Here is a 72,089-nt window from a genome sequence, read left to right on the forward strand (position 1 = left end):
CAAAGATCCCCCCTATTGAAGAGCGTGCCTCTATTTGAAGGTGATTGGGCGACCGGTAATTTGTACATCATCTTATCCTTTGTTACCCGAACTTTAGCGATCAACGTTGTTGATAGAATCCTTTGGAAAACATTTGGATTGAAATTCGGAAAATGGTTTTTTCTTACGATACTCAAAAACTATTGTGTTAAATCCCGAAAGATCTTAGTCCCGCCCACTTGGTTTTTCCGTTGATAAGTTGAGATATCTTTATGATTCGCTCCTCCCCTTACTGGGAACATTTCCTCGGATCAAAAAAAATTTTCCCCATCGTTTAAGGTTAACGTAGGGGTTTCCAAAATGCAAAAACCAATGCCCCATATGTACTCGTATATTGCCGGCATTCAGCATCCGGGACCCTTTGGTACAAGTTAAAAAAGAACATTGTTTTATCGACTGTAAGGTAAAAAGGGATTTTAAAAATATAAGACTAGTTAATCTGGTAGCTTTTGGAAACACACAGTATTGGAAGGGCATGCTTATACTAAATTTCCAAATTCTTTTAAACATCCAAAAGGCATCCTACAGCCAAGGATCCTTTTTTCCGAATATTGTAATTGTTGGTGGAATTTCCACACCTCTTTTGGTCCTTACATTGTCCCTTTTCATAGTCCTTTGTCTATTGGATTTTTCTTGACTACCTATATCTACGTTTTTTCGCCAATCATTTCATCAAGATGGTTTTTCTAAAACGATCAGACTTTTGGATGGAATACTTTTCCTGGGGGGCCTGGAATACTTTTTTTTTTATGGATTCCAAGTTTTTTCCCCAACGATTGTCCCCGAGATTTGATTTTTTTTCCTTTAGTTTAATGATGAACGGTTTTTTACCCCATGCAAAGAGTCTCTCTAGTAAAACAGAAAAGTAGGTTAGTTCTCCCGTCACATGGTGTTTCAAACCCAACAATGGAAACACACTCCTAGAGAAGTAATTATCCAATTAAACATTTTTTGGTCCCCCCCTTATTCTCTGCTGTTCCACTCACTCCAATCTTTTTCGCACCTCTCGAATCCTCCAAATTTTTCCCCCCCCCTACGGATTTGTCCCCTTATTATTTTTGGTTTTTTAGAAGACCGTATATTACTTCAAGAACTGGTTTTTTTTTTGGGAATTGTCGCCTTTTATAATTGATTGGCTATATTACGTTTTTACCCAAAGTGGAACCTTACATGGGTTAGTGGATGTTATTTATCAAATAGAAGACAAACACAAAATTGATATTTACCAAGACTTAATTTTAATTGAAAATATCCAATCAATATTCAATCAATAACAACCTTCATTATAATACTTAGCCTTCAATGGGAATATTAAACTATATTTGAATATATTTTTAACCTAATAGGAATGGCAGAAGTTGGCCAAAGCTTCAACATGAGAATTAAAAACAGCTAATATTAAAATGGAAACTGGGAACAGGAAATTCCACAAAATAGAAGCTGTTGTATATAATAGACTTACAAATTCTATATCAGCATTTTCTGTTGCTCCAAGTGAAACACCGCCAAATGGAATTTACACGGAACAATTAATTTCACGACAAAGTTCAGATAATTCTTGCTACCGCAATATGTCCCAAACAATCTGTGATGCCCTGGAATAACTTCCACTGCACTCTGGGAAATCATGCTGAAGCCTCGACGAAGGATCTTCACACAGGAAGTGATGAGCTGAAACATACAAATTAAAAACCGACAGCAGAAACGCAAGATATCAATCAGCACACTAGCAATAGAAAAATGGGTGGGAAGGGTGGGTTTTTTGGCAAACAAATCTATGGGAGCAAATATTGTGCACCTTCCCTGTACGTAAACTAGATTAAAAAGGATTTTATTCACCTCCCAACAGGAGAGTTCCACTGCTATAGAAGGACAGGGGGCGTAACTCTTTTGTCTTCATCTGATAAACTGAACTAATTGAGAGACCATTAGTTCTTATTATCAAATAGAAGACAAACACAAAATTGATATTTACCAAGACTTAATTTTAATTGAAAATATCCAATCAATATTCAATCAATAACAACCTTCATTATAATACTTAGCCTTCAATGGGAATATTAAACTATATTTGAATATATTTTTAACCTAATAGGAATGGCAGAAGTTGGCCAAAGCTTCAACATGAGAATTAAAAACAGCTAATATTAAAATGGAAACTGGGAACAGGAAATTCCACAAAATAGAAGCTGTTGTATATAATAGACTTACAAATTCTATATCAGCATTTTCTGTTGCTCCAAGTGAAACACCGCCAAATGACAACATTAGATGTTGTCACCGCCAACAGAAATGCGTTACAGTCAGGACAATTCCAAGAAAAAATGGCCAAATATAAATAAATTTGCTGCGTAAAGCCATATCAAAAATGGCATATAAAATGCTAAAATAACAAGATGCACCATACAAATAAGTGCCAAGCCATATCAAAAATGGCATATAAAATGCTAAAATAACAAGATGCACCATACAAATAAGTGCCAAAATAACAAATATGAGGAAGAGCAGATGTCAAAATGAGCCAATTGCTCTGCTGGAAGCGTAACCAAACAAATGTACGCACAAAAATTATGCAAATCGCATAAAAGAGGACACCGACCCAACCAAAATTTGGGCGTATTAGGGCGACCACAAATAAAACCAGCAATATCAAACTCTTCCTCCAAAATATACAAATCAATGCAGCATAGCAAAACAAAATCAATCAATAAATTTTGTATTCAATTTTTTTTTTTTTTTTTTTTTTTTTTTTTTTTTTGATTTATGATTGTCCTGACTGCAAGCACCAACTTAACGAAACGTGCACCAAACAATTACCAACTACATTTGCTTAAAACTAAAGCAACCAGGCCCAAGTGCCTAATTCGCCAAAAGGAGAAGAAACTCTTTCTGTGCTAGTTACAAATGCTGCAAACGATACAAAAAAAAAACAGATTACTATCCGACTCAAGTGAACACCATCCGAAAACAAAACTTAGTTCTTATCAGTTATTTCTGGATGTCTCAATGTAACAACCACCTCACCTACCATTGCAAGACCCTATCTGGCTAATGATTCTCACTGGAATCAGTTTAACTGTAAATTAACTTCACCCCGCCAATTAATGCGAGGTAAAATGGCTGACACACCAGTCTATTGGTAGGGAACATATCCTGAAAATTCGTCAACAATCCTTAATATCAGCCTATGCCTTAACTCGCATGAATTAACCTGTGCTACATCATTCACCCCACAATGTATAACTAAATGGGCTGGTGGTTCAACAATTGTAAAAGGCGAGCTGAAAATAATACCGACTACAAACCACTGATAATATCTGTATTAACTTAACTAACAACTCTGGTAATCATGAGATAGGAAGATGGCTATCAACTCTATCATTTAGTCTTAACATGAATTACAGACATCTGTTTGTTTTTGACCAGACTTATTACCTACTACTCCAGAATTTCCATACATATAGAGGAGCCACAACTCCTGGTACACCTGATACCATCGCAATGAATTGTGACGAACCTTTTTAAGGCGAAACTGTTCGTCATAAAATTTCCATGTCAGTCCCCCAGTTCTCCTGGCCCCTAACTTAACTGTATGCATATACTTTAACAACCCAGAAATATCCTCAGGATGGGCAGATATATAGACAGAAATGAAAATAGTAAAAGCATCCGTCCACATATCAATGTCATTTATCTTCACACTCTTTTGTTTTTCTTACATTACCAACTGCCCGTTAACAACAGAAAAATGTTTATCTTCAACAATTGGGGCAGGTTTTGACAAAAGCTGCCCAAGGCCAACAAATTCCCTAATGATTATCTTTTGTCTTATAGTGCATGATACTGAAACACCCAAATCGTCACAAACGCTTTGAACCTGATGTAGGATTGGGTTAAAATGGCTTACATTTCATGCCAAAGATTGTAATGAATTCTGAATTACTAGTACCTTCAGGCCGGGGAGTTGTGCAAACCAGCTCAGTTGCCTGATGGACTGCTTCCACTAGCTGTTGGGCAACCCTGGCAGACACCTGCTCAAAACAGACTCTAGCTGATCTGCTGATAAAGGACCATGGACCGGTTCCCTGTTACCCTTTGACTTTTAAACATATCTTATTGTCATAAATGTACAAATGGATTAGGCAGTTATTTCAACTTAAGAAGCCTTCTTCAATCAACATAAAATATTTACAGGTGATGACATACATACTATAGGTATAAATAATAATTACGGGTATATTTGTCAGAGTATATAACAACAAGATATATACTATGTATTATAATATTATGTAGAATTCCAAATCTTCTGCTGGACTTTATAAATGAATGCACAAGTTCAAATACATGACAGTTTACTTCCAAAGCCAAGTTTTCATTTCCATAAAGTAATAAATTTAAATTTACTTGTATATCTAAATCATTTAAAACTTGGAGCATTTCTGTATGGGCAGCAGCATAATTTTAACATACAAAAAAAAGAAATGGTTAGCATTTTCACAAGTGTAGCCACAATTTATACAAATAGAATTTGGTGCCAAATTTACACGGAAAAGGTCATCGTTTAGAGAACTACACTGATGACTTAATTTAGTATGTATAATATTAAATTTTCTTTCTCCATAATTAAAATAACATGGTAGACTCATAGATATAGACTGAGAAAGAGCTAGTTTAAAGGAAGAAAAAGGTAAAGATTTAACTTTAACATCTAAGTTGTTCGAGCTTCTTTAAGTAGTGGGAAAGAAAGATTTTGTTGTAGTGGAGTCGATAATTGGAATTTGGAAACTTTCACAATTTCTTAAAGTATAAGGATTATGATAGCCTAGTAGGAGGTAATAAGTTATTTATCTTATAAAGTAACTGTAGTTTTCTTTTAGCTCTTCTGTCTGAAAGGGGTTCCAAATTTGTTTCAAAATATAATGATTCATTTCTAGTATAACACGGTAATCCGCTAATAATTAGCCTGAGAACATCCGTCCCAAACTTCACATGCATATTCAAGAACAGGTAAAATAAAAGACTTATAAATTCTTAAAAGAGCATCATGCTTTAACATATATTTGATTTTCCTAATTATTATTATTATTATTATTATTATTATTTTTTTTTTTTTTTTTTTTTTTATAACTGATTTATAAATTTCATTGATGTGATCAGACCATTTAGCATTTGAATTAAAATGACCTCAAAATGTCTATGAAAACTACTAAAATCTAAAATGTTCCATCAAAAATTAAGTCCAAATATTTGTCAATGTTATCAAAATTTGATATAAAAATTACCTCAGTTTTATTAGGATTAAAAGAAACAAGCCACGTTTTGCCCATCGATTTGATTTATCTAAATCCCTATGTAAATCTGTTTCTAATTCACGACATGAAGATGATGACTTTATAAGGGTAGTGTCATCAGCGAATAAACGTGTTGTTGATTGAAGTTCATCAGCTAAATCATTTATATAAATAAGGAAAAGAAGTGGTCCAAGAATTGAGCCTTGAGGGACATCTTCTCATATCATACCAATATCAGAAGAAGAATTGTTTATAAATACGTTTTGATGTCTTTCTCTTAAGTAATTTTCTAACCAGGACAATAGGTTACCCAATCGAAATACCATATGATTTTAATTTAATTATAAGACATTTGTGCCAGACTCTGTCAAAGGCTTTAGAAATGTCACAGAATATCATACAAATACCGGGTATGAGATTTAGACAAATGTGTTATGGTATATTTATTTCAATTAATTGGTATACTATTGAATGACCAGGCATAAATCCGGCTTGAAACTGGTAAAATAAATTATTATTATTATTAAATAATTATGCACGTGCTTAAACATTACCCTTTTAAACACTTTCCCAACTGTGAACAGTAGAAAGGAGAGAAATGGGACGATAGTTTGATATAGAATGTCTATCTCCTTTTTTAAAGAGAGGCATAACTTTAGCCATTTTCCATTCATTTGGAAATATACAGGTAGATGAAAGAACCTTAAGAGGTTTACAAACTGTATCAGCCATGTATTTAAGTCTATGGTGACTTATACCATCTTTACCTGAAGCTTTTCCAAGCTTTAAATTAATTAAAACATCACAAATTTCATTAGAAGTAACAAGTAGATTATTTAAAACACTATTAGTTTTCAACTGTAAAATAGGCACTTGCTATCGTCAATATTAGTAAACCTACAGAAATATTCATTTAATAGATTTGCCTTGTCTTTATCATCTACAATGTTACCCCCACTAGCTACTGCTGGAGCTGTAACACTCGAAGTACTGGGACCATTCTCACTCCGACTGGCTGCTGCACTCAACGACATGGAACCATTCTTGTTCCTTACATAGGGGCTGGTAGAGAGCCTCGAGGGTCGCTTTCCCTTACCCCGCACGACTGAAACTCAAATAAGGACATATAGAACACATGTCGACATTATCCGACATACAAACATGCCCCTACATCCTCGGTAACTCGGCATTGGAAATTTACCTATCAGCGTTAGCATATATAACGCCCGGGGCACCGAGGATGACACAACACTTACACATGATCAAAGGGCAGCAACTCCCATCAACGACAATACCAAAGTCCAAACACAACTTAAACGAATTAATTATCGCCACTTACATTAAAAATAATGACGACTTACAGTCTGAAAAATATATCACGATACGAATAAAAATAGTAATACTCAAAATCAATACCTAATTCATGTCTCCGCTAATGCTAACTCCGTTTGCTATGAACTAGAAGTGCAAGATTAATTTTACAATAAAATAAAAATACCGAAATAAATTCCGGTATGGGATAATGCAGTAAAATTCCGGCAAAATATTAGCGACGATGCCAGGAACAAGACATTTCTTTTTAAACGGTGTTAACAACTGGAACCGGGACGAACACGTGTTCGATGGTAGGAAGGCCATGGCCGCACCATGCGGTACGGCTGACCACACGATATATCAAAATCGAACGACATCCGCTTCAATACAAACCAATTCTGTATAACAGACACACAAAGAATGTCCGTATGAACACTAAATTACTGCTGGCACCACAAAACTTCAACAAGCGATTTTTTTTTTTTTTTTTGGCAAACAAATCTATGGGAGCAAATATTGTGCACCTTCCCTGTACGTAAACTAGATTAAAAAGGATTTTATTCACCTCCCAACAGGAGAGTTCCACTGCTATAGAAGGACAGGGGGCGTAACTCTTTTGTCTTCATCTGATAAACTGAACTAATTGAGAGACCATTAGTTCTTAATAGTTCATACGTAATATATAAATTTCAATAGTCCCAACTAAGGCTTAGTCCGCGACTTCTGGCACGATCAGACGACAGAAAAAGGGGTCACCTGATGCTTGCATTATTTGCATTTAATCTAAAGTAAGTATATAGAGTCACCTTCTTAGTTTTAATTTCTGACAACTTTTGAAAGGAGAGGATTACGGGAAAGTTACAGGACTGCTGGACGCCTGGCCCATTTATATACTGCCGGTGTCGTGTGCTAAAAATCCAAACTGTGATCATCTGTGTCCTTATGTAAATCTACTTAAAGCTCAGACTCTCCTTAAGATCTTTTTAGATCTCTTTTTATAGCAGGATATAGTTGTCATGACCGAAGGGGGTTTTGTTCTTTCGTCAGGGATAGCGTTTTGGCTTTCTCTCACTATTTTCATCTTTGAATAAGCCGCTATTAATACTAGTATAGGGTAATTTCATCGAATAAGTTTGGGAGTGATTTACCGATAATCAATCAATCTAGGAAATTGATACCCAAATAATAATAATCAATTCAGAATATTTTCCTACATTTGAAAGCACGGGCCAAATTTTCTAACCTATTATTGACCAGAAATTGAACCCAAATGATAATTATCAATTCAAAATAATTTCTTACATTTGAAAGCACGAGCCAAATTTTCTAACCTTATATTGACCAGAAATTAACTTGTCCACAAATTGGCACAAGTTCTGGTTAAAAACCTGTTAAGGAAGCTGAAAATTGACCTGAAACGAGCAGAAATGTCAATTTCAGATTAAAAAACTAACCTGAATTAATCACCTGAATTGACCTGAAACTCACTCATGAAACTTTGCTCTGATCCAAAATCTGGTCTAGCTCAATGTATTAAATTCTGATCAATTTGAGGCTAGATGTTTTAAAATCGAAATTGACCTCAAGCTACGTTTTTTATTCTGGTTCTATTTTACGATGATTTTAATGTCAATATTTCTTAAATAAAACTAAGGTTAGGTTTATTATACTCCCTAGGTAAAAACAATGCGCACCTTGGAAACGGTACGTATATCAGATTTCTGATTTTGAAGGTTATTTACTCCTAGGTAAAAATGAAAGCGCACCTTGGAAACGGTACGTATATCAGATTTCTGATTTTGAAGGTTATTAGACTGAGATGGGTTTGTGCTACGAGGGAATTTGTAATTAGTATGGTTATGATGACATCTGTTCATCGTTGGTAACCGCAGTTAGTAATAAATTTAAACTACTGCATCAGTGTGGTCTTAAAAAAATAATAGACACGGTTATATTGTGTTACAGTGATTTAGATTTCCTTTGACATTTCTCATAAAACTTAGATAATACCTTTTTATCAAGTTGAACAAATCGAATCATTCAAAATGATTCTAGAAAAATTAAATCCTCAATTATAACTTATATCTGTCCGAATCATATATTCGACTATAAACTAATAGTCTTATAACCGTATTTCTCTTTGAATACACTTGCACACGGCGACATTTGTAAACTAAAAAGGACTAATCTGACAGCGTGTCATATGCAATAATAATGGAAATATTTATTAAAACCAAAAATGCGTGCGCTTGTACACTGCACTGTACAAAGGTGATCGGGTGGTGTAGTGAATAAACCACTCGCATTTCACCTAGCCGCTCGGGGTTCGATCCCTGCAACGGACATGAAACGGTCAGGGGTCACATGCCAGATCATGTGGGTTTTCTCCGGGCACTCCGGTTTCTTCCCATTCTACGACCCCTTGCAAGCTTACATGCGGGCCATCGAAAATGATTTATATAAGTTGATTTAATAGGAAAATGTTTAGAAGTTTAGAAATTTATAATATATTGTATTAAATTATAACAAATTTGATATGATTTATAATATAGTGACAAATGTGATATAAGGCTAACAACATATAATTCAGACTTAGTATGAAAGTGATGTGCTACGTACAAATAAATGAAAAGGAGTCGTAATATAAAAATGAATTGTATTGTGTCGTATGTGTATAAAATTTATTACATTCATTTACAAGTGCAAAATCGTGACATGTTATGATAAAAATACACAATATCTTTAACATTTAAAATATATATTGATATCGACTTCAATGATTCTATATATACCTCTTATGATTATGTTTTGTTAAGTAACAAAAAAAGCTAACAATGCTAAAGATTTGTTAGGCAAGAAAGATCGAGCTCTTATCATAAAGTATCCATTTGCATACTCTTTCCAATTGCCATATGATTGACAAAATGACAAGACGTACAAATTGCAAATCATATAAATTTCCCATATCGTCTTAATTTCTTTTGTATTACCGTAATGTCAGTTATATTTGCGGAAAATTGAATTCGAATAAGTCGTGAAAAACTTATCGGCGAAAAATAAGCATTAAAGCATAAAATCACAATCTCTTAAAACCGAATCCTTAAAATGGACTGTTGTTGTCGTTTAAAGCTGACCTGTGCAAATTAATAGCTGCATGGTATGACATTTCAGACTCCAATGTCTCGAAACAAAAGTGCATACTTAAATCAACACTTGTGATTTTCTCCTTTTATGACTTATGTGAAAAGATTGACTCAGTTTTTGACTTAAGTTTATTTTGTGAAATTGGAGCCTGTTTTAACTATCCAAACATAACACAATAGATCCATGAACATTATCGTGTTCTGATAAACATATCACCTGATGAGGTATTGACTTTCAAAAGCCAGAGAGAAATATTGAAATTAAATTGCTGTTAATTTGAACGCAAATATATGAATAAATGTAAAGTTTTGAACAATTCAGAGCTTCCAGTAGTACACACAGCAAACGCGAAATAAGGTGAAAAAATGACTGTTTGACAATAATTTATTTTACTTTAAAATACCGTACAGTCGATTATTTTCGCTGGGATTATATTTGCTATGACCGCAAAAATTTGTTCCGTGAAATAATGAAAAATGGTTGAACGTTAACTTACCTTTAATCCATATCGCGAAAATTTAAAATCACTAAATTTTGATTTTCTCGTTTTTTAAATCCAATGGCGAAGATTTTGGTGCTCGAAAATAACGGCTATACGGTACTGCTTTATTTCAATGGTACTGCCTGTAATCATTCGTCAAGTTTAAAATGACAGGAAAATAAAATTCATATAATAACACTTAGACACAATAGAAATGCATGGGAGCAAGACGTGTGCTTTTGAAATACTCAATGGAAATTGGTTTTGCAAGGTCATCGATTCCCTGAAATCAAACAAGTGTGCGTTTTGAACTGAACATATAACAGAGAGAGTATTGACATGCTTTTCCAATCATTGAGAAATAGAATTTACAAAGGTAAAAAAATAAACATTATTTTAGTTTGTATGTAAATTATCATGGGGAATCATACAGAAAATCATTTGTGCATAAATAATGTTAGGTAAGAAAACGCTTGATATCTATACATCATTTTTAAAATGCATATATTAAATGTAAACATATTTGAATTTTCTTAACAAACTCGATAACAATAAATTCACAACGTGAGGGAGGATTTCGTCATATAACATATATACCGTCATTGCCTATTACATAGTTACCTTCCTTGCGGCCATGTATCCATTGTGACGTCATTATTTTGAGAGCGAAATTAACGTCGTTTTCTCTGCAAATTATGACGTTACGCTCTTAAAAAACATGAAATCACAATCAATACCTACTCACAAGGGCAGATAACTCGGTAATATGTAAATACAGAATTATTTAAACATGTAAAGGAAAAGTCTAGATGTTATTCCTAAATCACCTTATTGCTATTTTAAAGCTATGTAACCTACTATACAAATGCTGATAAAAAGGACTCTATGGAAACATTACGATCTCCGATAGTTTTTACGTTGTAAAAAGTACATATTACTGAAACTCATTCATTTACAAGACATTTTATAAAATATTATTATGAAAGCGAAATTATTTCGCTTTTTCCAAATTTCTGCGAATATATTTACGCTAGTTTTTTTTAAAGTGATAAAAAGTGTATGTTATTGAATCTCATTCATATAGAAATTTTACAAATATAATACTATAAAATGTGGAATTATTCGCGACTGCTAATTTTCGTTTCTTCTGCTTACAATAAGCATTACAATATATCTACGCAAGGACGTATCAGCAAGTGCAATTATTGACATTGAAACAAGAAAAACTTTGATTCACATAGCGTAAATTATCACTCAGCCAGCAGTTTAAAAACTGGCTTAGCGAAAATATCCGCACGCGAAAATTTCAACAGCATTTGCGATATGTACAGGGTCCTTAGTAGTCAGACATAATTACAATTTAAATGTCCCGTTTTGTTCTCATTGCTGTATGTGTCCAGTTTCTACAGTTTCCATAGACTATCAATTGTGTTGCTGCGCATGCTCAGGAACTGACGTCATGAACCGGAAATGGATATTTGGGGGTCACACCAAGAGGTCAGATGAGGTCACAAACATCATGGATCGGAATGCAGATCCTTTATTAGATCTGGAACGTAATTAATTCACATTTATATAAATCATAAAAATAAGTTTCAAATAAAAAGAAGTATCCATGAAAGGTATATCACACAACAACAAAACTCAACTAAATCTGTATTAATTTTGAAAGAACACAAGGACATGAATATTTGTATCCAACCAATATAGTGCAAGAAACTTTATGTCCAATTCATGAACATATATTTGGATTACAATACGATGCCCTATAATTGTCATATAATGTAAATAATATAGACAGCATATACCGATAAACATGTATGTTATTGAAATCACATACCAAGATCAGGTTTGATTCTTTTGTAAAAGCATCATATAATGCAGTGAATAGTGTTATAAAAAAAAGTCCAATGTTTATCAAATTGTTACCGATAAAAACATCAAAAATGAATTTTTCCAATGATATACCACAGGGAATCTCTTATTATCTCTCAACTTATCATCCGAAAACTAAGAAAAATAAAACAATCTCTTTTTAGTAACAGTAGTTGATCTTTTGACACCAAATTCAATCCCAACCTGTATTCTGTCATATGATACCTTTGTGTGAAGTTTGATCAAAATCCATTGATATAAAGGAGGGGACTAATCAAGCTACCTTTAAGTTAATAATATAACTTACCACAATTTTCACTTCACAATTTATCCCGAAATTCAATGTATCATGATCTACCGCGATATCCAATATATATTAACCTACAACGATATTCAATGTATCTTAATTTACCGCAATATTCAATGCATCTTAGCTTACCACGATATTCAACGTACCCTAATTTATTACGATATTCCATGTATCCTTACATATCACGATATTCAATGTATCCCTAACTTACCACTATATTAAATGCATCTTAACTTACCACGATATTCAATGTATCCTCTACTGTCTTTTTTAGCAAAACGAATAATTTCCTCCACCTCGTCGGGCGCCATTTTGTCGCCCATCGTTGTGAGATACCGTCGGAAATCCTTGACTGGGATTTTGCCAGTGCCAAGCTTGTCTAGGACCTTGAAGGCTTCCTAAAACATCCTCCTCCTCCTCTTCTGTTCTGTGACATATTCCACCATGGCGGGGACACATATTTCTCTACATCGGCGTAGGTAATTCGGCCGCTGGCTGTGTGATAAAAAAAAATCCAATGGAGTTTGTTCTGTTATAGTGTATAGTTTCTAACTCTTGTTGACTTTTTGGTATTGTTTGAGCTTTATATGTAATGTATTTAAATAGTAGCATATCCACCCCTGGAACATGTCATTTTAATGCGACGGGCAGAAACAACAACATCATCATCATTACCATCATCATCGTCCAACACCATCATCTCACAAATTATCATCATCATCATCGTCATCATCATCATCATCATCATCGAAGAAGAATATCCAACTTACATTGGGTATCTTTCATTAGTAGCTGTCCCTCATTTCTACATAACATTCCTATATCAATAATTAAAGATGCTCCACCGCTGACAAAAGGTATTTTTCTCTATCAAATACAGGATCAGGCGATTTAGTATTTTTCTTCGGTTAAAAAAGTTACTTACTTTACACCATTACCACCGTTGAAAAGTTTACGTTTCTCATTTCACTCTTTTTTATAAAAATATCAAAAATAATTTTTTGCATCACGAAAAAATTCCGTGGCACTATATCTTATATGAAATGACATTTTGTATTATTTTTTCTGTTAATTAGACATATATACACGATTAAACACCAATTATAGTTCAAATGATGAGTATCGTTTATGGTCCGTCGGCGGTGGAGTATCTTTAAGGACCGCTGTTTGACCCAACCACACAAAACCACAGACACCTAATACCTGACCCCACCCTAACATCAATTACTAATAGAATAAAACTATTGGTTTTAATCAGCTACTTTGATAACGAAAACTAGATCTGAAAAGTGCATAATGCTTCAAGAAAGAAAACAGCAACCAGTTAAAGTTGATGATAGTTTTCATTTTCTACATCAGCAAGCAGCTTATTTCGAATATTGTAATGCAAGCAATTAATCAGAATAACATTGATATTTATTTAACTCTTATTTTGTAATGCAATGAATTAAAGTTTCAGTGGTAATTTTAGATACTAGAGAAAAAACTTATTTGTCATTCACCACATTTTTTTCTCTCAGAGTTAAATTCAAACGTTTAAAGGAAACCTACCGCTGACATCAAGTTCTTGTCTTGCCTCTTCGAGATCTCGCTCGGATGGATTCCAGCCCAGACAACGTAACATAGGTCCTAGGTCTCGTGCAGATATCTTACCCTTCCGTGAGGTTTTGAACATTCCAAAGGCCTGCCGCAGGTCTGAAATTCATTTTTTCATTCATATCAATGAAAAATGATTTTTTTTCCTAAAATGATAACAGACACTGGAATAACATAATTCAACAATGTTCTGAATAGATTTATGTAATAAGTATTCCTCGAGGAATCTTTTTTATTTATTCATTTTATAATAATTACAGGTCTTCCGTAATAAATGCGAATGTCTAAGATAATGTAGAGGCAATCGTCTTGTTCTGTTTTCAATTTGCGTGCTCGGTCACGTGTGTGATTCACGATTTGATGACGTTATAGAAGTACGGATAAGAAATATAAGACAGACGTAGTAATTATCATATTTACCGTATTTCATCAAATAATTCCACATAGCACTAAAATGGAATGAAATGAAGGGGCGCTTAAAGAGACCTTTGGCTAACCTTTGACAAATTATTTTACTTGTTTGTTTGATTAATTAACGTCCTATTAACAGCTATGATCATGTAAGGATGGCCTCCCATGTATGTGGTGTGTTGCGTGTATGTTGTGCGAGGTGTGTGTTTTGGGAGACTGCGGTATATTCATGTTGTGTATTCTTGTACTGTTGCCCTTTTTATAGTGCATGCCGCCGAAGATACAAAGCAACACACCCCTCCCGTTCACATTACACTGACAACGGACGAACCAGTCGTCCCACTCCTTGTATGCTGAGCACTAAGCAGGAGCAGAAACTACCACTTTTATAGACTTTGGTGTGTCTCGACCAGGGGACAGAACCCAGAGCCTTTCTCACAGGGGTGAACGCTCAACTCAAGGCCAAAAATGAGGCGGTGCTAAGGGAGACATTAGGAAAGATAAAGTCAGTTAGGAAGAAGAGAAAAGAAAAGATCCTAAATTTAGTCACCTTTTACGATCATGCAATAGGGGCAGCCGGTACAATTCTAACGCCCTACCTGCAAGGCCAAAATTATTTTAAAGGCAGTTCTAATTATTTTAAAGGCAGTTATAAAAGGGAATAGTCTGGCAAAGAAAGCCAGGCTAAATGTGGTCATTGACCTTTCAAAAGTCCTTACATATATACAAGTTCTTCTAATGTTGTCCAGTTTCCACCATTGAAGTCATGAAAAAGCCCCATGTAAAATTTAAGCATAAGTATATCAAAAATGGGATATAGCGCCTGTAGCGACGGGGCGCTTATTGGGTCGATTACGGTATATACATATTTCACTTCCTTACTTCAATATAACTCTTTCCTACGTGTCCTTCGCATGATGTCATCAGATCCACACATTCTATCTCTAATTTTTAGTATTCTATAAGTTTATTTATCTTCTACCAAATGTATCCCTTGATAATGACCATGAAACATACTATTATTTAACATTCAGACATAAAACAACACATTTGAAATTTATTAATATTGGATTGGATCTTTGGAGCGATTTATTCTCTTGTTGGTCTTTATTTTCCATGATAAGAGTTACAAATGAATCAGATGTTGTTTAAATTTTACCTTTTGTGAAATATTAATTTGGGATCTTCCTTTCTAAATGGCTTTCAACTTCCAAACTATAAACCTCTTGGCACCGCCTTAATATTGACCTGGAGCTGAGAACTCACTTCTGTGAGGTAGGTTTTGGGTTCTAAGCCATAGCGGAGACACACTTTAGTCTATAAAAGTGGTACTTTTCGCCACTTATTTACGTTTATCATAACGGTGTGGGACGACTCGTTTGCCCGTTGTCAGTATAATGTGACCGGTGTGTGATGTGTTGCTCGGTGTCTTTTACCGTATAGTTTAGTGAGGTTACTATGTACTGGAATTCATAACACGAATGCACAAGTTTCAAAAAGCACTTACTAATTCATTACATGCAACACAATGCCTTTAGTAGAGGCTGTCCATAAATGACTTTAGTTGTTACTAGGAGGTTAAGCAGTAAATCGACCGACCAACCATTCGACAAACCATCCAACCAACCAACCAGCCAATCAGCCATCCAATCAGCCAACTAATCAATCAAGTAAACATTCAATCAATCAATCAATCAATAAATCAATCAAAAATCAATCAATCAATCAATCAATCAATCAATCCACCAACCAACCAACCAACCAGCCAGCCAACCAATCAATCAAGTAAACATTCAACCAACCAACAATCAACCAACCAGCCAGCCAACCAATCAATCAACAAACCAGCCAGCCAACCAATCAACAACCAACCAACCAACCAACCAAACAGTCAACCAACAGATCAACCAACCAACCAACCAAGCGAACAAATGCTGCACAGATCACAGCTTACGTTTAGTATGTCATCAAAAAAAGAAGTTTTACGATGTCGATTCCTACAGCTCAAAAGATTATCCTTATATCAATGTCAATGATACCCCTGTTTGCCAATTTAAGGATGTCGAACGTTCTCGTTATTTTCAAGTGCGTACTATATATGAAGCAAATCCACATTCTGCCATTCGTATGACGTTCAAGTAAATATAGCAAGCGGAAAATTGTTGGCAAATGTCGGATTTCGTATACAATAATAAGGTTGTTTTATTGAACCAAAAGACATACTCATCACCATGAGAGAAGCAGACGACACGTGACGATGTCAGAACAACGACAAGTCATTATTTTTTATTAACGTTTTAATGAAGACATCGATTCAAGCCCCGTTCAGTGAAATGTCAGTTCAATTCTAATAAAAGCACACAAAATAAACGATATTCCTTTGATTTAGGTTTCTAACCTAGCTTTATCAAAACGCTTTGATGAACAGATGTAATAAAATGAAATTGCAAAGACACTTTTTAACCGAATTTTAAATTGATATTTGCAGTGTTTTCAAGATTTCCCATTTATTCACAGTCGCGCAGCAGATAAAATGTGCCCGCTCTGCACCAAAGACTTCCAATTTCATTCGCATAAAATTGAAAGAAGAAGAAAACTAATGCAAACAATATGAGTTTATATAGAACAGTATATCGAATAGCATTGGAAATATTGACTTAACCTATATTCAAGCTAAAATTTTAATCTGGTTATGATTTTTTACTGTTGTAACATTGAGGTTATAGGCAAGCTCTTCGCTCTTTTAGAATATGTATATTTGTTATAGTTATATAATTGTATTAATACATGTATGTTTTATTTTCGGACCAGGGGAAAATTCTTCGTAATACCTAAAACACATTTTGACTATCAGGTTTTAACTATATATTAAAGATGCTACACCGATGAAGAATGGTATTTTTTCTCAATTGAAATAAAGGTAATACGAATAAATATGTGTTTAAGTAAATTATTTAGTATTAATAGTATTTTTATTCAGTTGTAAAAGTAACTTACTTTACATCATTACCACAATTAAAAAAATTAAGCCTCTTATCTGACTTCAAGATAAAACTATTCAAATAATAAATTGCATTTGGGCACTATGCCTTATATGGAATATGTACTGACGGAACATGCGCCAAAAGCAAAATATTTTATATTATTATTTTTTGTGTCAATTAGACATATATTTACATGAGAAAACGCAAATTATTGTTCAAATGATGACAATCGTTTATGCTCTAATGAAATAGAAGGATATTACATTTTCAATGTCTTCAAAATCAGATGAAAACATAACAAACTCCGATAACTCCTGCCTCAACCCTCATCGACCTCGCCCTTACCATGACCTCGCCCTTACCATGACCTCGCTAGCGTTTAATCAATCAAACGTTTCGGTAACAGAATAACATTCTTCCAACATCAATCAGATTATCGGATCAATTCCTAAAGCAATCAGATATTCTGATAAAAGAAAATAGACAGGAACAGTCATAACCAGTAAACGTTGATGTTTCTGCGGACAGTGTCGTTAAATAAATATTGTCGCAATGTTTGTTCGATGTACAGTCAGGCCCTTCTATAAAAGACGCCAAATGAACCAATCAAAATGCCCTTTATAGAAAGATGTCCTTTATACAGAATTTAATTATGCAGTAAATTAAACTGTACCAAAAGGGTTGATGGATCAATTCTTTATAGGCATATGCCCTTTATACAGAATTCAATTATGTAGTAAACTGCAACAATTGGGGTTGACGGATCAGTTCTTTATATACAGGTTTCTTTATAAAGAATTTAAAGTGAACAGTCGGGCAAGGATGGCTAAAGTTGGTGAAAATGGTGTGAATGTATCCAGTATTATTTGAAATAGAAAAATAAAATCTCTCGTCAAAATCTGTCTGCGTACGAAAAAAATAATTTAAAGTATGGGAATTCTAAAACGTCCTCCCGGCTCACTAACGTCTGTGGTTACATTTCCACGCAGCCTCGCTTTCAATGCTTTCAACTTTTCTTTACTTTAATGGTCAGAACTGGGAAACTAAGCAGAACTTGACCGTCGTATTAATATGTGAGAACGCCAATGAACGCATTTAGACTGGTTTTCTTTGCCCGACTATTCACTTTAATTATATAGTAAATTGCAATAAATAGGTTGAAAGTTCAGTCCTTTACAGACATGTGGTCTTAATAGAGAATTTAATTAGGTATAAATATATTTAGTAGTGATATCATATATCGGTCCACATGTTCATAAGGACTAGTGTTTATCCTACCATAAAAATGCACAACAAAATAAAGAAAAAGAATAAATTACAATGTTACATTAAGTAAATCAAACTGCATAACGTTGAAATAATCAGACACAATTCTTCACAATGGAAAACGGTTGGTACAAATTTCAAGGAGTTTAAAGTGCATTCTTGCAAAAAATAAAATATACAAAAATAAAAAAATAAACGTAAATGAACAAGGATAGATAATGTTTTTGAGAAAAAGTTTCCCCAATTTATACACCTGGTTATAGTTTGGCTTTTAGTAAACTATTGCTTTATAATGATAAGTCTACTTTGTTAATAAGAACATTTAATTTTTCTGCAAAATTAAAATACAATTGTACAAGTTGGTTTGATTCGAGTACCTGTTTGAACTACGTCAAAGCTCATGAATGGGTGATATTTGTATGTATTCCCTATATAGTGCATTTCTAATGTTCGAATTATTTCATTCTAATACACGTACATGGACATTAATGTGTGAACTATGAATTGTAGTTGGAGAGACAAAAGCGGGATGTGTCATGATTATAATGACAGACCGCGTTCCTTCACAGCACATATATACAATCTCTTTTAATAATAAATAGAATGCAAGGTCTTCATTTTCTCAGATTTTCACAGATTAGATCTGCCTCCGAAATGTATATCTCTAACCATCAATCACAACGGACCAAATTAAGATCCTAGAATTACTAATTTGTAACTGTACTTCCTTTCCGTAAATATTTGTCAGATTTATTCGTCGATTTCTAAAGGTCGAGTACTTTGAACCGCTTCATTTCAACGTAAACGATATTTCGCGTTTCTTTATTTTCGAGATATTCGCGAATACATAAAGTCGCGACAAAGGGCCCTTCCTGACATGCTTAGTTAATCAATGACTTTCTCGCAAATTTACACGAACATTTTATCGCGCGAAAATTAAGTGGTTTACAGTATCTCAATGGCTCATATGTCCTACTTAGTGAGATGTATTATGATATCATTTTGCTTCTTCAGTACCAGGGAGCTACCTCACGTGGGATTCGAACGCGCGACATATGTAGCGGTGGAGGGTTGTCGGACATCCTTACTACTCGGCCACCGCGCGGCCCCACATTTCGGAACGATATTTTAAAATGCGTCTTAAATACGATATTATAAGACGGAGTATGACATTCATCAACAAGGTTTAAACTTTTTTGTTTGTTTTAGCTTTACGTCTAATGAGTCTGGAGTACCCGGATAAAAATTACAGACAAGCAGTCAGTATCTGGCAACTGTCCCACAGGGGGAAACTCACGACCCAGAAGTGGAGGTGTCGAAACATCTTAACCACTCGGCCACTGTGGCCCCAAGGTTTAAAAAGATTTAATTATGTGTCACATGGGTTTTGTTGAGTGGCATTTTATTTGAATTTAATATATAACAGATGACGTAATCTTAAGTGTGGTATTATGCTTAAGGCCTGGTGATCATCAAAGCGATTCAATTTTGACTTATATAGAAATGTATTTTGATGTCGTTATACTTCAGTGTCAAACATGGCAACAACAGTACAGACCGGTTGCAATAATCATGGTTATAACTTACCCTGTCTTTGGTCCTCTGTCAGCTCAATGTCATTTACACTGTAGGATCGCTGTACCTGAAAATAAACAAAAACACATAAACAAACATACTCATAATACTGTATCAACAATACTGCCCAATCAAATTACTGTTTTCAAATCATAAATCGTAAATACCGACTGGACGCTAAAGCCTCTAGAAGTTTCATTTAATATGATTACTAAAGCGTCTTATTATTATATTAAATGTCAGTACCATTGAAGGATGTAGATGGTGGAATTACAACAGTCTCATTGTATGTTGATCTAGCGCATATCGTCTTTTACGCTTTTGACTTCAAAAGTGGGTAGAGGAGTAGGGCCAATTTGGGTCCAATGGTGGACATGGCTGAAAAGCATTATTGTTACCTGGGGGTTAGGACATCATGGCATGACATATGATTAAGGTCAGGTCGGAGTCACTTGTGAAGTATGGTGTGTTAGATAAGAGGGCCAATTTTCTGTTTGGTCAAGTTTTCTAATCAGACTCCATATGATCATGTCCTAACCCCCGGGTAACAAAAATAATAATGCTTAACGGTCATGGCCACCAGAGAACACAAATTGACACTCCTCCTGAATTTTAAATGATAAAACTATGTTTGATCTTAGGGATTAATTGACATTCACAAACAAAGATATACGAATAATTCAACACAAGTTTCTAGGATGTGTTTGCGAGTGTTTAATTTCAGGATTAGTAAGCGTTCACATTTCGTTATGTTAGTGATTTCGCGTTAAATACATCTTATTCAACATAGTTTCACAATATATGACACATTACGCGCCGATGAGATTGTCGCTCTAAAACGATCTTCGCGTAATTAGCGTAAATTTCTCCCTCTTGTAAATTCCACGTTTTCAGTATCTATAGTTTATTTATCCACTTGGACGAATTAAAACTTTCTGATATAGTCATAGAGATTAAATGAAAACGAAACAAAATATTCCACGTCATGAATGATCTCTTTTTTACAGTGAAATATTACATATTCACGCCAAAGTATTACATGGGCTTCACTTGATAAAAAATCAATATAGTAGTTGGCCCGGATACACTTAATTCACACTCATTCACACTCCCCACTTCCGGTGTCTAGGTGCGTTTATAATGTACATATTCCAATCAACTAAACACCCGTGCATAGAACGAGAAACAATAGACAACATGTTAGTACCAAGGGAATCGAAATTACGCCTGTCAATTATACAAAGCCTTGTCCACTGTAAGAATATCTAATAAGCAATTTCTTCACCAAAACTTAAGTGTCTACGCACAAGCTCAAATTAATGTTTTTAGAACAAAATCGAATTGCAATGATAATTTTCTTTCATCAAACGAACAAATAACAAGCTCAATATATAGGCATCTGTGTCTAAATAGGCGTCCGTACCTAACATCTTGGTTATAAGAAGACGTAATTGGCACGCAAGTTGTTATTTACATCCCTCGAGAATAAGGCCCCCGAAGGTGCTGTCATGCGAACCGATGGATTAGGAACTAGCTCGCGTGGATGACTTGTAGGATATAGACTCGTCACTGACGCGTAAGGACACATATACACGTAGGTGCGGATATAGGAAGATATGCGTAACGAATAAAATACGATATTCTTATCAGATGAGCTTTTAATCTTAGCAAAAACTGATAATATGTAGATATATACAGTTTGCACTGACATTGACTCAATAGCCATGCTTTCTAGTATTATCATTATCAGTGTACAACACGTGAGGCGATTCTGTTGTTACGGGAATAGTCGATGGCGTAGCAACGTGGTGTCATGACCCCACTTTTGGTGGGAACATATGAATGACTAGATTCCAATCAGCTGTTCAATCGAATTCGTTGACGATGACGGGAGAGAGAAAAATATGGGTATTTTAATAAAAAATATGCAACTGCCGCGAGAATAAATTATATTCATTTACGTGAAGAACTGTAAATATAAGGAATAGATGTTTATTTTGTTGAGGTTATTAGGGTAAAATGATATTGAAGCCCATATAAATTTTATGTAACCTGGCTTCGCCGGCGTTACATAATTTACATGTGCTCAATTTTCATTTTACCCTCATAACAAACCGGGTTACATGAAATTTACACGGACTCCATTATCATTATACCCTCATAACCTAAAAAATATATTTATTCCTTAAATAAATGTAACTATATACAATACATTTATATATCACTTTAAATGTGTATTGATTAGAAACTTGCATTTGTTCTATATTCAATTTAATGACCTATTCTTATGTAATGGACCTATAACACAAAAAATGTCTAACTCTAAATAACCTGTAAAGCGGTTTATGATGAGTGCACACTCAAAAATTTGTAGTATATCTCCATAGCATACATAAAATATATTCAAAATAAATATTTTTATTTAATCTACTATAAAAATCTTTATTTGTTTATTTTCGAAACTACCAATAAGTTTTAATTGAGATATGGATATCATCTGGATGTTTTTAATTAACTTTTCAATTGTTTACCAATATTAAGTTGATGTTGGTACTTACAATGAAATGCGACAAAGTGTCTTGAATATTGAAGAATAATGCACGTAAATGACTTCCGTCCGATAAAGAATGCCGGTAATAAATATCGTATCACCATTACGCTGGAGTGTTACCTTGTCTCAGTAGATACTGCTTGTATAACGAAAGTGGCGTTAATAAGATGTTCTGTAATTACTATAAACGCTCTCACAATTAATATAGAGGATCCAAAATTGGTCTGTAGAAAAGCAAATGTTCGAGCCGCACTAGATTTCCATAACGGTGAAGTTCGAGGAAGTAATTAGAACTGTTATTAATACTTTTAATACTGATTGTCTACCTTAACAATGCGCTATAGGAAAGGGTCTGTCAAGAGAGCGCTGTCACAGAGATGCTGACAGACATTACCATAAGGGAAACAAATTAGTCGCTGCAACACTTCCACCGGGCGTTTTATAGCCTATAAGAATTCTCGGAAATGCTGGTACGACCATGAAGTGTAGATCCACACAGTACGTAATTTTCTTAAACTCGGTATTAATTTCTTTAAAAGGAAACAATTACATTTCCTTAGTGCTTTCTCTGTATTACTCCATTATGCTCAAGCTGCAGTTTACCCTACTCGTTTGGCATTGATTTTTGTCCAGACCTGGCCTACAAGTCTAACAAATTGGACTTTTGGAGCTTAGCTTATCTCCATTTGCCTCTCTGGCGTAGCAGGATTTATTGTGTAAGATTTCGGCACAAAAATGCCACTTTATTGACATAGCAATTCTCTTTAATTTTCGCCTTCACTCAGTCAAGAGCACAAAATGAGCAGCTCTACAATACATTTCCCCAACACCAATCCCAAATTAGATTACCCTAAATCGCAATATTGGGCAAGTGGATATCAGGAGTTATATTAAGGAATTCGGTTGGTCACCGGTCAATACTTGACCCAGCAATTATCACTGAGGTTAATGATAGGACCTTCAACACTTTGTCTGAAGCTTTCAGTCTTGTTGATATATCATAGTCCGGAGAATAAATAGTAGTCTCAACATCAGAACGATGTACGGTGACAAGGGGTTGAGTGTAACGAAAACACATCGATTTGCCCATTTTGTCGATACAAACTTTTCTTTATGCCATTCACTACAACGAATCCATTTAAATGAATGTATTGTAAGCTGTATATACATGATTTGGCTCAATCAATCAATCAATCAATCAAAGCCCTGTTTGTGTGTACGTGGGTGTTAGGGGAGGAAGGTAGGAGGAGGGTGTATTGACGCATTTCATTTCATTTATTTTTTTTTTGATTTTGTTAGTTTTACATTTGTTTTGCAACCGTTCAAAAGTGCGCTTTTAATTAGAAAAAAACATGTCATGAACCTCATCAACTGACCTTTATTGGACCAGAAAAATGCATCTAAAATATCAAAAGGAACATTAAATAACTAAACATTGACTTTTTGTTGACAATTGATAACTTGATTGAAATATTTTGTTTTTGCTTTGACCTCAAATTTGACTTCTGATGGAAAACACTTCCCAAAGTTTAACCGTCCGTCTAAAATATTGTCCTTAGTGAATTAACACACGAAAACTTCCGCACGTTTTGTCAAGTTGTAATGATGTCTTTAGAATTCTTGAAGTTTAACTTCGAAATTTGATAATGATAACTGACTTGATAGAGAGAGATATTCCGGATTGTCCAAAATGTATCCGATGTGTTCCGTACAAAGTCTGGGACATTGATGATTTACTATGATTTCTTTTAAAGGCCAAAGATTTATTCGTGTTTTTGAAGAGAAATCAGAGCAGATTTATTTACTATTAAATATATCACGCTTAAATACATGTACAGACAATAAATTTATAGAGTTATGATTGACAGATATCTCTCCTTGTGAGATTGTTTAGTCGTAGTCAGTGTCTTTTAGGCAATTAGGGTGACTATGACATTTATCATGTTAAGTAATAGGATGGAAAATTAATTTTTCATAAAAGGTATTTCTTAATTTTCATTTTCAAAAGGAATTAATTTACCAGAGGGTATACACAAATTATCACACATAAATTGTTATCTCAAATGTCACAAATGATATACATGTAGAGTAAATATAATAAATAATATGATCAGGCCTCCGGAATGTCATTTTTTCCAAAGTATGCATAAAATAAATTGATAAAATTTGATATTTAAAAAAATAGCAAACTATATTCACTCAAGTTCAAAGCACTTATCACATAATTTTGCGATAGATTGGTCATGGCTGGTTTAGTGTTAAAAAAAACCGCTGGCGTCAAATTAGAAAACCACATGGACAAATTTCGGATGAAGTCAAGATGTAAACTATAAACGTCCTTATTATCTTCCTCAAAATCTAACTTAAGTCACATCACGCCACCGTTACGACGAGAACCACTGTAATAAAACTACCCCATAATGTAAACCCACATGATCGTTTCTGACGGTCAGGTCGAGAAAATGAAATATTTTCGGATTTCAAGTTTTGATACTTGATATCCCGAAAGAGTACCGTAAATTGGGATATTTTTGCGTCGGGAAAATTTGGCGTTTTTGTATCAAAAATGTGTGGTTACATTTTGGCGTGTTTAAATTTGGCGTTTTTGTATCAAAAATGTGTGGTTACTATTTTGGCGTGTTTAAATTTGGCGTTTTTGTATCAAAAATGTGTGGTTACATTTTGGCGTGTTTAAATTTGGCGTTTTTGTATCAAAAATGTGTGGTTACATTTTGGCGTGTTAAAATTTGGCGTTTGTATCAAAAATGTGTGGTTACATTTTGGCGTGTTAAATTTGGCGTTTTTGTATCAAAAATGTGTGGTTACATTTTGGCGTGTTAAAATTTGGCGTTTTTGTATCAAAAATGTGTGGTTACATTTTGGCGTGTTAAAATTTGGCGTTTTTGTATCAAAAATGTGTGGTTACATTTTGGCGTGTTAAAATTTGGCTTTTTTTGTATCTAAAATGTGTAGTTACATTTTGGCGTGTTAAAATTTGGCGTTTCCGTGTTATGTGCTCTATGTCTAATTTTGGCGCAAACTCATCATAATGACGGATGATCAAAGATCGACATGTTGACGATCAAAGTTATGGAATTATGTACAATCCTCGCTAATTTGGGTTAACAAAATGACGTAATCACCTTCGAAGCAAGATGCTGCTATATCTGTAACTTGTAGCTTCAATTAAGACAGCACCTCCTCCCCCAATTCAGTGTTTACAAATAACTTATTGTATGAATTTAAGAACGTGCATTCATCTCCGAGATGTGTTTTACTCCAAGAAGTGAAGCATCATATTACGTGACATGTATATTTCATATAGTATAAAAGATTAAACATTATTTCATATGGAAATTAAAAGAAGAAAAAATCAGAATTGTATGCATGTATTAACTACTAATTATTACGAATAATATATTTCTTCATTTAGAGTTTTCATTTTCTATTTTTTTTAACCTGATTGACTGATATTGCCTTTGTTTACGTCTTATTAACAGTATCTTTAGGGACGTGCCATGTTTTGAAGTGTAGGAAAGTCGTAGGTATACGGAGAAAACCCATCGACCTACAGTCAGTACTGGCAGCTGTCCCATTTGGGTTTCGAATTCGAATCTCACAAGTTGTAAATTATCGGGACCATCTTTAAAAGTACTTCAGTATTTTTTTAAATGAAAGTGATATGTGTCATAACTGGACTGATATTTTGCCATGTTGTTTTTTTTCCTCTATAAACTAGAAGATTTGATGACTTTGTGCAAATATCTCAATGGCACGGACAAACATGTTTGATGCTTTATATATATTAGTTGCAACACATAATTCATTCATCGTAATACTTCTTATTTGTACGCTTTATGTGTGTTTTAATGAAAACTTATCTGAAGAAGTCCCTTTAAAATTACTGATATCATTGAAAAAAATTGTAGACCACAATTTGGCTTTATCGTTTGGCCGTGTGTACTTATTTTACTGCACTGTAGACGTAAACATCATGGTTTTTTGGCAGTACTCCTGAAATTAATTTGAATACTCTTATTTGACTTTGTAAAATTACAATCTATCTATCGTAAGTATTGTAATTCTCAATTAGTTATTGGTAATTGTTGGTAGATGTTGGTGCTGAAGAACACATAAAAACTCTGCTTGATTTGTGTGTATCAAAATCACGCCACATAAAGCTTAACGATAAATCATAAGCTAACATTATATATCGTTAGTGATAGCACGGCAGGTTTTTTCTCCGACTCATCTTTGTATTGATTCTCCATTTAGCCCTAAATTGGTTTTTACAGCGCAAGCACACATTTTGGTGTAATTAGCTTTAACTAGGTCAGACAATATCCTGTATTTAACGGCATTGTTATAGACATCAGGTGTTTCAACAATGTCACAATTAAGGTAGATACAATATAAGACCTAGTGCGAGTGCATTGAAAAGTAATCGATAACCGTATAGTCAGAAATAACATGTAGATATGTTCCCAAGGTCGGCTTTTAGCTTCCTTGGCTATTGGCTTTTCTTTATTGCATTAAAGACCCTTTGTTAAGTTAAGCATTGTCATTTCAACACCAAATGCTATTCATGTGTATCGATGACAATTTTAATACCCAGTAATATTGTAATATCCTTATCTTAATTCTACCGAGATATGATCTTATCCTATGGTAACATTCAGTAGTATTTGGTTACGCATGTATATCTTTCCAAGTTATATGTGCCGTAATTCCCATAATAACAAACCAGAACAGCTACTAATATGTTATTTACGACAAAAAGTTACCAATATTTTGATAATTACAATACCTACAATAAACAGTTTTACGTTTTAATTTCAGAAGTAAAATTAAGAACAGAAAATGTTTTTTGGAAGTGCTGCCTTTAACAGATATGGTCATGTAAGGATCGCCTCCCATGTATGCGGTGTGTTGTGTGTATGGAGTACGGGCGTGTATTTTGGGAGACTGCAGTTTAATCGTGTTATGTCTTCTGGTATAGTGGAACTCTTGTCCTTATTATAGTATATCACTGGAGCATGCTGCCGAAGACACCAAGCAACACACCCCACCCTGCCACATATTGATGATGATTCCTAGCACGAGATGACAATAGCAAGCAAGGCAATCTTACAACATATAAGACACCTGTACATGTTTTTATTCCTTCTTGCATGAACTAAACATGCCCGTTCGCCCATTACGAACGAGATACACATAACACCTACTAGACAGAAATAAGTAAGATACATTGTATATGGTACAGCCTGTTGTCTTAACTACAACTATTGTTATCAATCTCACGCTCGTTCTCAAACATCTTACTCAATATTATCACTTATCATCATCATCGTCGTCATCATCACAACCATTATCATATATCATCATTCCAGGATTCTCTCATCATCATCATCATCATCGTCGTCATCATCACAACCATTATCATATATCATCATTCCAGGATTCTCATCATCATCATCATCATCGTCGTCATCATCACAACCATTATCATATATCATCATCGTCATCATCGTCATCATCATTATCATTTTATTCTTCTTCTTCTTATTCTCCTTCTTCTTCTTTACCTGCATTATCATTATCATCATCATCATCATCACCATTATCATCATCATCATCATCAACATCATCATTATCATTATCATCATCATCATCATCATCATCACCATCAAAATCAACATTCATCATCATCATCATAATCATCATCATCATCATAACTTCCACTTCCATCATCATCATCATCATCATCATATTACCATCATCATCATCATCATCATCATCATCATCACCACCATTATCATGATCACCATCTTCACTTTATCATCATCATCATCATCATCATCATAATATCACCATCATCATCATCACCATCATCATCATCACCACCATCATCATCAACATTCATCATCAACATCATATTACCATCATCAATATCATCCTTGATTCTAAATTATACTAAATCTATATCAATTAGAAAGACAATCATTCGAAAATCAATCGGATATACTAAAAATATGAACTCAAATTTTAATGGCTCAATACATTCAACAGCGACCAGAAAAATAATGCCAATAGGTAGATGAAAGTTTATGCATCAAATATCAATTTCAAAACAATAAGATAATTTTATTGCCCACAAGGCATGTGACAATATAAAACGAAGTCTATTAAGCGCGGTGATATTGACCAGTTATCGGTAAAATTGACTATGTTGGGTGTCGAATGCAATATTACAAGGAAATAAAATATACATTTTGGTATTTTCTTTTGAAAACTCTCAGAAAATTCAATAAACTTTAATAAGGCTCCGGAGGAAGTTAACATTCTTTTACCTCTGCAATTCGGTTTTATGACAAACCCTTACATAACAAAGACAATTTCCACTGAAATATGGCTATTTTCACATCAAAAAGCAAATTTGCTATGCGGAGAAAATTGTTTTCACAATTTCCTTTAATGTATTGGATATTATAATATTTTTCTTTTTTTTCCCCGATTCATCGTTCGAGTATATTTTGACATAATAATTTCATGTTCATATACATGTACAGTAAAACCTGTCCTGTCTGTCTTAGTGACCACCTCTGTATAAAGACAACCTCTTTATAAATACCACCTCTGTATAAATGCCACCTCTGTATAAATACCACCTCTGTATAAAGACCACATCTTTATAAAGACCATATCTGTATAAAGACAACCTCTGTATAAATACCACCTCTGTATAAAGACCACATCTTTATAAAGACCATATCTGTATAAAGACAACCTCTTCATTAATATCACCTCTGTATAAAGACCACCTCTTCATAAATACCACCTCTGTATAAAGACCAACTTTGTATATAGACCACTTATCAGACCCCCTTTTTAGGGTCCCATATATTTCAATTTCAACAAAATTTGTCCTATGTTTGAAGGCTGCTTTGCAATAAAGACAATTTGTCTTTGTTCCTTATGATGTCTTCATAGACAAGCTTGACTGCGTACATCACTGGGACATGAACAGCTTATTCGAGATTGTAATGTTAAACAAATTATCAGAGGCTTTTTTTTATATCATTAAATCGACAACTAGGGTTTGTCAAAATGATGAAACGTCTTTCACGTTAAAAACTAATTTGAGATTTTAATAAATCATCGGAGTTTTGTTAACGTTCGTCATTGAATCGACTTGTCAGAGTGATAATTGTAAACCAATTCTTTTTCGCGTGCGATTTACTTTCGCAAGTTTCGCGATCACAGTCAATCGCAAATCTCCGCGAATGTTTATCTCTGCAAATGCATATAAACCTCGCGCATATTGATATATATTTGCATTTTATTTTTATCTTCGCAAACTTGTTTTGAAATTGAAATCGCAAAATTTAGTAGCCGCAAAAGAACGTTTGGTTACAGTACCCATTTCCCATGATATTTCATTATATCTCGCGGAGGTTTACTTCTCGTGGATCTCGTGTTTTGACCGAAATCAACGAATTTACGTACCTACAAAAATCGTTCCTTTTAAAGAATGGAAAGGGATTACGATAAAAAAATTCAATTGTAATATTCAAACAAAGATGATTTTCATAATTTGGTAGATTATATTTATCAAGAAACTATTAAATCATTAATTATACTCTCGCCCTGACACGAAAACCATTTCATGGTTATACTTGTGAAAAACATTGATTGCAAACCGACTGTAGATCTGGGTTGTAATTATAAGTTTGGTTCCGCTTGAGTGATCACACAGTATACAGATAACAGTGTTGCATGAACAGTTATGTAACGTAATCGTGCAAGGTCTTCTCCACGAATTTAAGTGGCAACGAAATTGTAAAATGTTATAATCCACTAAGATTGAGCCCAACGAAAATGTATGTTTTCACAGTAAACAAATTTAAAGCAAAAACAACTGTCTCATGCACGTGAATACAATTAACGCCCTCAAAGTTCATATGATATATACTCAATATCTCAATTAGAAGATATCTTTTTACCGGATATTCAGGAATAGTGATTTTTTCGAAAGGTCGAATTGCTTCTCTTGATGACAGTTTTTTTTTAGTAATGAACACTTGCATTCAGTGACAGCAAAAGTATCAACTATATAAGCTGAAAGAGGTTTTTTTTGGAAAACAAGATATGAGATTCATATTACAAATTCAATACGAATTTATAAGAGTTTAAATACATATACATTGCCGTTTGAATTAAAAAGTTAACACAAAATTCAACACACACCATTTCCTGTTAGGGTTATCCCATTTCAAAACGAAATAATTCAGAATTAATTTGGAGATACTATATATTCGATGAACGGTTCATAAAACTTTTTAAGCCATTATATTTGAAATTAAAAAGGCCACTGTACAAAATTGTAAGACACTTATATTCTAAGCCATCAGATTTCAACTTTGGAAGCAACATTGTATAAAAAAAAACCTAAGAAATTGCCATTTATTTTTTGAGTCTAAAAACATAAAAATAAAATCTAAGAAATTGCCGTTTACACTTGAAGTTATTACATTTCTTAAACTTTTGAAGCAACATGATACAAAATGTTCGGCACTTACCTTCAAAGCCATCACATTTCAACTTAGGGAAATGCCACTTACCCTTTGAGCCATTACATTTCGGTTCCTGATCGGGGAAGACGCTCTTCGCGAGGAGACGATCACGTGCTTCATTGTCCGTACTGCCCCTCGCATTCCAGTGTAATCAATATTGTGATGTAAGAGTAGTACCTGATGATATAACCTCTTTAGTCCAGTTTTTTTATCTTTTCGCCTCAGGGATGTTTGCCCAACTTCTGTGTTAAATGTGTAATGATCGTTCACAATCAGATCCCTTGGAGATTTTATTTTGTAAATTCAACAAAAGGCTTCGCCACTATAGTCCTATTTCGGTGATAGTGAAAGTTCGAACCTTGTCCTATGTCTTTTGAAATACGACTTTAAGTCTAGCGTCGTTGTTCTGAAGATAAAACTTTTTTTATGAAGTTATTTCTTACATTTAAGAAATAGGCTGTTTTTAATTTTTTCTGTTTTACTCCGTTAAATTAATATGAATTATTGTATATGGTTTACCAGGAAATGTTATCAACCCAGTGTAAGTTATTTAACAATATCTTACGATTGATTCAGAATATCTGTAGTCCTATGGTCACAACGCATACCATGGACGCCAGCTGTGAAAAGTTTTGAAAAACACCTCTCGTTGTTGTCGATTAAATGATTGGATCCAACTCTTCAGCTTCAGGTAATTTAGTATGTCAAACAAAATACTTCATCCACAGCAAACTCCACCCGTTTTATGCTTCTTGATGAAATATTTCACACTTTTTTCTCAAAACTGAAACTGTAAGTTTTAACAAGTAATATTTGAATGTTTTGCACTCAGCAAATGTCACTTTTCTATTCCGAGATCGTTTGATGGTTTAAGTTGCGATATACGCACGTGTATTTCTCACTGAATGTCGTTATGCGAAATGGAGACTGTTTGACGTAGTCGTTCACACTCAACGTGAATAGACTGATGATAGAAGTCAGCCTTTGTAACGCCTTATACACCCGTGTCGTAGAGATCGATAGTAGCAACAACACTCCGTGCTGTGACAGAACTCCTACCAAACACGCTTGGCCTTGTATATATGGCATATAGATAGGATGGGTGTTCATTTCATATGAGATTACATGAAACGGGTCTTATAAGTTATTAAATATTGCGATCCTTTATTCTTGTTTGCAATCATTGATTTTTGTGAGACTTATCTATGATCCTTTATTTTTGTGAGCTTTGGAGATCCAAAATGAACACGAGACGAGACATATGAAATAAAGACAAATTTGAGACACTCTTTATCACAGAATTACAAAACTTATATTTGAAAAAAAAAATACAACGCTAAACCGTGCTGCAACAATCCAGCGGAGGCAGCGATATGTCCCGCCGTCCTCGAAATTCTGACATCACGCGTTATCTTTCTTGACGTCACTTAGTGTTTCTGTCATGACGTCACAATGGATTTACTGTCCGGCACATCCCCTGAAATTCGTTCGAGATTATTATACACTAGTGACACATGCAGACATTATAAGGTCAAATTAACCTGTATCAGGCGGACTATGAATTGAATATATTGCGGTCCATAAGCTAACTCAACGTACTAACCGTATCAATATAATTTTTAAATTATTAAACATATTTTACAATTATATTTTAAAGAGCTTAATTCATCAAAATTGTCAAAAATGTTGTACATTTATCCCACATACAACTTTAAGAATACAGTTTTTGATCAGATTAAATTCAAATTAAGTGAAGATCATCACCAGATGGCGATATGATCAGAATGTCGGGACCTGGTAAGGAAAAGCATGCCACTCCTAGAGGCAACATCAGCGACGCCTTAACAACGTGTGTCTAGGGACCAAGACTGACGACATAGGATGGGTTAATTTAACCACACAACGATAGATTGGCTACACTTTAAACCTAAGTTCTGTGACTTTTGTCTTTTGGCTATCGATGATATGACACGGGTAATATAACCTAGCCCACCATACATGGAGCGATATTAACTCATTCTCCCCTGAAAGTTGATAATGGACTAATCTAGTCATTGATTTAGAAGGGTCTAAATGCGTTTTTAGGGGTGAATGTGTTTACCGTAAAACGTGAAGAAACAGGTCAATTTTTACAGCCGGAGAGGGCACAGGTTGTGGGCGATGACTTTATTCAGCCTTCAATGATGTGGAGGTGGCAAAAATGCTAAACTTAGTGTTTCGTGATTTCCATACTTACAAACCAGACATTTCAATGTGTTAAAGCGTAAGCCTCGATACTCCGGACGCCTTCATTCTCAGACTAAAAATTTGGAAAACGAATTTTCCGGACTGCCGAATTCTATTTTATTAGGCACGTGTAACGCTGCGGTAATCCGTTCCCTGGCATTTTCATCCGGACAGCGTATTTTTGGATTATGAACGTCCGGTCTATCGGGGACCGACTGTATTTAACACCGTAATTTTAAACACATTGAGAATTGCCATGTGTATACTGAACAGGTTTTAGTTTTAGAAAGTTATATTCATAATTGCACATAATAATATTTCTTGATGGTTTCAGATATTGTGCGATGTGTTAGCTTTCTTCCTCAGGGCCTTAGAGAGTATTAAAAAAAAACATTTTAAGGCTTAATGCAATTTTGCGAAAAATATAACGATTGTTTAAGATACTAATTGAACGAAAAGAAGGTCAGTACGATACTGAAATGGGTTGTTAACTGGATAAATACAATAATGGGAACGTGGTTATTAAGAGTAGCTTGAATTTTCTCCGGGAAACAATATTACTCAGTCTCCGTAAGCAGATTGAGTTACTAAAATTGGGTATTTTCTTTTCCTAACTATATTATAGATCCAGAAACAGAGAGCAGTATATATACAATTATGTCTGTGCATCCTCAATATTACAAGGGTTACTATCACTGCCGTTATATCCTTGATATTTCATGGTTACAATTACTCACGTTGTATTTACTCCTGTAATATTTCATAGTAAACATGAAGGATATGTGTACATCAGATGAGACAAGGAGTTTTGTCCTTTGATATCCACTAAAAGAATTTAATAGCAGTACACCTGTTGACTGTTTGACTTTGAAGTTGGATGTCGCCGTCTTTGTAATCGTCAAAAGAAGTATCTCCAGGCGCGTGTTTTGTAAGGTTTTTTTATCCCACACTACCTTAAATTTTCAGGTATATTCCAGGAGTGGGTATAACGATAGTGAGAGTATCCCCTGCAGTATCGAGGATATAACGACAGTGATAGTAACCCCTGGAGTATCGAGGATATAACGACAGTGATAGTAACCCCTGGAGTATCGAGGATATAACGACAGTGATAGTAACCCATGGAGTATCGAGGATATAACGACAGTGATAGTAACCCATGGAGTATCGAGGATATAACGACAGTGATAGTAACCCCTGGAATATTGAGGATGGGATTAATGATGTGGGGTCAACCCATCTTATCCTGTTCTTTTTGTTTTTGTTTTTTTTTGTTCTAGAGACCATTATTGCTGCCATACTACTATGCTATAAATGAAAGGCAGATGTTCGACTATTCAGATGGCTGATGAAATAACCAGTTAAATGCTCTAACTTTTAAAACCCAATGCAAGCTTAATATCCTTCCTATCTGTCACATTGAGATACATCAATGTTTGCAAATGCTCATAAAATACATACACTCATTTTAATTACTAAAACGTTTATAGGCTTTTCGAGTGAAATTCCCCAGTTATTTTGAGACGTGTAAACGATTACAAATGTTCATATTATGTATACATTAACATTTTGACTTCAATACGGACTTACGTGTTTAATAACAATCCTATTGGTCGATTATTTTTACAATACGGAACTTCGTTTTTATATCAATCCTATTGGTCGATTGATTTTACAATACGGAACTTCGTTTTTATATCAATCCTATTGGTCGATTATTTTTACAATACGGAACTTCGTTTTTATATCAATCCTATTGGTCGATTGTTTTTACAATACGGAACTTCGTTTTTATATCAATCCTATTGGTCGATTGTTTTTACAATACGGAACTTCGTTTTTATATCAATCCTATTGGTCGATTGTTTTTACAATACGGAACTTCGTTTTTATATCAATCCTATTGAAATTTAGTTGATAGCGACTTTAATAGATGAAATTTCAGTAACATCCAAGACTAATTAAGACGTTTTGTTGATAGAAAAGCGTAACTACACTAAAAAGAAGCAACCAATCCCAGCCTTGTTATGTAATCAAGGTTAAGACCATATCAGACAGGGAAGCCCCTCCCAAGGCGAGAACATCAGATTTAGAAGGTATGTATTAATTGGACTGACATCTATATACATAAGAATTTATATACTTACTGTCATCTGTCAGTTTTCTTCCTGACTTTATCGGATTGTTGTGCAAGGTTTCTATTTATTTTGACAAGCATTTATCCTTTTGATAGTGTTTTGGATCAAACATCGTGTCATTTGTTTCAATTATAGAAACAATCTTTTGTTGATATTGACGATACCAATTCTTTATAATCATCCTCATTAGATTTAGAAAAATGTTACGTCTGACAATAAAGTATATTAAGTATTATCAAGCATATTTGTCAATATTACAACTAAAATGATTACCTTGATCACGTCTGTAGAAAATTGGTATACAGCTATTGTTATTTGTATATCTATTCTGTGTCTGGTTTCTGTCGTCTCACGTTGTTGCATTGGCGCAACCGCCAGTGCAAAAATGCAAATGAGACAATATGACAAAAGTAACTTGCCTTTGTAAAACGCGACAAAATCAACAAAAGTAACTCGCCTATGTAAAACGCGACAAAATCAACAAAAGTACCTCGCCAATGGAAAACGCGACAAATTCAACAAAAGTACCTCGCCTATGTAAAACGCGACAAAATCAACCTTTGTAAAACGCGACAAAATCAACAAAAGTAACTCGCCTATGTAAAACGCGACAAAATCAACAAAAGTACCTCGCCTATGGAAAACGCGACAAAATCAACAAAAGTAACTCGCCTATGTAAAACGCGACAAAATCAACAAAAGTAACTCGCCTATGTAAAACGCGACAAAATCAACAAAAGTAACTCGCCTATGTAAAACGCGACAAAATCAACAAAAGTAACTCGCCTATGCAAATTGTGACAAAATTAAGTGGCATTGTCGCTATAATTTTGACATGGTTTACTAAAGGTTGTTATTATAGATATTATAGCATCTTACTATGATGTGACAAAAGGAATTCCTTAGCTGTGATATTATGGGCCTGATACTTTTGTATATCATTAAAATATAATAGTTTAGAATCATTATCGCATTTATTGATTATTATTTGGTGTTTATAGATTACGTCATTCATAAATATGTTTATTGTGTATTAATGTAACTTTATTCACTCCACTGAAATATCAATTTTGATATTTTCACGCGCTTTTGCCCAATCGGAATCGACATTGACAGTTAAAAATATTATTTTGATTGTTATGTCATTAGTTTGTGCGCGAAGGCATTAGGTTTTTCTGTGTAGAAATAGGACGTTATGCGCACAAAAACACAACATAATACTCGTAAGGGCAAAAATATAATGAATATACTTAGTTTTTATATATAATGAATATACCTAGTTTTTATATATAATGAATATACCTAGTTTTTATATAATGAATACCTAGTTTTATATGAATATACCTAGTTTTTATATATAATGAATATACCTAGTTACTGCATGGAATGGTCATATCTGTTATTTTATGTAATCGATAAACCTTAATGCAGTTTTTGTCTTTAATGAACATACCTATTTATGTATAAATATACATAGTTTTCGTATGTAATGAACATACCTAGTTTTTATGTAATAAATATACCTAGTTTTTTATACGTAATGGTCATACTTCGTCGATGTAAGTTTCTCAACACAAATTATGAACCAATACAAAGGTGATTAGAAATGTTGAAATGATAAGTTCGTAAAAGTCAATTTGCATTCTAATTATAAAAGTTACACATAATATGCAGACGGTTTTATATCGCTACTCATAAAAATGATGTAAACATGCCAGATATATTCTCCATTGTGGGTAACAAATGCCACGTATGTTATCCGGCAATACAGGCCGCTGTTGTGTTGCTGAGGAAATAATTACCAGACCATTTTATCTTCCTTAACGTCTTGTTAAAGCCTCCCAAAAATAGACTTCTTACGATGCATAAAATGGAGACTGCCGTTTTGCACCGAAGTGCCTGTTCAATAGGTCAGTAGAAAGCCAGTGTGTCGCATCCATTTTCATATTGCCTTATTGTTTATAATGGAAATATATTTGCATTTTTCTCTGCAGTATAAAACATATTCATTAATATTAATTAAGGCAGACCATGGATATATACTGACGTAAATTATATTTCGAACCTGTTAAACTCTCATCAGATTTCTCAGGAGCCAGGCGACTAGAATGGTACAATGTCATTCAATACGGAGACGTCTATGAAAGTGATAATAAGGGTATATATCGGTATCCTATTCCACCTACATTGGGGCTACCGTGTAAGTAAGGCGTCAGAATTCTACCTGCTGTCATCATTGTATGATCGTAAAAGGCAACTAAATTTTGGAAGTTTTCTTTTCTCTTTTTTTTCTAATTGTCTTTCCCCTTCCTAACGTCTCCCTTGTCACGGTTTATGCACGTGATGAGGGTTCTGTGGCCTGTCATCTAGCCTACTCTGATAGAGCGATAGTTCCTGCTGCTGCTTGGCGCTCAGCATAATGGGAATTAAACTACTTGTTTGTCCCTTGTCGGTATAATGCAACCAGGAACGTTGTATTGTTCAATGTCTTTGAGAACATGCTTCAGTCAGATAGCACTATCAAAAGACAAGAGTTCCGCAAAAAATCACAACACGAACATGCCACAGTGAAAAACAAGGACGCACTTCAGACACGCATCTCACCGCATAGACGGGAGACTGCCTTTAAGGTCCCGAATGGTAACCAAGCAACGAACTAAATATCCTTAATGGGGATATCAGCATACTATTGAAAAGAAAAAAAAAACGTTTTGAAGAATCTGGTTACCAACCAACTAAATATCATTGACTGGGATATTAACATATGATTGACAAAATAAAACAACAAAAAAACAAAAAATACAAAAAAAAACCAAGAGGCCCAGAGGGCCTGTATCGCTCACCTGGTCTGTAATGCCAAGTAATGTTCTGAATACAGGTTCATTTTCTTTTCTGAAGGAATTTTAATATTAACCTCTAAGTCCCCTATTGGGCCCCACCCCTCCTGCCCCCAGGGGGTCAGAGCCAAAGTTCTGTTCCCCTTCCCCCAAGGATGTTTATGGCCAAATTTGGTCACAATCCAAGCAAAACTCTAGGACAAGTAGCGATTTATAGGATTTACCTCTATTTCCCCTATTGGGCTCCACCTCTCCTGCCCCCAGGGTGTCAGAGCAAAAATTTATACAAGTTCTGTTCCCCTTCCACCCAGGGTATTTGTGGCCAAATTTGGTTACAATGCGTGCAGAACTCTATGACTAGTAGCTATTTAAAGGATTGAACTCTATTTCCCCTATTGGGCCCCACCCCTCCTGCCCCCGGGGGATGGATCAGAGCCAAAATTTATACAAGTTCTGTTTCCCTTCCCCCAAGGATGTTTGTGGCCAAATTTGGTTACAATACGTGCAGAACTCTATGACTAGTAGCGATTTAAAGGATTTACCTCTATTTCCCCTATTGGGCCCCACCCCTCCTGCCCCCGGGGGGGTCAGAGCCAAAATTTATACAAGTTCTGTTCCCCTTCCCCCCAAGGATGTTTGTGGCCAAATTTGGTTACAATTCATGTAGAACTCTATGACTAGTAGCGATTTAAAGGATTTACCTCTATTTCCCCTATTGGGCCCCGCCCCTCATGCCCCCGGGGGACCAGAGCCAAAATTTATACAAGTTCTGTTCCCCTTCCCCCAAGGATGTTTGTGGCCAAATTTGGTTACATTCCATTCAGAACTCTATGACTAGTAGCGATTTAAAGGATTTACCTCTATTTCCCCTATTGGGCCTCGCCCCTCCTGCCCCTGGGGGATCAGAGCCAAAATTTATACAAGTTCTGTTCCCCTTCCCCCAAGGATGTTTGTGGCCAAATTTGGTTACAATCCATGCAGAACTCTAGGACAAGTAGCGATTTAAAGGATTTACCTCTATTTCCCCTATTGGGCCCCGCCCCTCCTGCCCCCGGGGGGTCAGAGCCAAAATTTATACAAGTTCTGTTCCCCCTCCCCCAAGGATGTTTGTGGCCAAATTTGGTTACATTCCATGCAGAACTCTAGGACAAGTAGCGATTTAAAGGATTTACCTCTATTTCCCCTATCGGGCCCCGCCCCTCCTGCCCCCGGGGGGTTAGAGCCAAAATTTATACCAGTTCTGTTCCCCCTCCCCCAAGGATGGTTGTAGCCAAATTTGGTTACATTCCATGCAGAACTCTAGGACAGGTAGCGATTTAAAGGAAATGTTGACGGACGGACGGACGGACGGACGACGGACGACGGACGCCGCGCCATGACATAAGCTCACCGGCCCTTCGGGCCAGGTGAGCTAAAAACGATTTGAAGAATCTGGTTACCATTCAACTAAATATCATTGGCTGGGATATTAACATATGATTGACAAAAAAAAAAAAAAAACCCAAAAAAAAAAAAACGTTTTGAAGAATCTGGTTACCTTTCAACTAAATATCATTGGCTGGGATATTAACATACGATTGACAAAAAAAAACCAAAAGAAAAAAAAAAACAACAAAAAAAAAAAAAAAAAACACAAAAACGTTTTGAATATACTGATTCTTTATAATCGATTGGTCTTGTCAATCCTAAACCGAATAAAGAAATTGCATCTCCTTTTGGTAGTACAATGTTGGATTGTGTCCACATCTAACCCTTTCACCTATGGTTGGTACAAAGTTTGTACAAAACGTTCTTCTTTTATTGTTTGTTTGTTTGTTTGATTAATTAACGTCCTATTAACAGCTATGGTCATGTAAGGACGGCCTCCCATGTATGCGGTGTGTTGCGTGTATGTTGTGCGAGGTGCGTGTTTTGGAGACTGCGGTAAATTCATGTTATGTCTTCTTGTATAGTGGAACTATTGCCCTTTTTATAGTGCTATATCACTGAAGCATGCCGCCGAAGACACCAAGCAACACACCCCACCCGGTCACATTATACTGACAACGGGCGAACCAGTCGTCCCACGAGGATGTCCCACTCCCCGTTTGCTGAGCGCTAAGCAGGAGCAGAAACTACCACTTTTATAGACTTTGGTGTGTCTCGGCCAGGGGACAGAACCCAGAGCCTTCCTCACAGGGGCGAACGCTCGACGCAAGGCCAAAAGTGAGGCGGTGCCAAGGAAGGCATTAGGAAAGATAAAGTCAGTTAGGAAGAAAAGAAAAGATAAGATCCTAAATTTAGTCGCCTTTTACGATCATGCAATAGGGGCAGCAGGTACAATTCTAACGCCCTACCTGCAGGGCGGGTTCTTCTTTTATCCTAGAATCGTAAATGTTATAACCATATACAGTGATGATTATGTAAAAGTTTTTTTATATAGTATAAATGAAATGATTACGTATGTTTGTTAATCAAAGTTTCATTGGGTGAATAAAAACGTCCTTTTTTGGATAGGCAGCATTCATTGCAAAATCATTATAAAGACATCTTACAGTATCTGTAAGCAGTTTGTAAATAAATTCATAACGCTACCATGTCATGCTTATGAGCAGATTATTGATCCGGAAATCCACAAATGAAAATCAATAAAGCACAACAACCGAAGTCAAAGTTTCTAATTATGGATTAAAAAAACCCAGAACGGTAGGCTTAATGAGTAATGATAGCGCCCTTATTATCAATAGAGAGTGTAGCATAGAATCTATCATCTTAAAAGAAAAGTTGAACAGGGTAGAGGAGGATCTTACGAAGAGACATTATATAGGTAATATCTAAGCAAAATATGTAAACAAAATCAGACCTCTTTGCCCCATATTTAGTACTTAAAGCAATTCGTACATGTATCCTACAGATATACCTTTATAAGGAGTCAGTGTTATCTGGAATACAACCGTTGATATTACTTCTTTGACCCAGAAACAAAAGTGATTCAAAGAATTTATCAGTTATATGAAAATAATAATGAGATAAATAAAATTTCAACTAAACGTACTAATGGAATCCATATAATGCAAAAAAATGAATGTAATGCAATATACATCCTCTTGTGTAATGTACAACAGCTACTTATAAAGGCATTAGCAATGGAAAAAAACCCAAAACAATCAGATAGTTATATTTGGGATATTAAATTAGGTTTGGTAGATATTATATTTTCATTTCATACTTCTTTGACTGGTCGCTGATTCAAAAGAAAGCGGCGGACGAAAACGTGTGATTAAGCTATTATTTATCTTGGTATGTAAAAATTATATGCTTTTATAACATTTTTCGTAGTGAAATATTAAGTTTAACGATGAAAATAAAAGTGATATAATTCACTCTAGTGAAAACATAAATTTTATTATATTAATTTTGATATTTTCACTCGCTGTTGACCACTCGGAATGCAGTATTGTTATGTCATTACTTTGTGTTTGAAAATGACGTCATAAGTTTGTGTAGAAATATGACGTTATGATCACAAATACACGACGTCATAATCGTAAGGGCAAATAACTCTGTAAAATACAATGGCGGAATAACCTTTGTTAGTAGTGATGGTCTTCTGTAAACAGAAGCGAGAAAAAAACGTAATAAATAGAATATTCATTGTTTCTTGATAAATACCAGAAACTCATCATCAACGTCCTGCGATGTTTTCATATATTTTGCAGGAATTTGTGTGTTCTCATGCGTTGAGTTTTCTTGTAACACGATTAAGTGATTTACTATCTCAGTGCTTATTCAATGAAGCCGAAGACTAAATATATCCAACCTGTCTGCATCATACTAAGCTATGAAAATTGTCTATTTAACCTTATTATAGCAACTTTTCTTAATCCTTGGTTTAAGACAGGAGGGCAGGTTAGGTTGACATGTGAAATGCTTAGCAACAGTAGGATTGGTGAAATGCTTAGCAACAGTAGGATTGGTGAAATGCTTAGCAACAGTAGGATTGGTGAAATGCTTAGCAACAGTAGGATTTGAAAATTTAGTGCTCATCACATAGCGATAAAATTAGATATATCCAATTAGTATTATTTTTTTTACAAGAAGTAGCCAAATTTTCTTAAACACCGACATATACGCAACTTTCAATAAACTATGAGACTAAATTGTGTTTTTTAAAGAAATTATCTAAACTGAAAATAATCTATGCATGTACAAGAAAACATTTAAAAACTTTTCATTTAAAAATTGAAGAATATTCAATAATTTATTTTGGACAGCTGTTATTTATAAAATTTCTTTAAATTGATTATTGAAGTTTGAAAATTGGTTGCAATAAGAAATGTAAGCACAATAAAAAAATAGCGTTTAAATATTGATCCTGATAATTATTAGCCAAGGCTGATGTCAGCCCAGCGATTAAGGTTTTCGACATACAACGATTCACCACCATTTCGGTATTACTGTGAAATCATTTAATTTCTTGGGAGTTTGATTTTCGTGGCATTCGTAATTTGATCAAAAGATTTTCGTCACACGATTTGTTTTATAGATATATTTTTATGCACTATTCATAAAATTCGTTTATTATGACGAAAATTGAAAACTAATTGTTAAAAAAATCTGTAGATTCAAAAAAATATATTGTCAATCACCATTTCATCCTACGCTAAATATACTGTACCTAACACGCGATCATTGGTTATGTTGCCAATTACAAAGAATCGATTTAAGCTTCTATCAAAATTGTCCTGAAATTAATCAAAGTATTTTGTTATGTACGTCTTCACCGATGGCTATCTTCTGCAGGTCGATAATTAATTATTCCGGAATCTTGTCCGGATGTGGAGGCAGGTGTTGGACAGTAATTAGTACATATAGATAACATCTAGAAATATGATATCATTATTCTATGTACAGTTGACCCACGATAATCCGGACACCGATAGTCCGGAAAACTCACAATCCGGACGGAAATGTCAGGGAACAGATTTCCGTAACGTTATTCATACTCACTAGTCCGGAAATTCGGATTGTACTGAATAAGCATTATAGTTTCACATTTGAAGAAGGTGTTACATATAGGATATTTTGTAAACGAATTCATGCTCTTGTTCATGGAAAGGGGCGAAAGAATTTGATCGCTGTATCATAACGTAAAGTATTTCACGGGTATAAAATTTCACCAGCTTTGTTATTTAGACAATATTGGTATTTTGTGATTTCTGATAAGGCAATTGAACGTAAGATCGTTGATTTTTAAAGAGTTTGCATATATCTTTTCGCAGATAACCCAGCAGTAGGATCTTAAACGAATGTTCATATTATATTGAAATTTATGAAACCAGTCTTAGAAGATTTTATTTTTGCGAGGCTTGTCGAGTTAAAATTTCGAGACGAGTTTCATAAAATCTTATGTATGAACTGAACACAAATATAAGATATATTTTACAGTTTACGATTACAAAATTCCAGTTGTTATTTTGCTGAAACTCTTCTCAAGTTTCTCTTTGAAGAGAAGAGTTTCAGCAAAAAAAAAAAAAAAAAAAAAAAAAAAAAACAATTGGAAGTTTGTAATCATATACTGTTACTCGCTTCTGGTGTCATTATACATTTGAAATTATCTCAAAAAGGAGTAAAATATGTGGCATTTTCATTTCTTGCGCAACCTGTGTTATGAATATAAACGGGGCCTGTACTTTGTCATAGTCAAGTAACTTTCCTTCGTGTATTGATTTTGTTTCTCTTTTAAACACTCCCAATATCTTTGACACGCTCTATGAATATTTCATGCTTTCGAAAGCACTAAAAACGACAGGAATAGAGAACACCTTCATACTGTATGAACATTGGTGTTATTTTAAGACCGTTTTACTTCAGCAAGAGTGAATGTTGATTTTCCCTCTTGCTTTCACTTTATTAATTAAAAACAGGTGAATTGTACTGCTTGTATAATGCAGAAAGCCGCTAGTTTCTGACATTCCTCTTTGAGATTGGCATATCACCCATCCTTAGACATCCCACTGTCTAAATTGTACAAGGACATGACGGATTATTGATCGATATGATTTTTGTTTGTTTATTTTTCAAACATCTGTTGATGACATATTGTTCTAAATAATAATGAGATGTAAAGCAATTTTCCCCTGGAATTTAATTAACCTGTTTATCCGAAACAACACTTCTCCTTCAAACGTTATCAACTTGTGTATATTCGAACTGCATTTCTTCAACAGTTTTGGTTTTTTACAACCTCTGTATCTCGAAAGGTGTTTCTTCTTGAGACTTGATCAACATGTGTATCTCGTTCCACCCGTGTGACTCAAACCGAAATTATTCTAAGCCGTCGACATACAACCTCTGTGTCTCGAACGGTATTTCGTCTTGAGATACTTTATCAATTTTCTATAACCACTCGCGTGTCTCGAACCGAATTCTTTCTGAGCGCAATGAAGACCCTGAACAATTTCTTAGAAGTAACATGGACTTTTTGAATAATAACATTATTTTGAACCTGGATTTTTCAAAGTCACATTGACTGCGACAAATGCAGGTCGCGTGTAATTGGAAAAAAGGGCTGCTGAAGTATCGATATAGCATATCAAGTCTATCAGAAAATACAAGAAACGAAACCCTATGACATGACACGTTACAAATGAAGGGAATTTTACTGATTAAATCTGTCGTCCGTCAGGATGTCTTCTGTTAGAGCCGGGAAGATACCTTACCCGAAACGTCTAGCGTACAAGTCTTTCATCCTGATTGACACGATTACAGACAGTCTCGGAGGGATTGCATTCCTCAGTTTTACAACTATATATCTATGCGAGGCAGATGTCTTATCGGTGAATATTGACAGCTTATCGATAATATCAACCCGTACCTGACGAAGAAGACCTTTAATCTATATACTGACAGATGATGAAGATAGGAACTTAATTATCTGTAAATGTAAAGACATTTTGATTTTTTTTTAAAATAATTTTCATTCGAAGCATTCAGTGACATTTTTTTCTATTTCAGACTTCAACCACGGTGATCTGCACCAGGTTGACGTTGACGCTGAATGGTTTTGCTTTCATGTTTCCACATGATGGATAGATTATATAAGTAACGAAACCTTTTGGGAAGCTAGAAAAGCGTCTAGCATTTCATATATGATACGAAGTAAATATTTTCTGTAGTTCAATAGCAGATAGAATGAAGATCGAATCACGTCTCCTAAAATGAATAAAAAATCGTTTATTGATGTTCTCCATAGCAATAAACAAGGATTTAAAAGCTAATACACGTCCTTGGCAATAAACAAAAAGGTGAAAATATAGCACATTTCAACAGACAGGTTATTCACATGCGACAACATGGAACGCAATACCTGTCTTGTATGGTTCGAACTTACAAGTTTAAATTTATTATTTTTAATACAATGTAATCAATTATATAACCCGATATTATCAGTACTTTTAATTCACTTCCGTGACCTATTTTGTATTTCATATGAGATATTATATGTTATATGTTATATGCCCTTGTGGATAGGTATTGATTGTGACGTCACGTGTTTGAGAGCGTAACGTCATGCTTTTCAGAGAAAACGATGTGAGTTTTGCTCATGCAGTGATGACGTCACAATGAATACCTACTCGCAGGGCAGATAACTCAGTAACATTCGGAACATTTCAGTGTGTGATTGTTTATCGCTAGTTTTATAAATTCCAATTTTGTCTTTGTTTGGTATTTGTTTGTTACGCTCGATGGAGGAGGGTTTGTGGAAGAAAATATTTGACATCTTATCAAAAAGGATGGACGTTATTTAACTACTCGGCCACCGCAGCATTATATATGCCTTCCGGAGAGTTATGAAAAAGTAGTATGCTTTCCGAGAAATGAAAAAGTAAAATGCCTTTCGAGAAATGAAAAAGCAAAATGCCATTCGAGAAATATAAAATTAGTATGCCTTCCAAGGAATGAAAAAGTAAAATGCCTTCCAAGGAATGAAAAATTAAAATGCCTTCCGAGAAATGAAAAAGTGAAATGCCTTTCGAGAAATGAAAAAGTAAAATGCCTTCCGAGAAATGAAAAAGTAAAATGCCTTCCGAGAAATGAAAAAGTAACATGCCTTCCAAGGAATGAAAAAGTAACATGCCTTCCGAGGAATGAAAAAGTAAAATGCCTTCCGAGAAATGAAAAAGTAAAATGCCTTCCGAGAAATGAAAAAGTAAAATGCCTTCCGAGAAATGAAAAAGCAAAATGCCTTCCGAGAAATGAAAAAGCAAAATGCCATTCGAGAAATATAAAATTAGTATGCCTTCCAAGGAATGAAAAAGTAAAATGCCTTCCAAGGAATGAAAAAGTAAAATGCCTTCCGAGAAATGAAAAAGTAAAATGCCTTCCGAGAAATGAAAAAGTAAAATGCCTTCCGAGAAATGAAAAAGTAAAATGCCTTCCGAGAAATGAAAAAGTAACATACCTTCCAAGGAATGAAAAAGTAACATGCCTTCCGAGGAATGAAAAAGTAAAATGCCTTCCGAGAAATGAAAAAGTAAAATGCCTTCCGAGAAATGAAAAAGTAAAATGCCTTCCGAGAAATGAAAAAGTAACATGCCTTCCGAGAAATGAAAAAGTAAAATGCCTTCCGAGAAATGAAAAAGTAAAATGCCTTCCGAGAAATGAAAAAGTAAAATGCCTTCCGAGAAATGAAAAAGTAAAATGCCTTCCGAGAAATGAAAAAGTAACATACCTTCCAAGGAATGAAAAAGTAACATGCCTTCTGAGAAATGAAAAAGTAAAATGCCTTCCGAGAAATGAAAAAGTAAAATGTCTTCCGAGAAATGAAAAAGTAGCATGCCTTCCAAATAATGAATAGGTACAATAATGCAGTATGCCTTCCGAATAGACATGCAAAGGTAGTACGAAGAAGAAATGAAAAACCAGTATATCTTTCCGAAGAGAGACATATAAAAAGGTCGAATGCGTATCGAAATTCATTTAAAGATGTAATGGTGTTTTATACATTGAATGCACTATCACTATGCTGACGTGACACATGCGACATGAAGGGTACCCATTTTTATACCAATGACTATTGTCACACTTGCGTTTTGTCCTATCCTTGGTAATCAGGTTCTGCACACAACAATAACAACATCATGGCTTTAAGATAATTGCACGTGATATTTTTTTATAAAGATTATCTGTTTTACAGTCTGATCACATGCTAGGGTGCTGGATTTAAGAGCGTAGTAATGACACCTTAGGGACCTACAAAACACCGTAAACACAGAATCAGGGAGGTTTATAGTGAAATAATCACTTGTTGGGATGATAAATATTTACCTGACAGCTTTTCTAAAACAATATAACCTTTGTCATGCTCCGTTGATGATCATCGCGTACTTTACAAGCATTTTGATGTTCAATAGGTTTACGGAACAATCCTTGTGGTATCACAATCATTGATATGTTTTTAGGTTTGAGTTGGGAGTTCGTTACTATTAGGAAGGCAATCACGACACTAAAACCAAAACTAATACTTCCAACTCATAGTGATGACAGCCCTGCATAGTGATAAACAGATTGTGGGTGAAACGTTTATATCAATATACTATGAAATATGTTTTGCTAGCCCTGTCACTCTTATGCTCGAGTTTGGAAGACCGCAGACATATTTAAGTTAGCGGTTTTTGTCCGGATACTCCGACTGTTTATGGTCACAAAACCTGCGTGTAAGTTTACAGTAGTTTTCTTTTTTGATCATAGCGAGGCACGAAGTGCGAAGCACTTCCAAAGTAATACATACATGAAAAAATAAGAAAATAACACATTTTTTAAAATTCAATTCAGCACACTGACAGTTTCAGTTTGCGGCCACCATTGTTTTAACCACTGTAAAAAATCCCATCAGCGTGAATACGATGCTTTGAAGTCAGCTCATTATATAATCAAGCGGTTCAAACGCTTTTATGATCCGAAAAACATAATCTTCATCCAGCAGAAGCTCAGTGCTATTGCTCTGTAATTGCAAAATTGCAAGAGTTCAAGTGATAGACGACTTTCGATATAACCAGGTGACTAAAAACGGAATATCTATTATGGAAGTAAAATGTGGATTTCCTTCTCAAATAGGGGTTTGGGGACATGGACAGAGTGTGAACATAAGATAAAAAATACAGAAAGTTCCGCTCCGTTATTTCCTTAAATTGGAATTTTTAACATTGCATAATTAATTATTTACTGAAACATCTGGCTGTGCCCTTTAAGGCCTTGCCTTATCAGTCATGTTATAGATAGTACTTGTTTTGCCTCCTGTGTTGGACGTTTCGTCCTCGTGCAGTTATAGCCGTCCCACGAGACTAGCTGGGGAACTAATTACTAGATAAAGCTGACATAAACTAATTAGACCAGAAATCGAGTTATCTCCCTTCCTCATTTAACCAGCAATGTAAAACCTCGCCAGATCGTTACTTAAACTCACTTCCGGTGTATCGATTCTTGGAGGTGTTCAAAGTCTCTAGATCACATTATTAGAGTATCTAAACTAATAACTCTACAATTGTCTGGAATAGTAAACCAGACATCCGAGAGGCATCTGGTCCCCATAGAATGGTCAGCAATGTAATCAAACAACTCTATTTTTCCTTTCAATCATTCTTTCTTTGAAATATTTTAATACGCAAAGGGAAACTCTCCACTGCATGGCAGCAGCATATCTACTTCAATTGTCAAAATGCAATAGGATCACAGTCTCGATCAACCAGACTGTTGACTCGTAGTATCAAGCGTCTGGTTGACAGAGACTAACAGGACCATGCTCTCCGCCATTCTCTGTTTAGATTTGTTTTCAAATATATTTTATGATAAAATTCCGAGAGGTTTTGTATCTATAAATGAATGATCAAGTTTATGCAGTCAAGGACGGAACTGCTATTTGAGCAGCCAATGCCCGTGGTTAATGTTGCGACAATTGTGATTCCACAGTGATAATGATGTCAAAATAAGCAGATCGCAGTTCATAGATTGGTGCACGCCAACTGCTTTTGGTAAGGTTACAAAGTGGTGTTGTAGTGAAAATGTTAACACCGTATACGCAGTTTACAGAGATCCCCTCAGCACGTTCTGAGAAACAACGATAGCTTACTTCAAGTTCAAGATCGGCAAGATCGGTTATCATACTTTTCGATACATTTGGTACATATGAACATACTGCATTAAGCTATGTATGAAACACACCATCCTTGATATTCCAAAAAGTAAGTTGTTTGTTTTGTTAAAAAGAAGCTTACTATTGTAAAAAGAGTGGATTGGCGTGGCTTGTATTAATTGTTACATATGGTCTCTCCTCTCAGATGACGGAGCCTGTTTCTTTGGCTCTGTTGATAGAGCCATAGATTTTCGCGCCGTAGACCCGGGTTCGATACATGGTCGGGGTACTGGACAGGGATGTGTATTTTCCCTGCTCTTCTACACAATCAAGTAAAGCCTACGAGCTACTATACTTATCATCACACCAACCATAACATCAGGAAATGTCTAAATATAGAAACACTAACATTGTGCAGAAAAACAGCATGAAACACATCCCTGATCAAGATTGATCGCAATCCGCTGTAGAATCAAGGCGATATACAGTTCAGATCGGAGTGTGGGGTTGTCAGTGATTAATGTGATGGTTTGGTCACGGTGCCAATCTGTACTAAATGAACATGGATTCGGTCTCGGACTTTCATTACTTACATTCACTATATAGAATCCGATTATATTACTCGGATTAGGGTAGGAATCTTCATATACCTATCAAAATACGTTATTGTTTGTAAATATTCTCACGGTATGGGCCTAGAGGCTTTTAGCGTTCGTCCACTATTTTTCCATTAAATTAAATTCCATTAAGATATGTCGCTAACCATGTTAAAGCATATACTATGCTTGCTATTGGCATGTAATATCTGGCTCGGTTTATTACTTTTACGTCCTATTAATAGCAAGGGTCATTAAGGACGGCCGTCTTGCGTCATCCTCGATATTCCAGGGGTTCTGATCACTTACGATCTCTATATGTGTAGAGATCGGAACCCCTGGAGTATCGAGGATGGTCTTGCGTGTGTGAAGTACGAGGTTCGTGTTCTTGAAGACTATGTTATATTCGTGTTGTGTCTTCTTATATAGTGGAATTCTTGTCCCTTTTATAGTGCTATATCTCTGAAGCATGCCGCCGAAGACAACAAACAACACATTCCACCCGGTCACATTATACTGACAACGGGCGAACCAGTCGTCCCACTTCCTTTATGCTGAGCGCCAAGCACTAGCAGAAACTACATCTTTTATAGACTATGGTGTCTCTTGGCCAGGAGACAGAAACCTTCCTCACAGATTTACTATGAGATAGTCCAGGGGTGTAGAGATCGTGAGTAATCTGAACCCCTGGAGAATCGAGGAAAGTTACTGTATAACATGTAATTTTCGATGTTTTCTTGGTGGTTATGGAACTACGATTATGAAACCAATGATTCATATTTTAAATATGTATCATTTTATCATTGTTCTACACGCAAACCACGAAATTTCTACCCAAGACTTTAAAGCTATGAACCACGAACATTTCATCTTACACATTTTAACTTAATTATTACACCGGACCACACAATTCGCTATTTATAGCTTTGGAGCGACACCTACACGAACAGTTCATCCGTACTACTCAATAATGTATCCCACAATGCATTGTAATGTGGTAGCGTTTTGAACCATCCCAGAGTACTTCAAACTTGTGTGGTCGATGATTTTCATCAATTACCCCAGTATATGTTGCCCACACCGTTCGTCGATATTAAGGAGCCTCATTTAGGAACTGTTGTAGTAAAATGTCGCTAACATGATGATTACAAGTCGCTAGATAATTGATTTGGAGCAAATGATCAGCGTAATTATATAAAGGCAAGCTGTCACATCTCACGTAGGCTCCAAGTCTCTTCTTATCTGGTCATTTCCTCCTGGACTTTTATTGCAAAATTTTAACATAATATGGCGGAAGTTGTTGGATGATGTAAACAAGAGGTGGATAGTATAGAACTTTGTCTGATATGTCAAAACACTTTTTTGACATGATTATCCGCCTTAGTACCAATTCTCTCCACTGGGCTGTGCTCATCATATGAATCATACTGTATCGGAGCGAAGCCTTACGGGGAAATGAAAAACTACGGCAGGCAACCCTGCTGCAGTCTAAACATCTTAACCACTCGGCCATCGCAAACAAACATGTTTTTTTATTTGGCTATTGATTGATAAGTCGTGAAACAGCTCTATATTTTTTTTTATTAAAGTTGTATTGCTGCTATTTCACTGTAACGATATGTAACTTTTTGATATTTAAACATTGACATGTAACTTGAGATTTAGCTCCCAAAAGTGGTTTTGAATAAAGCGCCTTCAATCACCGCCAGTCAGCGACTTCGGTTTTGTCGGATTCCGAATCGTATCCGTTGACGTTCGACACGACCTGCACGTGTGAGCCAGGTAACTAGCGTAAGCACACATGTGTTTGTTTACTTTTTCCTCTGGTGAGCAAATCATGCTTGTACAGTGTATGTCCACAGATTAATTTTGAAACATCCAATTTCATTACCGTAAAATATTGTTATATCAAATATTGTAATGCGATCATTATTTTCTTTGTAGATAGAGTCTGATGGTCTATGTTTTGTTTATGAAAAATTGTTGAATTTTCTTTGATTTCACAACACTCACGTTTTAACTTCGAGATTGTCGATAACGATGTTCGGAAGAGTTCGGAATGATTCGGTCATCTTAAGAGCCTATTCTTCACGTGTACACGTTTAAAAAAGATTTTTTATTTTTAATAATTAAAGATACTTCCAGTGCTGCAACTTTATAAAAAATGGTAAAATAGAGAGTTTAAAACTCAGGCAGACGGAGAAAAATATGTATAACACTTAAACAGTTTTCACTATGACAAAAAGAGCGAAAGTTACAGACCATACAACTTTAACGGCTATTAAATGTAAATAAATTTAAAAGAAATAATTAAAATCGGTGGTGGCTTTTATTTAAACACACACGCAAATATACGTGTATCATTAATATTTCCACTAGCGCCTTTGTCAACAGTGAGGTCGAGAACTTGTTCAGCAAATATAACTCTAAACTTTGGTTTTAAGGCAAACATTTCACACCAAAGACGTAAAAACATCCTACGTTAGTTACCATATGAATAAACATACATCTAATGCTAATTGTTTTAACATAATGTAACCAAACATTTTAGACATTTAAAAATGAGCTAGATGAAATAAATGTAGTTATTTCTATTCTGATTCACCCTTTCCCTTTTAAACATATGTTATCGTGATATCTTATGCACTGGGATTGGGCACTTTTCAACTGATATGAAGTCCTCTCCCTACAGATTTATAATTAATAATATAACAAAGAACACACAAAATGGCATACACGTAAATAAACATATTTACATGGTTTGAGAGAGAGAGAGAGAGAGAGAGAGAGAGAGAGAGAGAGAGAGAGAGAGAGAGAGAGAGAGAGAGAGAGATTTTTGCATATATTTATAATTTCTTAATTCATTAATGTATATGTAATGATATTGCTTCCGATGCTGACGAAGTTTCACTAATTACTATTTTTGTCTCGCTTCTTTACTGAAGTTCATCACATCCCGTGCCTTGGTCTCTTTCTCCTTATCTAAGCATTTTGAACTATTAGCGGATGAAGCAATGTTAGTCCTGTCTGCGAACTTCATTTTTTCTTGTTATATAAAGAGCTATCATTATGGATTTCACATTTACAATGACAGTAATGTTGAATCATTTCTGTTGGAAATTGAAATAAATACACACAGAACATTATCGCATTTTCAAACATAACAGTGGTGCTATTGGTGTTTAGTTTTTCGATTCTTTGCCAATTTGAAAAGTTTCACCACAAAACGAAATTAATGTTTATTTTATGTCTTGTTGATTAAAACGTAGCAGTTGTGAAGCGTTGTCTAAAAATAAAATTAACTAACGTCAACAAAAGCTATAAATATGCCGTGTTCAATTTCAACTCCATGCATTGCAATTTATGAGAAACAGTGCCTTTATGTTCGCATTAACGGTTCACCACCAAAACAGGCGCCGTATGAATGCTTTAACAGCCGATTGTCATTTCCAGGCGTGTTATACGAACTATAACTCTAACAGGTATCTAATTACAACGTGGCTTCATTTGCATGTTATTACATATTTTCCTCCTAGAAATCAATTCGATTACATTAAATATGCCTTACATTTTTTTTTTAAATTCGTGTGATCTGCCAAATTAGGCCAAAAAATATGTTTGTTTAGGGTTACATCGGTAAAAAGATAGGGTCGGTCGGGAGGATTTTTTTAGGATGTTTTTTTAGTGTTTTTCATTCTAAAATGATTGCCGGAACCGGAGTCTGAGATCAAAATTCCGACCTTTAAATATTTTTTCGTAGAAAAGTGGATTAAAAATTAGGGTCGGGAGTAAAAAATTAGGGTAGGTACTAGGTAGGGAAACCCTAACCCTAAACAGACAATTTTTTGGCCTTATCTAAAGTTAATTCTTAAATGAAGTAATATTTAAAATTCCATATCCCTATAGTTCATTTATTTTTGAGTTTTGAATTCTGACTTCCTCACTACTCTCACAATTACGTTGAATTAACACTCGTGGCAATATGGGATTACGTGTCCAGGAAATATCATACGATGGAAATTACATCGGAAAATAATTCAGTGTTCTCCCTGAAGGATTTTTTCAAGCTGGTCCTAAGGACCGGTTGACTCTAAAAGTTACTGGTCCTGACTGAAAGTTACAGGTCCTTACAAAGTTACAATTCATCCCTGTAGTTTAAATACCCACATGTCTGTTTTAGTACCCTGCGCTCTCAACAAAGTTGACTGAAAAGCAGAATATCATAATTACAAAATTTTGTTTTGTACAGTTTGATCTTCAACCGTTCTACAGTGCTATTGTTATTTTGTTTTTGTATATATCTTTAGTACTCTATCTGGACAAGAAAGTTGCCGGTCAAAGGACCAGCTACATGGCAAAATATGTCTGCCCTACTATAAAAGTATCTGTCACGGGCAGACTGACAGGCGTTAATTTCGAACGCCGTAAAGTAGTCCATCTCTCAATACGATGCATGGGTGATTTTTTTTTTTTTTTTTTTTTTTTTTTTTTGAGGGGGGGGGGTGAAACACGTACTTAAGTATGACGACTGATGTAATTAAACTTCTCTTCACATTTCGATAGAGTGTGAGGAATAATCTCTAGACTTAAACAAGGCGCCACACACAACATTTTCATGATCGAAGCTTTAAGCTTCATGTATTATCTGTATCCCTTCCCTAATACCACGATGGGGACATGAAGTTGTGTTTTTTCTTGTTCAATAATCTTCATATCCAAAGAAAACAATTCTGGTAGATCACTTTAGCCTTTTAAATAGTAGTTCAGATAATAAAATGCATACAATTTTTAGAAATGTGTACAAATGATTCCATTTAATGATAAATGAACAGCGTTTCGTCTTGTCTTTTTCTATTGGCAAATTTAGAATGATAAGGGAGATAACTCGCCTATGCCTATAGCAAGCGACATGTTCAAGTATTCATAGGCTTATATCATTGTTATTTCATAATAATGTCCGCCTTTAATCTTGTTATCATAAAGGGGGATATTTTGCTGTTTGATTTTTGTTCTTTTTCAAAATCAATCTAATCAGAGATTTAGATAGTCTATACTATAACTATCTACATGGTATGTCTCTGATCTAATTAAAATTGGACTTGTGATTCCGCTCCACTACATAACTCTACGTTATGTATTGGAGCAGAATTTCAAGTCTAATTTTAATTAGATTGTTTCCAAAATAGAATGGTTTTACATGCATTTTAGTGTGTTTTAGTTTTGACGTTTGATTCTTTCTTTTCATTTTTTTTTCTTTTGAGAGCGACGTACAGTGTACATTGTACATGTAGAGAATTTTGCTTTGTATAAAATGTCAGATGAATCCGAGAATGTAGAGTTATTTCATTTATATAAGATAAATATTTTTATTAATTTACTCTTCTTCTGAGATGGATATTCTACTTTCTGCTGCAGGTTTCACTCTGAAAATAATAGTAACTATGAACGCAGCCTGGCGGAAAGAATCGGTACTAAGGCAGGTGGGAAGTTTCTAGTATTAGGACTGAGACCACAATTACATACTTCCGGTCCCTTCAGAAATGTATGTATTTTATGAAAACATGCAGCATGCCCCTGTGAACTTGGTATTTGCCAACACAAATTTAATGTAGATGTGTAGTGTATATGTCAAATTAACTGTTACAGTGTAAAATACTGAATTTTCTGATGCTTTTTATTGCTCCAGGATTCCTGTGTAAAAAGTCCTGTTTTTGACCCCAACCATGTCCGGATATGTATATAATTGCGCACTTGGTGACACTTGTTGACAGATATCTTGAGAAAATGCGGTCATGGCTATGTTGAAAAACTTTTCAGAATTTGTTCCTCGGATATTGACCTTGACCAGGTTAGATGGAAATTGTCAACGAATTCTTGGGGGAATTTATTATGTATTTTTAACGTTTCAATGAAACATTATTGCAGAGTTAATTGTCTGGTCTCGGTCTGTATAGCGGACCCCGGAATGGTTTAGAATCGTCTAATAATCAGTGCGCATGTCGTGAGGTTGCTACGGATTATGTAGTATTGTCCGCATTTGAATCACCGATTTCGAAGAGCCGGTCCCCGGGGAGCTTTCCAGGGGTTGACAACCCCCGAGAACTAAGAAAAAAAAACATCTCATTTTTACATCTTGAACTCATCTTAACTGTTTTTGTAGCATTTTAAATATTTAAAAAACAATTCTAGGACGTTTGAAAGGAACTTTGGCCTCAATGTGATCTTCGATAATGTTTGGACCATGGCCAGCACATGTGAACACCGATTCGCTGTCTTTTCCATGCCAAAATTTTCCTCTGTTGAGCAATATTTACCTGACAAACTGAAAAATGATCCAATTTCAATAAGCCAGTGGATGGATATTGCCACGTTTTCATTATTTCTGTCATATATCCTTCATTCGAATCGTCACCATCGTAAACTACACGTGTACATTGTACTTGTGTTTACAAATAAAATCAAAGTCCGTAAAATCACTCATTGCGCATGTTCAGCGCGTGCTCGGCTGACAACCAAAACGAAATCCCGAATTTTTTTTCTCGTACAGTCTACAATGTTTTCCGCATGATCCTTAGTTAAAAACTTTGTTGAAAACTTCAGTTTTTAACCAAAAAAGGACACGGTAAGCTCAAATTTTAACATTTTTTTGCATAAAAACCCATTATTTTTAATTTTTGACCGCCCGCTCACGCGGTCTCTATATATACAGGTCGCCGTCAATAAACTCGTGATATTTCGCGGAAAAAATGGGGTCCGCTATGCTAGATGTGTTCCAGGCAGGTAATTCAGTCTTAGGCAGAAACGTCATAGTTTGTCATTATGACGTCATCTGTGTAATTGTTGTTGCTTTGCAACTGCGAACCCACACCAAGTTGACAGTCGACAACATGGGTTGTATACAATCAAAATCTGTCAGAAAAAGGAAGAAGAAAACAGCCCACCAAATTAACGGCTATCCAGAACAGGTATGAGTCCTTTGATAAGTTAGTTGATACAGGTACACGTGCTTGTCTTTCGACACACCGTGGGAATAAGTCATGACGATTTAGAAAAGTTTTTTCGGATTTTAAAAATACTATTATAAGCTTATATTATATACATATGCTAACGCAATCACACGTATAACTTTTAACCATTTATGTAAATATTACCATATATCTATATAAGCCAAATATGGCTTTCCAATGATGTTGGACTGATGAGATACTGATGAGATACTTTATGTTTTACTACATTTTTTAAGCAATGGTCATCTACGATGTAAGGGCGTACGCGTGTCAATTTAAATTTAGGAGGACGGAGAAAGTCGGAGTCTCCTGTAAAAAAAATAAACATTTACTATGCATTCCGTCAGTAAGTGCGTGTCCCATGGGGTTCGAACTTTAAATGTAAGGTTGAGGGCTAGTGCATGTGTAGTAATATCTAGAAATACTTAAATCGGTCGAATCGGCCATCGTACAATGTAGTCAAATTAACCGGAGCGAAACTTGTACTAACTTTTTCACTTCATTCACTTAAAGCTTTGATACACAAATATTACTACATCTTACAGCAACCCTTCGTACTCGCGCTCGCCTACGCAAGGGGTCCCCAGGGTCCAGTTCTTGGTCCAGTCCTCTTCTTGCCGTTTGACTGTATTCTTCACCACGGCAGAACTCGATACATGTACTTGATCATACAACAGGTCCTAATTTTATGGAGATGGTTACAATATACACATGTGTTCCAATGGTGGAAAATACAATTGTCCCGGAAAAATGAAATATAACGATGTGACTTAAAGTCCTCGCCAACAACGTACATTTCATGCATAATATTTAATATATGTTTCTGCCAAAGTTAGGGAAGAAATCTAAAGTTAAGGAACCTTCCTAAAATCTGTAATGCTCTCCTACGGAGAAATTTAAGTTAAGGGAATCGTAAAATGTTGGAGGAAAGACAGAGTACCACGAGACAACCCATCGTTATAGCGACCAATACCCGAAAAACTGCCCACCAGTCTGTGTTTCTTATATTTATTGTTTATTTTCAATCCGTATTTTGCAATGTTCTGAGTACAAAAAAGATTGAAATGTGTAAAAATATAATATATATATATTCATAAACTCTTCTGATTCTTTTCTGACAAGAATAAAAAACAACAACACTAATTAAGTTACTTTTATTGTAATTGGTTTCAGTAGATCCTATAATTATAACCTAATAATATATATTGTCCTTTCATTGACAGAATGAAACAAAAATTGAAAACAGTGGAAAATTTTCACAGTGGAGTACTAAAAACAAAACAAGCGGAAATGGTGTCAAAGAGATGCTTTCCGGAAATCGTATGCAATCAACATTCACAACAGCACAAGCTAATATGAATGGAATCGTTGCCAAATTACCCAACAAAAAGTTACAGGATGTCGAGACCATAAAACAGGAGAGCTTCTGTAGGAGGCGGGTACTGGAAATAAATGACCGGAAGCGGAAACTGGTAGCTCATCACCGGAAGTTGTTTACTGTCTTACTCCTTGCAATGCTAACTTTTCTCCACTACATGAGGATGCAGGTTGTGGGTATCCGAGTGCTGGTATCGAGGGACGACATTGCCTACTACCTTCTTCTGCGGTATTGATTACTTATTATAACCGCTGGAATAGCCAAGGGCCACTACAGCTATATAACCTTTAGAAATGAAACAAAACCAACAACCTAAATTTCTCTTAAGTTTGTGTTTTGAAAATTCGGTGATTACATTCTTCATTCAAGTTCAATGTCATAGTCAGAGTACAGGCGTTTGACTCTCTCTCTCTCTCTATATATATATATCATCTTCCTCTCTCTCTCTCTATCGCCCGCGTAGGATAAATAATGAACTAGTGCACGTGTGTAGCCCAAAGTCATTATTTTAAATTCTACAAGGATGTTTTAAACCATATGAACAGAAACAAAGTTTTCATTTTTAGGTCATCTGACCGGAAAGGTCAGGATGATCTATTGTCATCATGCGCCGTCCGTCGTGCGTAAACTTTTCATTCAAACGACTTCTTCTCAATAACCGAAAGCCGCAGGGTACTGATATTTGGCCTGTAGCATGCTAGAATGAAGGGCTACCAAGTTTGTTCAAATGAATGACCTTGACTTTCATTCAAGGTCACGGGTCTAAAAGGCTAAAATCTTTAAACGATTTCTTCTCAAGGAACAGAAGATTCAGGGTACTGATATTGGGCCTGTAGCATGCTAGGATGAATAGCTACCAAGTTTGTTCAAATGAATGACCTGGACCTTCATTTAAGGTCACAGGAGTCAAATAGGCTAAAATCCTTTAAACAACTTCTTGTGAATAACTAAATATCTAAAAGGCCTAGAGACCTGATATTGAGCCCCTGAAATTCTTGGATGAAAGGCTATGAAGTTTGTTCAAATGAATGACCTTGACCCTCATTCAAGGCCACAGGGGTCAAATAGGTTAAAACATTTTAAACGAATTCTTCTCAATAACCAAAAGGCCCAGGGTACTGATATTGGGCATGTAGCATGCTGGGATGAAGGCTATCAAGTTTGTTCGAATGAATGACCTTGACTTTCATTCAAGGTCACAGGGGTTAAATAGGCTAAAATCTTAAAAACGTCTTCTTAAGAACGGAAAGGACCAGGATACTCATATTGGGCCTGCAGCATGCTGAAATGAAAGGCTTCCAAGTTTGTTCAAATGAATGACCTTGACTTTCATTCAAGGTCACAGGCGTCAAATAGGACAAAATCTTTTAACAACTTCTTCTAAAGAACTGAAAGGCCCAGGATACTCAAATTGGGCCTGCAGCTTGCTTTGATGAAGGGCTACCAAATTTGTTCAAATTAATGACCTTGGCTGTTCAAGGTCACAGGGGTCAAATATCTTTAAACGACTTCTTGAGAATAACTAGGAGGCCCAGAGACCTGATATTGGGCCTATAACATGCTGGGATGAAGAGCTACTGAGTTTGTTCAATTGAATGACATTGACCTTCATCCAAGGTCAAAGGGGTCAAATAGGCTAAAATCTTGAAATAACTGTTTGTGAATAATTAAAAGGCCTAAAGACCTGATATTGGGGTTGTGACATGTATGTATAAATTGTTATCATATTTCTATACCATCGCCTCCAATCTGTTCATTGTTTTGTACACAAAACTATCAAAGCCTATATCAATAGATGTATGTATAAATCGTAATTCTTGTTATTTGTCAAATGTTTAGACGCCAATTTCCTTTTTTTTCGTTTTTCTTTACTCAGATACATGTGAATGTATCCAAAAGTTTTCTTGTTAATTTGAATGATTAACTTTTGTGACCAAGAACCCAATGGGTACAAATCCTTAATCTGCGAATGAGTAATTTCGTTTCATGAAATGGACTATGGAAGTATAAGAGATAAAGATCCAAAGGCCTTCGTCAAGGTCATTCATTAGAACATAGTGGTGCTTCATCACCAGACGCTACAGTTCCGCTAAAAGACATTAAGTGTCTTGGTTATTAGAAGTCATGTAACATTTTAGTCTAGTTAACCCCTGATGTGACCTTGAATGAAGGCCGAGGTCATTTATTTTAGCAAACTTGATAGCACATTATCTCTACTTTCTACAGTTCCAAAACAAAGTCTTAGTTATTTAAAAGACATGCAAAAATTTAGCATAACCCCTGTGACCTTGAATGAAGGCAGAGGTCATTTATTTTAGCAAACTTGATAGCACATGATCTCTACATTCTACAGTTCCAAAACAAAGTCTTAGTTATTTAGAAGACATGCAAAAATTTAGCATATTTGAACCATGTGATTTGAAATGAAGATCAAGGTCATTCATACGTGTATGGACAAATTCGCTCTGGTAGCCCTACATTCCTCGGGCTAAAAGTAAGGTTTCTAAAATTATTAACTACTGATCAGAAGTTGTTTAATGAGTTTAACCTATTCAACCCCTGTAATTATAACCTTGTATGAAGGTCAATGTCATTCATCTGAATGATCAAACTCCTCACCCTAGCAATATCAGGTCACCAAGGCGATTTCAGATACCAAAATGATAAAGGTGAAATACGATTTGCCATTGATTAATCCCATATTTGCCATTGATTAATCCCATATTTTGATGTGATATTTGTGTGATGTCACAATCACTAAAAGCTTAAGGCGGGACTTATTGACAATAAATCGTACTTTAGTACTTCACCCACGCAGTTGAAATTGCATACATTGGTATTTAACTCGATCACCCCTAAAATCTCTTAGTGGACTGGTCTAGTCTTTGACTAAGAAGTGACTAAGTGCGTCTTCAGGAGCGAGTTTATTACTGAACCTTCAGTTTCTAGGTTAAATTTTCTAGGTTAAATTTTATAATGGACTGGTTTAGTCTTTGACTTAGAAGAGCCTAAATGTGCCTTCAGAGGGGACTTGAGTTAAACAAATATTTGAAGGGAAAGTTGAATCAAAAGGAAGGACGATAGTAAATGAAAGAAATGGATCACAGTCCTAACCATTAAAATCAGAAGAAATAATTTTAATCACTCGTCTTTTTCAGGATTTATCTGTCGTAAGAAAATCTGCATTTGATATCACTGATCAAATATTTGAACTTGTCAACTTTTGATTAACTGGACGAGGATTATTAAAAGAAATCAACAATACGCAAACAAAAACTTGTTTAACAAATAAAATTTATTCACATGTCTATGTCCAAATTTTCACCAAATGGTACTTAGACACTGTGCCACAGTTTCAAAATGGCATTCTTTTTTCTCTTTGTAACATGAAGTTTTTCAGACATTTAGACACACACTTTTGAATCAAACTTAAGTTCTCATATAGGTAAAAACTTCATCAATTACATCACTATCAATAACGGAAAAATGATTCCAAGTTTCTCCTCATTTAGGCTGAATTGGTGGCTGCATTTGACTGATCATATTTGATAATGTTGTTTGGTATTGTTCCGGGGTTAGCTTGAAATCATCTGGTGGCTGTTCTCCGTTCTGGTCCCAGTAACGCTTGATTTCAATGTCACGGATCACTGAGGCCAAAGCGCTATCAAGGTACTCCACATCCTGTGAAAAACAAAAAGGCCATTAGCTGATGCAAGGCTAATTACATTTCAGGTCCCAATTTCTCCAAACAAAATGTGTGCTAGCTGACTTAATAAAAAATAATTCTCCTTTTGTATTTAGAGGGTGTAGACTTCTTGTGTACAAATAAGCTCTCTCTTTATAGATAAAGCTCTTTCTTTTTATTGTAAATAAAATTGTGTATGATATTTGAATGTGACATCAAAAAATTGAAAATAAAAAAAAACCAAGAGGCCCAAGAGGCCTTGACAGTCACCTGAGTGCTGATATAGAAAGAGCAATGCAAAGTTGGTTCAAATATGTAAAAAGTATTTACAAATTAGAATAAACTTTAAACTTGAACCTTCATATTAGAATTTTCATTTTTTGTTTTTCATTTTAAATAGTTAGTGTATTATGTTACCAAACCTTATGCTTATAATTCCAATTTGCTTTGCCAACGTTAATCAAAACAAAACTAGAAGTCAGTCAGTGTCAGTGATTTTATAAATTTCACTTTTTAGCTCGCCTATTCCAAGAATAGGGGAAGCTATTAATGTTGTCACCCCGGCGTCGGCGTCAGCGTCCCATTTCACGTTAAAGTTTTTGAGCAAGTTTCTGTTTCGTCAATAATTTAAGCTTAAGTCATCATAAATGTTTATGATTTTAGTTTCCTAATGTGTATGGATGCTGAACATTATAATACAACCAATTTGGGGCCCTTTAGGTTTTTTTTTGAGTCTGTTAATTTGTCATATATCCATGTTAAAGTTTTTGAGCAAGTTTCTATTTTGTCTATTGTTTAAGCTTAAGTCATCATAAATGTTTATGATTTTATTTTCCTAATGTGTATGGATGCTGAACGTGATAATACAACCAATTTGGGGCCCTTTAGGGTTTTTTTTTTTAGTCTGTTAATTTGTCATATTTCCATGTTAAAGTTTTTGAGCAAGTTTCTATTTTGTCAATTGTTTAAGCATAAGTCATCATAAATGTTTATGATTTTATTTTCCTAATGTGTATGGATGCTGAACGTGATAATACAACCAATATGGGGCCCTATAGTTTTTTTTTGAGTCTGTTAATTTGTCATATTTCCATGTTTATATAGTAAATACTTTGAACATCAACTTCTGGATAGGCAAAGCTTTGCTGGACCAATATGGATATGGTGTTAAAATGGCTATTTCAGGCTATATAATTCTAACCCAGTTTTTACTAATTTCCTATTAAAACTAAGCAAATAATGTTCATAAAAGTGTTTTTCCTTTATAAACTATAGTAAATTTGATTCCCTCCAAAAGGGTAAAATCTGAAATCCCAGGGCCACGAAATTCACACATTTTGTAAAGGGCCTTAAGACCTTCCAATCTATGAAGATTATTTGGTTCCATCATCAATCTGTGAAATTCAGAAGACAGATTTTTGATAAGTATTTAGCCAATTTGACCCCCTTTTGGCCCCCCCCCTTGCCCCTCTAAACTCTGAGGGTCGGCCCACCCGGACCAATATGGATATGATGTTAAAATGCTATAAATCTCAGGCTAACAATTCTAACCCAGTTTTTTGACTAATTCCTATGAAAACAAAGCAAATAATGTTCATAAATTTAATTGGTTTTCCCTATATAAGCTATAGTAAATTTGATTCCTCCCCAGGGGAAAATCTGAGATCCCAGGGCCATGAAATTCACATTATTTTGTAAAGGGCCTGAAGACCTTCAAATCTCTGAGGAGTATCTGGTTCCATCAAATCTGTGAATTCAGAAGAAGATTTTTTGAAGTTTTAGCCTATTTGACCCTTTTTGTGCCCTGCCTCTAAGGCCCCTGGGAGGCAGTCATTGAAAATTTGTTAATGGAATTCAAAGGCCATCTCATGGGAATAATTCTGACCACTATTTGACTTATTTTTCTATGATAAATGACCAATTATAATGGCTCCAAAATGTGTTTTTAAACTATATAAACTATAGGTAAACTTAACCCCCTCCCCCAGGAGGGAAACCTGAGACCCCAGGGTCATATAAAAATTCTCCTTGTTGTACTTGCGAAAGAAATTGGACTTACATCAAATACATTTTTTGAACTTATTGAAATTTTTATAATTAATAAAGATATCTGTGTGGTACGTGTTATAACAAACTATTCTTATAACAAGTAATATTCATTTGGATGGTCCCCAGACGTTCGTTATAATCTTGTTTTACTATACATGTGTTGTACCTCATATTTACAATCATCAGAAGGACAACTGTAAACAAAAGCACTTGCACTTCCGAGATTAATAAAATCTGTTACCTGTAATTGAACGAGATCGGTTTATCTCAGTTGAGGCTAAGATTTTGTAACAATAATCCCAACCGAGGCGTTAGCCGAGGTTGGAATGTTACAAAATCTTATGCCCGAGAACTGAGATAACCCGATCTCGATCACTTAAAGGATAATAGATTTTTTTCTTTCCGCGCCTCTAAGATATAACAAAACCCATCTATAATACGCGTTTAGAGTGTAAAACTATCCCATCTTGGGCCTCCTGGTTCAAAGCCGATATAACCATTTCAATCTGCGCTTCGATTTCAGTCATTCCGCATAAAACTATAGTTCGGTTTAATCAAAGAAGAAAACGATGATCAATCGTTATTATCTAGCGCATGTGAGTCTGTCTTACACCCCCCTGAGTAAGATAGAGTTATCTTTTCTGTAGCAACCGCGGGATATCAATAACAATAATCCTACACAATCATTATCGGGTATCACCTGGAACGTGAATTATTCTCATTTATAACAGATTTTTGAAATGAGTCGTTAAAAATGTTCATTTTTTGCGAGTCTTGACCAGCAAAAATCAAAGACGAGCTTCATCAGTCGAGGGCTAAGATTTTGTAACATAATCCCAACCGAGGCGTTAGCCGAGGTTTGGAATGTTACAAAATCTTAGCCCGAGACTGAGATAACCCGATCTCGATCACTTAAAGGTAATAGATTTTTTTTTCTCGCGCCTCTAAGATATAACAAAACCCATCTCTATATACCGCGTTTAGAGTGTAAAACTAATCCCATCTTGGGCCTACCTGGTTCAAAGGCCGATAAACCCTTTCAACATCTGCCCTGTACGATTTCAGTCCAATCCGCATTAAAACTATAGTTCGTATATATCAAGAGAGAAAACGAAGACAAATCGTTACATAACTCGTTTTCATAATTAGATCAAAGTACTGTTACTACTAAACTGAAAAAAGCCATTGATGTAAACAAAATTTTTAGTTCAAATAAGGCACATATTTCTTTAGTAACATTTTAGTTTTGTAATTTTCAATTGCAAGTGCCGCATGTCAATTATCAAGTTGGGGTTTATTTATCTACCCGAATGTATTTCATTAAAATAATTTTGGATAAGATTTGTTGAGATTGCATGACACATACCTATAATTCTCCTCGATACCAAATAACAAGAGTATGAATCTAAAAAATTTATGAGAAGAATTTTAAAGAAATGCTAGAAAATTTCCTTTTAGATTTGAACTTTGAACCTATCTTGAATTCAACAGTTTCAACAAATATTTACAATCAGTGTCATGTGACCTTTTCTCTAATGTTTGAATATAAATTGATCTTGAATAACAAAATAAAGAAAAAAAATTGTAGTTATTATTATTGATAATTGATCTTGAGGACAAGGTCATGGAGACCTACAGCTAAAAACAATCTGCAGTAAAATGACAACAAGGGAAACTATAAGACTCCATTAATGAAGAAAGTATAATCTAGACACATGGATATCCCTTGATGGCATTTTTACAAAAGTTCATGTCTTATGCTGCAAATGTTGTTTACAGGACCTCATTTATAAAGAACTATATGCAATGCATATAGATATACAATAATTTTTTTATTTTTCCGATGAACTATGTGGTACAGATCTATTACAGGAGGAAAGGGCAAAAGGCAATTAATTAGATAATTTTCAAGAGAAGAAATGAAATGACAAAAACTAAGGGTCAAATGTTCATTTTTAAAGAATTGGTTACTGCATCAAAAATCAAAACTGAATTGATTTGAATTATGTTTTATTCAAAAATACTTTAATACAAACATGAAATAACATCACAATACATTATTTTTTTTCTACTTCTCTTCTGTGATACACACAATGTATTCAGGCATATTAGTAAGTAAAGAGCAGTTCTTGATTACTTTGCTGCAATATATGAAGAAAAGTCATATCAAAGTCAGATTCAGTATGATACTGTCCTCTATATAATTGCATAAAATGGACACATGAGAATTCTAAACAGCATATTAAAACAACCATTCTCAAAATCAGGTGTGTTATTTGTATACATTGACATGTACATTGGACCCTCGATAATCTGTGACAAACACCTTCGTTCCCAAGCCATAGAAAACCCGCCCAGATTACAAATTTTCCACGGACTGCTCGATCGGTTTTTATGTTTATTTACTAAAATGGAATACTTTTTTTTGTTATGTTTTAAAGGTTTTTTTTTTCCCATTTAATTATGTTAAGAATATGAAATTAACGTACATGTAATCACACATTATTGGCAACTTGTTGTTAAAAGTCACAGTTACTTACAACTGTTTATACATGTATTGGTAACAAGAATCAGAAACAGATGTAAAAACACTTTAGATAAGAGGCAGTCCACTATAATGGGAAACAACCAATGGGCTATGTCACGCAGAAGCATTAAAATTTGTGTCATTTTGGTGAACAAAACACACTGCACAAAGTCAACAAGTAAAACTGTTTAATATGTTTTTTCTGTTTTAGCAAATAAATGAAGATGTCATTCCAGAATATACAATGTAACTTATCACATCTGGTACAATACCGTGTCCAAACGGCCACAAGATGTGAATCATTGAAATATACATTGAAGCAATGATAATTCAGGCGTGATGATATGGGTAAAATAAATTATCAGTTTATATTATAAATGTAGGATTAGTTTCGATATATATCCTAAATACAAAGTTACTCGACACTCGCTAATTGGTCCATCACTTGATGTTTTGCAACATTACAGTCAATGGGACAGAATTGTATTTCTGATAATGACCGTGTCTGGTCAGAACATATATAGTGTGTTTCATTCAAGCCAAGAAAACTCTTTTTGTTTGTAATGAGATTTTAACAACAAAACAGAAAGACTAACATGTGAAGTCAGTACTGTAATATGTTAAAAGTATTAAACACCTTCTATCTCCTCCACAGATTGATAACAATCGGCAGTCATGTCATTTGGTGACATCACTCTTGTGGCAAAAGTTGCAAATAATCCAGGATTTACTTTTTTGTAATTTTTGGTGTTTTTAATGGCATTACGAAACCAATGCAAATGAGAAGCAACACATCCATAATGCTTGTTTGTCCAGAGCAACATGTATGTTTGTCGGCAAGCAAGTTTAATATATGCCTGGTAGTCATCCTTAAGAATCAATATCATTCACTGTCTTCCAAAGGTAAATCCTGATAATCTCCCCAGTCTTTCAACAATTATGGAATCAGTGCTTCAGATGACTAGCCGAATTGAGTCCTGTAAATTAATAAAATTTAACATTATATATCAAATATTCTTAATTTGTTATAAAAAAGTTTACAGAAATCATCTAACAATGACAAAAGGAAGAAAATGGACACATTTATACAAGTTACTTTGAGATTAAAGATGCTCCAGCCGCCGAACAGAAGTATAAATGAATATTATTCATTGTTGAACAATAATTAGTTAACCTATAATCCGTTGTATTCAATAAGTCTTATTAACACAAAAATAATATAAAAAAATTAATAGTTTCCTTTGGGTCAAGCGCACATCAGTAACTTCATTCCATAAATTTGGAAAATTTTGTTTTATGTAGAAATAGGACGCTCCGGGATAGACTTTTTCAACGGCTGGTAATGGTGGTATAATTAAGTAACATTTTGTAACTGAAATAAAAATACTAAATTGTCTTCTCCCAGGTTTATTAGATTGTAGAAAAATACCAATTTGTCAGCGGGGTGAAAAGCATCTTTAAATATATTAGCATCATAATTAATTTGTCTCCTATACCTGATACACTCATGTGATAAAATACAATGTTTTTTTACTGTTATGGCAAAACTTACTTTTAAACCAAATTCTGTAATATTGAGCAAGTGTAAATTTACCATGTATGATATATTACAGTGCACAGGTTATTGTTTATTTTGTAAGTGTTATTATAAATTCTCTGAATCCATGAAGTTATATATGTAGTGACTGTTTAATCGATGTTTTAAGTTCATACCGCCAATTTCGAAATCCCAGATATCAATTGTCTTAAATAAATCTAGCATTACAATTACTTCTATTTATCTAAAGAAATTCTGTATTCACATGTGTATTAACACACACAATGCTTTGTGATGTTTATAATACATATTGACAATCTGGTAAATTGTTTTCTATGTCATTAATATTATAATTTGATGTCACTCGGCATTATAAAATAATACCAAAAATTGAATCATTTGGTCAAGCCTCTCTAATTATATATAGACAACAAATCTACTTGTCAACATTTACAATGTTAGTCAATTCATTAGTTGCGTTGTAATAAAATTAAAACGTGCCGAACAAGAGTGATGTTAGCAGGCATTCCACACATACTCCTGATGTTGTAAAGTTCACTTCATGTTGCGCGATTGTCTGTCAAATAGTTTCATATAATAGATAATATAACCGACCCAAATGCATTATATGCAAAGGAAAGCAAAACGAAAGTGAAACCTTACATTTTTCACTGCTTTCTGGTCCTCCAAATACAAAAAGAATACCGTGAGTTTACTAGCACGGTGGCTTGCAAACATGCAGTGTTCAAGATATACCTTTCGGTGTTTTCAGAATATGTAGAAAGCATTTATTACGCTCAGATAATTAAATTGAAAATATCTCTTGACTTGCAAGTTTACATCACAGGTCCGCCTTTGTCGTGATAGACCGTCTTTGTTTACATTCGGGGGGCGCGGGATTCGGGCTTCCGTACTTACACTATTGCTGAGTGGGTCACGATATATCATTGTAATCTGTATCCGTGTAATTAAATATTCCCCAAACGATTAATTTGCAAGGATTGCGTTAGTTTTGACAATATTCCGTGCGAAATGAATAATGGTCACCAGCGTAACTACTCAGAATTTATTCGTTTTTTGTTAGCTTCTTCATAGATCATCACCCAGACGCATTGATGCGTACGTAATTAACAAAGCGTCTGTTTGAGTGAGACATGGTTTAAATTTAGACTTGTTTCCCGCCTCAGTTACCTCCCTTGCGTACGCTTCACTGAGGACTCGGTAGCGGGTAGCCATCTTGAGTGGAAATTCCAACTCCAGAGTAGTGCGCATCAATTCTGCTGCATGATATGTCATCATGGAGACGGCTACTTCCGTAAGAAGTAAAATAACGTTCATTAACGTCGTTCGCTATGACACACTCTAAACTCTGTTAGCACGAAATGATCTTCAAAACTTAAGATCTTATTTACTTTTTGTTTATAAATCGTTACAAATAAATTATTTATTCTTTACGTTAAGGATCCGTCGCTTCGTTGCGTAAAGGGGTTTCCCACGCCTAAAAAAAAGTGATGCAGGCGATCTGAGCACCAGATGCGAACCGATATGTAGAATTGACCAATCAAAAAAATCATCATGGTTACCCCCGCTGGTAGGGCCAGTTGAAGATTGACATGATCACAATACGAACGTACCTGTTCTCAAAATGACTATCAATTATAAATACATGAAAAAACAAACAACTTTTGTATCTTTCTTACGTCGGGATGAATAAAAAAATTGTCATTATATACATAGATTATGAATGGATACTTACAAACCAAAATCCTGAAATCTTAATTTAGTGTTACCCAAACCGGATGTTTACATAAATATATGCAAATGTTGGCGAGAATTAGGCCAAAGTTCGACTGGACACAAGTAGGACCATCAGTGTTCAAATTTATCTTTTTATGAACAATTTTGACATGATTTCACATGGAAGAAGTATTTCCGCCACTGTAATATAAAATTTCAAGAAGTGAAAATTAACGATTAAATAACCCATTAAAAAAAAAAAACCAAAAGAAACATACACGCAAGTGTTTATAATAAAAAAAATCAACTGAAAGTATTTGCTATTTTCTTTTTCATTTTCTAATAACGTATTTCTTATGTCATATGCCGTACACATGGAATTTGACAGTAATTGAAATATAATTTATATCACATTTTATTTTTTCTAATATACATGTACATACCAGTATTTCAGTTGTTGTTTGCAAAGATTGTAAATTGTTTGCGTTTTATCTGGAGTGATGGTAAAATATTTCCATATTTCAGACCGTTTGTCGCCCATCTTGTATCGTCATACATGTAACAGGTGTGTTAATGTGTGTATATACGGTACAAACCAACCGGAAACCTTCCGGTCATGTGACATAGTCTTCATTCGGACGGTCTCTAGTGTTATCCGATATGACTATAGTGTGACCTATTTAAGTGCACATGTCCGTCAAGTAGATTGTTCTCGCATCAAAAGACGGTCATGAGAAATAAAAAATTGGAACAATGTTGCATGTGAAAAGATAAGGTGTCATCCTTGGTGAGTGAAAACAAAACAAATGAGTTGGATTTTGTAATACTTTTAATATAAGTTCTAGACTTGTTTACGCACATCCAGACGAATTGTCCTATTTTGACGGGTACCCGGGTACACATTTTTTTACCCGGTTACATCCCCAACCCGACACGTAATCGGGTACTCGTAACAGCCCTAATTATTTTAATGTCTTTTTTACAGTCATTGTCATGAAAGGACGGTGTCCCCATGTATGCAGTGTATAACTTGTGTTAAGTACCCAGATGAATGTTTTGGGATCTTCGCACATACCAAAATATTCAAGGTAGGATGTTTCTGAACATTGCAGGAGGTCAAATGTAACAAATGAGGCAGATAGAGATGTCGATTTGCCTCTAGTAAGCACTTGTCGTCAGATGTCGAGAAAAGATGTCTCTTCTGCAGAATGCGACATACCTGTCTCAGGATGGAGACGCTCAATATGCACACATTGGTGTCCTTCACATTGAAATAATAAATATCAACAATAATTTATGAAAAGGCCACGGTCTGTGTGAGGAGGCACCACCACCTCAACAAAAAGAGAAACTGAAAACTGAAAAAGACAACTGAAGTCGAATACCATAATAGATACCATTGATCCATCTTCAACCATCATTGTCAATGGCACATCCGAATAATAGGAAGTGGATAGATTTGGGGATTTTTGCTTCGTTTGTTTGAATTTTACGGCCCATTGACAACTAAGGCCAAGGGGATGTTTGCAAGATAGACAATACTTGTTGTTTGTTTGATTAATTAACGTGATATAAACAGCCAGGACACGATGTGTTGGGTGTATGTGTGTTTGTTTGTTTGATAAATTAACGTCCTATAAACGGCTATGGTCATGTAAGGACGGCCTCCCATGTATGTTGTGTGAGGTGGGTGTTTTGGGAGACTGTGGTATATTCATGTTGTATGTTCTTGTATAGTGGAACTGTTGCCCTTGTTATAGTGCTATATCACTGAAGCATGTGTATGTGTGACCGGGTGGGGTATGTTGCTTGGTGTCTTCGGCAGCATGCTTCAGTAATATAGCACTAT

At 34.9% G+C, this 72,089-nt stretch overlaps 1 long non-coding RNA gene and 1 pseudogene across 1 annotated transcript; both read right to left on the reverse strand.

Moving 5' to 3' along the window:
* Positions 1–1,254: 1,254 nt before the first annotated feature.
* Positions 1,255–7,310, reverse strand: LOC138309177 (uncharacterized). The gene is made up of 2 exons (XR_011206211.1): positions 6,747–7,310; positions 1,255–6,435 (listed from the first exon to the last, which is right to left on the reverse strand). It is a non-coding gene; the product is annotated as an uncharacterized lncRNA (long non-coding RNA).
* Positions 7,311–9,283: 1,973 nt separating this feature from the next.
* On the reverse strand, positions 9,284–32,350 carry LOC138309003 (calmodulin-like; annotated as a pseudogene).
* Positions 32,351–72,089: the final 39,739 nt, after the last annotated feature.

The sequence above is a fragment of the Argopecten irradians genome, chromosome 15 (assembly GCF_041381155.1).
Source record: "Argopecten irradians isolate NY chromosome 15, Ai_NY, whole genome shotgun sequence".
NCBI lineage: Eukaryota > Metazoa > Mollusca > Bivalvia > Pectinida > Pectinidae > Argopecten > Argopecten irradians.